Source organism: Nyctereutes procyonoides, unplaced genomic scaffold, assembly GCF_905146905.1.
Source record: "Nyctereutes procyonoides isolate TBG_1078 unplaced genomic scaffold, NYPRO_anot_genome, whole genome shotgun sequence".
Lineage (NCBI taxonomy): Eukaryota > Metazoa > Chordata > Mammalia > Carnivora > Canidae > Nyctereutes > Nyctereutes procyonoides.
Genome location: NW_026575121.1, coordinates 27336416 through 27408504, shown reverse-complemented (window position 1 = coordinate 27408504; position 72089 = coordinate 27336416). Strand labels below are relative to the sequence as shown.

The 72089-nt window shown below is 37.7% G+C and overlaps 2 long non-coding RNA genes across 2 annotated transcripts; one reads left to right on the top strand and one right to left on the bottom strand.

The window, feature by feature from the left end:
- Positions 1-30890: 30890 nt before the first annotated feature.
- LOC129516673 (uncharacterized) lies at positions 30891-59730 on the bottom strand. Its single transcript, XR_008665823.1, has 4 exons — positions 59654-59730; positions 42628-42692; positions 36945-36992; positions 30891-31203 (listed from the first exon to the last, which is right to left on the bottom strand). It is a non-coding gene; the product is annotated as an uncharacterized LOC129516673 (long non-coding RNA).
- A 409-nt stretch (positions 59731-60139) lies between these two features.
- Positions 60140-70058, top strand: LOC129516672 (uncharacterized). Its single transcript, XR_008665822.1, has 4 exons — positions 60140-60308; positions 60383-60459; positions 67075-67235; positions 68855-70058. It is a non-coding gene; the product is annotated as an uncharacterized LOC129516672 (long non-coding RNA).
- The last annotated feature ends 2031 nt before the right edge of the window (positions 70059-72089 follow it).

Genomic DNA, 72089 nt, shown 5'->3' with positions numbered 1-72089 from the left:
ATTTTCCATTACTGAGTATACAAGGAGGCTAGTACATATTTCTTATTTCTTTTTAAAAATTAATTTAGAAGGTCTTTCTGAACATGACACCCAAAGGCAGAAATTATTAAGATAAGGTATAGTAGAATTGACCAATAAGAATGAAATCATCTGTAAAGCAAAATCCACCATAAACAAAATCTAGGAACAGAATATGTGAAATACATCCTGGACACAAGGTTGCTACACTTAGTACATGAGTGCTCAAAATCAGTTTAAAAATTGTGTCATAGAAAAATGGGCAAAGATTTCAAAAGAGAATTCATATCTTAAGATTTACAAATAGCAAATAGGAAAAGATATTCAATCTCATTGACAGTCAAAGAGATTCAAGTTATCATAACAAGCGGATAACGTGCTTTTACCTAGTAGACAAAGAATTTTTAGAGTGATAATGTCTATACTGATGAGGTTGAAGGACATGTGGCATTTTCACACATTGTTGGTGAGAATGTAAGGCAGTGAAACTTATGTAGAGAGAAATATGGTAAATATATTAAAAACCTTAGTGATGTACAAATCATTTGACAGAGAATTTCTCCTTCTAAGGATTATTCCTAGGAATTGATTGGAGAAGAACACAGAGTATGATATATAAAGGTATTCATCATAGGGATTCACAGATTGGCAAAAATTAGTAAGAGTCAACTGTCTATGAATACTGAATTAAGTAAATATGGTACATTTATAGATGGAATATTATTCATTCTAAGGATATAAATTTATACTTATTGACATAAAGACCAATATACATTTAATTTAAAAAAGCTAGTTACAAAAGAACGTTCATAGTAGAATTCCATTTTTTAAAAGAATATACACCAAAATTATATCAAGTTACCTTTCTGTGGTAGGGTTATGCAGAAATTTTACTTTCTCCTTTATATCTGTTTATATTTCCCAAATTATTTGCAGTCAGAATAAAATAGATAAAAGTTATTTCCCTTTATGAAGGGGGGAAATGTCATGGTCATGATAAGTAATTTCTGACCATTTTTGATTAGGTGCATGTGAAATTTAATTCTCTGTCAAAAAATATATATATATCATATTCATACTCTAATGAAACCTAAAAGGAAAGTATGCTTTGTACCTGAAACTTTCTATCAGTGACAATGTGAAATTTCTACATGTGAGTCTGTGACCTCTGCAAACAAAAGGGTCATGTGAAATGAAAGGTCCCAAATGTGATGGTGTAAGTCAGCTTTGTGGGTGAGACAGGCCATTTGGAGGGAAGATTTCTGAATATCAAATCGTTGTTAACCTAAAGGTTGGCACCTCTTAATTTTATTCTCAGCCACATTTCTTCTTCCTCCCCAGCACAGAGTAAGCCAGATCTTAGGAACCAGGAGAAAAAGTAACTGGAAGGAGCTGGGACAGAAGGATATGATGACAAAGAAAAACTTCCTGCCCATGACTTGGAAAATAATGCTCTCAGGCCCATCAATTTGGTGCTAATTTTGTCTATGGAAAATCACAAAAAGTGCCCAAATGCCTCTCCTCCTGGTCCTCACACAAATTTTAAATCAAAAGTTAACCCAGAGGGGGAAAAGGAGCCAAATAAATACATGTAGCTGGCTAAATCCCTCACAAAGAGGCCTTCAGTGTTCCTACTCAGCATAAGAACATAAGTCCTGGCTCTTCTACTGAAAAGATTCATGAAAAAGAAAAGCTAAATATGTTTTCTTAAGAAGCAAGTCAATGTGTCAGAAAAATATGATTGTCCTAATCCAGTTTAACTTTTAACCTCAATAAATAAGCAAGAGAAATTTGCAACCTGAACCTTTCTTAGCAGTGAATGTTTCTCTTCCTTCTTACTCCTGAAGAGTTTTTCTTTTTTATCCTGGGGATGAAGGGATATTATAATTCATCAAAATTTCATCCCTACAGGAATCTGGACACCCCCAAAAATGAGCTAGTGAAGGAAACGATGAGCATTGCTTTCACAATTTTTTTTAAAAGAGGTAGGCACCCATTCAGATACAACCTGGGGTGAGAGCAAAGGATGAATGCAAGACCCTCTGGAAGACTTTTTCTCCTGGGAGGAGGAGGAGCGGTGGACCAGGGGTCAGGACATAGTACTCCACCAGTATAAACCAGTTATATAATCTGGAGTAAGTCCCTTCACTGCCCCAAAACTCTACAAGAAATGGAGAACAGATTGATGGTGCCAGAGGCAGGGGGTGGGCAAATGGGTAAAGGTGGTCAAAAGGTTCAAACTTCCATTTATAAGATCAGGAAGTCCTCAGGATGTAATGAAGAGTGTAGTGGCAACAGTTGACCACTGTATTTGAAAGCTGTTAAAAGGGTAAATCTTAAGAGTTCTAATTACAAGAAAAAAAAATTTGTAACTCTGTGTGGTGATGGATGGTAACTAGGCTTAGCTGGTGATTGTTTCACAATGTCTACAAATATCAAATCATTACATTGTATATCTGATACTAGTATAATATGTCAATTATATCTCAATAAAAAAATGAAATGACGTTGACATTTTTAAAAACTGGTAATATTAAATAGTTTTATTTGTGCCTTATAGTTCTAAGATCTGATTACTTACATATTACTAAACTGAGGGGGGGAGGGTACAAACCAACATACACAATATGATCCAATGTTTGTTAAAGTAGAAACACAGTAATAAGACAAAAACCTACATGTAAGGTAAAGGCTGGAATTAAACTCAACAAAAATCACATAGACTGCAGCTTTTAATAATTTAATAATAATTATTAAATATTGTATTAATAAGTAAATTATTAATAATTTAGTAATTCTTCATACACATCATTAGACAGTATAATATTTCAAGTAGTATCTTTCCCCAACCTGTATCTTGAAGTTTTCACTCTTCTAATGCTATCTTTGAGGAACAGCAATCAATTTTCATGCAGATCTATTTATTATTTTCCCCCTTCAAATGAGCACTTTTTATGTCCTGCTTAAAAACTCTTTGCCTACACCAAGAAAGCAGCTATTGATGGTTTATTTTATATCTTTATCTTTTTGAATCACATCGTTCAAGCAGCAGGCCAAGGAAGTACTACACTAGACAGGTCATAAGGTAACATGCTTTGTTTCAAAATGGAACTTCCAGAAAGGAAGTCAAGGAGAAGCTTTGAAGATCTGTGTTTTGCTTTTTCTCTGCTGATGGTAATCTGTTGAGTCCCCTGGGAAACTGATTCTCTCTATCTCTCCAGTATACCCTCTGAATCTCACCATGTGTCACTGGCAAATTCCCCTGTTTCATCAACCTGTTCTCTGAATGCTCTTTTGGCTTTCTTAAACTAACTGAAACTGTCTGCAGTCCCACCCCACCCATCCCGCCCAGCAAGGGTGGATCCAGGTTTTTTAAAGTCCTGAAATGTATACAATTTGGGGAAACCTTTTAAAGAAAAGAAAATAAGTAAAATAACAAAATACTTGAGACAGTACCTATGAAACCAACAAATATAAAAAGCATCACAGGTGCTAGTGCAAGTGAGGGGTGCTCACCATAGGTCACAAGAACCCTCCACAGCCTCCGGGAAGGCTTTTTTGTCTTCATGTATCTTTGTGCACAAGAGCCTGGGGTTTGGGTACATCGTGTTTCTGGTTATTTATTTGCCTCCTTCCAACAAAAGCCCTGATGTATGCAGATCATTCATCTATTTTTTCTCATTTAAATTACTAACCTCCCTTGGCTACTGATCTTCTTTTTTTTTTTTTTTTTTTGAGAATTTAAACTCACTTAGGACTATGCTTGGCCCACCTTTGTCACTTAACATTCACAAAGATGATTTGTCCAATACCATTGTCCTCATGGATTAGAGTGCTCCTCTGATCCTGTGTCCCGCTCCAGCCATGCTTCATTCTCTTACCTCCCTCACAGCAAATCATCTTACAGAGCTTTTCTAATGTTGCTGCTCCCACGTGCTCACCCCCAAACTATCCTCAACCCTCTTCACACACAAGAAAGGCATCATTCTCAAGTCAATCACGAGCCTCATGTTTCCAAAAGCAGTGGTATCTCTTTGTCTTCACCTTACTTGTCATCTGAGCAGCTGCCCACTCCCTCTAAAACAAAAAAACAAAACAAAACCATAAACCTTTATGTTCTGGTTTCCTCCTAACTCCCTGGCCATTTATGTCTTATTCTCCTTTAGGGACTCCCCTCCTCCTCTGCTCAATCTCTAAATATGAAATCACTTGGGTCTCAATCCTGATTCTTGAGCCCTCTCCTCTTTTCCATCTGCACTCACTACGGAAATGATTTCCTCCAACCACAACGCTCTAAATACCACTTATATGCACATGATTCCAAAATACATATCTCTATCATTTCCTCTTCCCACATCTCCAGATGCATATCTATTTGTATTAGTTTCCTTGGAGGAGAGTATCATTGACTGGGTGGCCTAAGCAACAGAAATATATTGTCCCACAGTTCTGGATGCTAGAAGTCCAAAATCACAATGTCAGCTAGGTTGGTTCCTTCTGAGCGCTGTGAGGAAGAATCTGTTCCATTCTCCTCCTCCATCTTCCGGTAGCTTTAGATATGCTTTGGCTTATAGATGGCATTCTTCCTGTGTCTTCACATCATCTTTCATTTATGTGTGTCCGTTTCTGTGTCCAAACTTTACCTTTTCATCAGAATACATTTATATTGAATTAGGGCCGATCCTAATAACCTCATCTCAGCTCAACCATCTGTAAAGACCCTCTTTCCAAATGAGGTCATCTTCTCAGTTACTGGGGGGTTAGGACTTGAGCATTCAGGAGTGTAAGGGACATAATTCCACTCATCACACCATCCAACTGCTTCTCTGACACTCCTCTTGGATAGGAAAGTCAGACTGAATATGCACAAAACAGAAATCTGGATTGGTGCTTTTGCCAACTGAATTTTCCTCTAGGCTTACCTACTTTAACAAGTGGTAAGCGTTATCCTTGGTGATTCTCTTTCCCTCCTGCCACACAGCCAATACTGCAATAAATTAAGTCAGCTCCATTGCACACTCTGAATCTGTCCACTTTTCTCTCCACTGCTACCACTTTGATCCAGGCTACTACCATCTCTCACCTAGACCAGGGAAATAGCCATCTATTTCCATTCTTCCCTCTCTACAATCTAGTCTCCACTCTGCCACAAGAAATTTTGACTTAAATTGTTTTTATTCTTGGTCAAAGTAATACATTCACATAATTTTGAGATGGTATTTAAAATCTTCAGTATAAAAAAGAAGGTCCTTATTTCATCACTTCTAGTGTTGTATTATCTCATTTCTTCTGGCATTTGCTTTCATATTTCCAAATAATATGATTGCTATTTCTTGTTTTGTGAATTTGGATATTTTTTATTGGCTTTCTTTTATGTTTGAGGAAGAATTAGCTCTCCTCTACCAACGACCATCCCCCATTTCTCCTCCCATTTCCCTCAGAATAGTAACATTACTAATATTTAATATTACTATTTTCTTATTAAACAACTTACCAAGGTTTTCATGAGTCTTAAATATATTTTGATTCTAGAACTGAGTACTTATGTTTTTATACATATTCTGGGTTTTACTTGTGGATGTAATTTTTTAAAGATCCCGCGTGCCTCAAATGTCTGGAAGTAATTTTATTTTATCTTATTTGGCTGGGTATAAAATTTAGGGTTGAAAATAATTTTCTTTGATACTTTGTAAGCATTCCTTTAGTGCCTTTTATCAGTAATATAACAGTTGAAAAGTTCAATGATGCATTACATATTGTTTTCTGTCCTATTTTTTTCTATCCATGGAAGCTTCTAGAAGCCTGTCTTACCATGGTACTCTTATATGTCAAGATGGTGTGTCTTGAAGTAGGTCTTTCTTTTTTTATTTCAAGATTTTAAAATTTTTATTACTTATTAGAGAGAGAGAGAGAGAGAACAGGAGAAAACACAAGCAAGAAGGAGAAGGAGAAGTAGGTTCCTAGAGCTTGATATCCCAGAACTCTGAGATCACAACCTGCGTTGAAAGCAGACATTTAACCAGCTGAGCCACCCAGGGGCCCCAAAGTGGGTCTTTTTTATTCATTCTCCTGGCTATTCTGTCAACTATCTCAATCTAAAGATTCATGTCCTCTAATTGGGGGAAATGTTCTTGTATTATTTTTTCATAACCTCCTGTCTTTTCTTAGCTTTCTGAAATTCTCTGAGTTAAATGTTAGATGCCCAGATCCTCCAAGTCTTGTCTTTCCTCTTCTTTTTTCCATCATTTTGGTTTTTGTTCTATGTTTTTGGAAGATTTATTCAATTTTATTTTCCAACTAGTTTATTTTATTTTTCATTTCATCTAAACATTTTTTTCTTCATTGTTTCTTTTCTTATAGTTTTCTGATCTTGTATGAGATATGCAATATCTTATCATCCTAATGATATTAAAGACTTCAGAAAATAACAATGTTGTTCTTTGATTCACCTCTGTTTCCTCCAGGATTTTCTTTCCTTTTTGCCTTTTATTTCTCTTTTGTAATTAGGGAGATTAAATCAAAGGTCTTTCTCAAGTGTCTGATTATTATTATTATTTCCTAGTTTATATTTAACAACGCTTAGAAATCGGAATCAATCCATGATCAGGAGTGACCAAGTGGTGGACTCCATTGGAGGCTGAATAATCAGGGAATTATGTGAATGTATATTTTTTAGTTTTTCCATTTCTCCTGATTCAAGTTTCCTTGAGTTTCTTGCCTGTGTAATATAGACCAACATTCACATGACAGCAAGTACAGAATTATTCTACTCAATTTGCAGACTTTACATTAATCTATTTCCATCCTCAAGTCACACATACCCATCTTTCATTTTCCCACATGCTGCTGATTCCTTCACTGCTCAAGTTCAGACTCTCCATAGGGTTCATGCCCCTTTTCTTGCCATAAAGGACATCACCTTGAAGCATGACTGGTCATGCTTATCTTGAGACTAACAGCTTTATATACAAATTTTTGCCCAATCCTCCTATTTCCAGGCTTTTCCCTTACCCTCCTTTCTGTTGTATGCCATGATTTTAAGCCCTGGTCAGTAGGAATTGACTCACTTGTCTCTTGTATTCTCTGCACATACTTTAGGTTATAATTACCCACTTCTATCTAAATCAGTTACCCTTCCTCTGTCCATCTGTTTGCATTCTCCAAAAATACGTGGGAGTGCTTTAGCTCCTGCTCTCCCCTCTCCTTTTTTCATTGTTCTTAAAGTTTGATGCCTTTTTTATTCCTTTACTACTATTTCAGTAAAGTCTGTGGAATAAAAGAAGAAAACTACATGTGGTCAAACATTCATACTTAACATCTTTATCCAAAATAAATGGCTTGCTGTTTAAAATACTCCAAGGAATTTTTATCACATTAAGAATAAGATCCAGGGGGCACCTGAGTGGCCCAGCAGGTGAAGTGCATAATCTGCAGGTTGTGAGTTTGAGCCCCACATTGGGTGTAGAGATGATTTAAAAATGAAAAAAATCTAATTTTTTTTTTAAATTAAAAGAATAAGATCTACACATGTCATTGTGGCCTTCAAGAACCCATACGGTCTAGTCCAGTTTGTTTTTCTATCTCATCACTTCCATTTCCCTCTTTGCTTACTACACTCCATTGACTTCCTTCCTGTTGTTTGAAAAATTTGTCCTCAAATCTTCACATGGCTTGTTTCTTTTTGTTATTTAGATATCAGCCCAATATCACCTCTCCAGAGAAATCTCCTTGACTTTCCTTACCCAAAGTACCATCCCCCTCAGAATGTTCTTATATCAATTTGTTTTATTTTTTAGAGGATTTTTCATGAGCTGTAATTATCTCATGTGTTCATGTGTCATCCAGTTTTATTTCCTATATACTCTTCTGTAGAAAGTAAGCTTCATTGGCACAAAGGTTCTATCAAGTTAGTGTGCTTCAGGGTCACCTGGGCACGACATCCCATATATTCTTAATAAATATTTACTAAATGATAAATACTGAAAGTTACTGTCTTGATGTGCCAAACTGGGCAAAATACAGTTCTCTCTTCTGGTACAAGGAAGCAATTTTGGAAAACCTTAGAAGAATTTATTCCAGCAGGATTATTCTAAAATATAAGATCTTGTAAACAAGGAGAAAACTAAAGGTACAGATCAAAAACCTAGCATTCGGAAGAAGAACCAGGTTAGTGTGTCATGCAGATTAAAGGAGAAGTGAGTGGACAGAACTATCAAACACTGCTGATGTGTCAAGGGTATAGGACTGAGACCAGATCTACAGATTCAGTGACCTTAAGAAAATAATTTCAATGGCAAGGTGAAGTAGGAGGTAGACTTTGGAGAGTTAAGGAATGTATGCTAGTTAAGAGATGAAGACTGGGGTGCAATTTGGGAGAGCAAGGGGCTGGGATGTAGTAGATTATATTAATCATTCAAATCATTAGCAGGAAAGGGAAGGAAGAAGAATGGTGATTATAAATTTAGAGTGATATCAGTCCTATAATTCACTCTAGCCCCACTCAGCTGCCCTGGTTACATACTTTCTGATGAAAAGAAAATGTTCATTCTTCATTGCTGCCTCCTTAAATACTGCTTCTCTCTCTCTTTCTCCATCCTTTCCTGACTTCTCCTTTTCTCCATTACTGATTTTACTGTACTTCCTATCTTCAACTATATATCTGCAGATGATTCTATAAGCCAGCGTTTTTCAAAGCATGGGCCCCAGACCAGTGGCATCAGCATCACCTGTGAACCTCTTAGAAACGTGGCATTGGGCTCCACTCCAAACCTGAATAAGAGACTCTGGGAGTGAAGCCCAGCTTTGTGTTAACAAGCTCTAAGGTGATTTTGATGCATGTTAAAATTTGATAACTATGGCCATAAGCTACATCCTAATTTCTAAGCCTTCATCTAGCTCATGGCCTGGCAGCTCTGCAAGCCACACATGACCACCTGGGCATCTTGTTTGGCATTCTTTCCTGCTACTTTCCAAGGCCTCCATCTCTCCTTTCCCTGGTAATTTCTCTGCGCACCATTCCTTGCTTGACATGGTTTCAGATGGCTTCATCACTCTAATTGGGCTCTGTGACATATTTAATTTTTCTAGATCCCTTTTACAATAAAATTAGTTTAAAGAAATAATTGTAATACTTTGTATGTGGCCTAATACATTTATTCATTATTGTTTTTATTCCCTCTTATGTGAATAACCTTTACCAATTTAGCTATTTGAGATCTTTGCGTTTTTATAAATATTCTATTAATCATATTCATCACAAATATTTTCTTGTCCTGTTGCTTCTTAAGGTTTTATTTTATTGTTTTTAATTGTAATAAAATTTAAAATTCAATACTATAATATGTGATACAGACAAATGTGTGACTTTGTCTCTGTAATATTTTGCATTGTGCAATAATTAGAAAATTATCCTTCCTACAGAGTTGAAATGAATTTCATGTTGTGGTTTCTAGTGTTATTTCCATGGCTTAAAAAAAAATGTAACACTTTTCCTGGTTCATTTTGGTTTATAGTATAAAAGACCATAAGGCTAATTATACCCCCAAATACTTATTAGTTAATGATTACTTTCAAACTGCTTTATTAAACTTCATTTTTCCAAAGCAGTAGAGTGTAAAGAGCCATTGAAATATGGCTCTGGAGCTCAGTGGCCCGGATTTAACATGAGCTCCAGCCCCAGCTCCTCTTGGGAACGCTATGGCAGCCTTTAGCCCCTTCATCTCAAATGATGTTCTCATCAGCTCACCGTGGCAAGTAAATTCAGTATCCAGCACATAGTAAGTAATCAGTAAATGTTAGCTATGTGACCTTTGAAAACTCATTAGATTCCCTTTCTGGCCTCTTTTACCATGCCATCCACACACATGCCTTATTTTTATACACTTATCATATTATTTTAATTATTGTTATTTTCCAGGTATAGGCTGCCTTTTCTCAATTCCCCTTTTCAGACAATCATATCTAAAATACACCTTGTTCCTGAATGACTTGACTATGTAGTGAGAAAGCTTAGTGGAGAGAACATGAGGCAACTTGAAGGAGGAAATAAAGGAAGAGTTTGGAAGATGTCACTCCAGTCAGGTGGGCTTTGGCAGGTGGGCAAAATGAATGTGATGCTTTCATAGAAGAGGCCAGCCTTGAGTCAGAAGTAGGGTCTTAGATGGTGGAGGAGGAGGAAGACAAGTGAATTTAGGAAGTGTTATAGGAGAAAATCTGTGTAAGAAGAAAGCAAAGAGACAAGACCTTCAAGGAATAGGACAAGTCACGTGAAACAGCTACATCACTCAATCTACACAGCTTGAGTTATCTTGGCGACTGGAGACAGATCCAACTAAATCTCTCAGCACTTCATAAGTAGTCTTTGCTCACACACGGCCAATGATGTGAGACAGTAAAACATGTATCTCTACATTTAGTGCTAAGCTCTATTCGATTTCGCTTAAGTGTTTAAATGCAAAGTTACTGATTTTTTTTTTTTATTGGCTGGATATTTGAGATACTGTGTTTTGCTCTAAAACTTTGGAACTGCTTTTTGTTGGTGCCTCCAACTATTTCTCAGTATATATTTGCATGAATTTTTAAAATCATTTATATCATTTCAAGCTTACCTAAAGCCCCTTGACTATTATTTCAGCATGCTCAATTATTTTGGCTTTATTCCACCTTTGAAATTATGATTTGTATTTCCCAATAGATACATGCTCAAATTACATCTTGACTCCTAACCTTTGTTTTACATTATAGAAAAGCACATAGCATTACCTTCAGAAAGGGTAGAGGCAGAGTGCATTGGAAAGCTATGCTGGGCCTGCTCCGTGAGTTTGCCTTAAGGCCGATTTATGCCACTTAAAGTAATCTAGTATGTACCTTGGTAATTGAAATCCTTCCATTACCCTCACTCCAGCCCATTTAAATATTTCTCTTTCAGTTGCAATTACGTCAGGAGGGGAGCCAAATGGTTTGGGAAAGACATGGGCATTTCCAACAAGGCTTTTGGCTGCCCACCAAAAAGCTGGTTGGTGTCCATAATTCCAAGTCTACTCTCTCTCTGCAAGGTTCTCATTTATGAAGAGCACCATCAACCCGTCTCCTTTTTCTAGGAGAATCCTTGGGACATGGATCAACAAAATCTCATGGTAGCAAACAGAGAGATTATATTAGATTTTTTCGTTGCCTGCTTGATTTTTTTGCTGCAAAAAATTCCCCCATTGCTTCTTGTCCTCAATTCCAAATCAAAGCTTTTCACCTCGTGTGAAGCAGCATCATGTCTTTTTAAATATCTTAAATATCATAGATGTGATTTTAGCTTGAGCTCAGGGTCACCCATAATCACAAGTCTGAAAAGAAAGGTTTGAGATGTTAAGAAAACTGGCAAATTTCTCGTCTAAAACATCAATAATGCCTTTTTCATGTATTTATGCAGATGTTTATTCTGTATTTATATATGAAAATGCTGCTGAGCCACAGGATGGGAACTAAATAATTCAATTAATGCATACAGAAACTAATAATTCTATATTTCAATAACTTTTATGAAAAGCTTTCCATTTAGCTCTCAAAATTGACTCATAAATTGATACTTGGGTAATGCAATTAAGTTATATTCAACTCTAGAACTCTCCTCACACGTCAGGTTTCAAATTTGCTTCTAAGTAAATGTCCTTTTGGGGCTTCATTATGACTATTCTTGTCTTCCCCCCAAACAGACTGGCTATGTACATTCATTTCACTTCTCTTGGTTTCTGGCTGTCAGATTTATACCTCTTCCAATCCTTGTTATCTTGGCCTGTAGCAGCAATATCACACCCAAGGACAGGGAGCCCAGATGTTGCCAGAGAGAACCTAACAAATGTTTTCTTATAGGATGGATCCACTCAAGAAATGACCTAAAATAGCATTACAGACAAAGTTTATAATAAGCTACTGGACAAATTATTAATAAATCACCTATCAAAATCTATGATTAATGGTAGACCAATTTTACTGGAACACAGAAGAAGGTACATACAGCCAGATCCCACAGACCGATATACCCCGGTGCCAACCCAAAGCTTTGAAATGAGAGGAGTGAGGCTGTGTTGCTTTTGGGCAAAGTGTAGAAGTCATGAACAAATAGGCTTGTCATACGTGAAGATATTGCTATAGAGTCATAATGGCATCTGTGCCTAGGGAGGATCTAGTTAAGAATCTTACTGAAAATGCATTCATTTCTTAGTCCAAATCTCCCCAAAAGATTCACCTTTATTAAAACACAAATAATCTCCCAAACAGAGAGTACTAAAATGCCTTAAGTATCCTTGATTTTACCAGAACGATATGTGGTCAGAGCAGCTGAATAGCTATTCTGTGCATAAAGGAAAGAAATGGGACATGGTATCTTTTTATGTGATGCTTTTCATAGGTACTAGCATCTATATTAAAATTACTCTTTAGTCTTCAGAAAAATAGAGGCTTAAATGTTCAAACGATGAGTTTCACATTCCTGAGGACTCTAACATCTAAAAACATAAAGTTAGCATTTTTAGCCCAGCCTATAATAGGTAACAAAATATGTCCTTATTGTGTACAATATAAATGTGTGTGTGTGTGTGTGTGTGTGTGTGAAAAGAGAGAAAGAGAAAGAAAAATGTGTTTGAGCTTAAATACAACATTAATGAGGGATCCGTGGGTGGCGCAGCGGTTTGGCGCCTGCCTTTGGCCCAGGGCGCGATCCTGGAGACCCCGGATCGAATCCCACGTCGGGCTCCCAGTACATGGAGCCTGCTTCTCCCTCTGCCTATGTCTCTGCCTCTTTCTCTCTCTCTCTCTGTGTGTGACTATCATAAAATAAATAAAAATTTAAAAAAATATATTAATGAATACAGAAATCTCACTCACAAAGATTCATTTAGTAGCTTTGGGCAAATTACTTAATTTTTTGTTGTTTCAGTCACAAGTTCAAAATTCTAATAGTAACAAATCTTTCAGAGTGCATGTTTTTTAACTCAATTTTAAACATTTCTGAAAAAAAAATAAAAAAATAAACATTTCTGAAAATATGGCCTAATTTCTTCACATCTCAATGGAGCAATGAGAGACAAAGCATTAGACTTGCCCTCAAATGCAAAAAGTAAGCAGTTGGGTTCAAACAATTAGGTCCAAGAGAATAGTTTTCCCAATGTAGTTCATGAATACAATCTCTTTAATATGAAAATCTTTATAAACTTGTGGTATTGATGGGCCCAGAGCCCAAATAAGTGAAAAAATGTCAAAGTAGAAAATTGTATCAACTAAAATCAAATCCTTGGAAGATGAAGCCAGTGGCCTGGGGTTTGGTCCTTTGGGCTTTTTTCAACACCTGACCCAAGCAGCTAGCATCTACCTGGAAGCCTTGGGACAGCCCCATAACCAGGACCTGCTGCCCAGAAAGCAGATGACTGGGGCCTGACTCTGCTCAGAGTTTCAGATTAATCTGCCCAATCTTTGTGAATTAGGTTTACTTAGAACCTGGCATAAAAGATGAGTTATTGATCTCTTACTTTATATTTTGCTAACCAAAATTTGTTCTTTGGTATTATTTGAAAGTTGGTGCTGTACGAGGGAATTAATTCCAAAAGTAACTAAAATGTATTCTCAAAACTGAAAGGAAATATCTAATTTTAGAAGGATATTTATTCTATGACCTATGGAAAATTTAAATCTCATTTCCAGAACACTGAACTGCTTTTCTTTGACAGTTTGCTGTAGCGAATGAAACGCTGTGCTTGATTATTATACATGAGCATCATTGATGAAGGAAGAAAAGCCCACTTTATTTTTTTTCTTTATTTTGTCTTCTTATTCAAGGGATGACATCTAAGACTTATAATAGTCTTTATTATAATCTCCCCCAACAAAGACTACTTCAGGGAAAATTTATAAAGATCATTAGGGAAATTGACCCTTTCTCAGAAAGCTAAACTGAATAGTTTAGATCAGGACAGAAAATACTTGGGACTAATTTCCAAAGGATAAACCGAATAGTTTAGGTCAGGACAGAAAATACTCGGGACTAATTTCCAAAAGATAATTCTGATTTAAGTATGAGAGATTGGCAACAACATGAATCAGGTGTAGAAGCTGTACCAAACTCAAGAGTGCCGAAGTCAGGTGCAAAACAATGTCTTCTTTTCATGGGCTCCATCTAGGTCCATAGCAGACTTTTAGCATTGAAATATCCTTTCTTCATTCATTGACTCACTCATTTATACTTTCATTCATTTTCCATGTATAGATTAATTGAACAAAGCCTAAACCAGGCACTATGTTGTGTGCTTCAGATAGAGGATACAGGATAGTCTTCATCTTTAATGTATGCGTACCCTAGATCAGAAATCACATAAGTCAATACAGTATGGAGAGGTAAAAACAATAAGAAATAAAGGTATAGACCAAATAAGACAGTATGGAATTCCAAATAATGGAAACATGTGGACATGAGAGACTTGATATGTGATGTGAATGATCATAGCATTCAATATGGCCATAACATGCAATCTACTACACTGTGGGTTGACATATAGCTACAGAAGTAGACAAAATCCATATCCTGAAAAGATTTCTATGCCACTCTAAATGGTCTTTATTTGGTGCTGCAGATAATAGTGGATTCAAGAAACATTTTAAGTGAAGCAATAGCATGATTAAATATATGCATATTTCTACCTTTTCATTCTTTAATTTTTAAATTTTTATTTATTATGTATTATAATGTGTAATAATTACATGACATACATAATACACTTTTAAATATTTTTTAATTTTTGAACTTTAATTTTTGCATTCAGCAGATTCACATTTTCAAAAATCAGAACAATTAATTATCTCATACCCATCCCTGCCCTGACACATTCTTTTCAAATGCCCTTATTATACAGACAGCAATTTTCTTAGTCACTTGCCTGTACAAATAAATATAAATATATATTCTTATTTTCTTTCTTTCTTACATAAAATTCAAAATCTGTGTCCAGCTATGTCCCTTTTTATTTAATAACATATCTTGGAGATTTTTTTCATAGAATATGTGTCTTCATCAGTCGTTTATAAAGGAATATTTTCATTATGATGTAAAAGAAGGGCTAGTGAAATATAAAATTGCAAATATGTGCTTAAGAAATCATAAGATCCTTGGAAAATTATAGATCTGAGAGATTAGAGAAATATTGAGAAAACAAAATCAATAAATATTGGGAAGTAGTTGAGGTCAAGAAAAGAATCAAAGTGACTCTGGCCAGGGCAATTGGTAAAATAGTGTTAGATGATGTAGCATTTACTGAGAGGAGTAACTCATTAAAGGAGCATGCTGGAGAAGCAAGACTAGAAGGAAATAATGAGTTGAGTTTCCAGCATGTGGAACATGTGTATCCAGGTAGAACCATTCAGTAGTAAGTACGGAGCTCAAGAGAGAGGTGAGGGATGGAGAGTTTGGAATCACTGGAATATATTTAGTGATTACAGCCTTGGATATGGATGAAATAATGTAGAACAAGAAAATATAAACTAGTGAGGGTAAAATCCCCTACATTTAAGAGGCAGTAGGAGGAAGAGGAATAAACATTCCATGACTTTAGAGATTAGGATAGGTTTTGCAAACCCTGTCATATGGAGATGTTCCACACACAGGCACATGTGCATTCTCACTCTCATTCTCTCTCTCTCTCTCTCTCTCTCTCTCTCTCTCTCTCTCACACACACACACACACACACACACACACACACACACACACACATGTTCCACAGCCAGAAATCTCGAAGACGAACAATATGCATTACCATATTAAAGACTAATAGCATTTTAGAGCTCATTTCTGAAAAATACAATCCAAGTGTTGAGATAAAGACTGGAAAGTAATGCTTTTAGATCTAGAGAAAATGGCATAAGTCTTGGACTCTGTGCTTTTGAGGACACAACCCTGGCTTTCCCCTAGCTGTTAATCTTTCCCATAGAATGAAAAGCCCAGGGATCCCTGGGTGGCTCAGTGGTTTAGTGCCTGCCTTCAGGCCAGGGCATGATCCTGGAGACCTGGGATTGAGTCCCACGTCGGGCTCCCTGTATAGAGCCTGCTTCTCCCTCTGCCTGTGGCTCTGCCTCTCTCCCTCTCTCTGTGTCTCTCATGAATGAATAAATAAAATCTTACAAAAAAAAGAATGAAAATCCCATGAAATTAATGTATATATCCACTAAGAATTTGTCCCACCCCTACCTCCACATTAAGACCATCCTCTGGGTGTCTGGGATCCCAGAATTTGCTGTCTTCATGGCCCTACATCTGTATCCAGTGCTTGTGTAGCCCCTTACCTGATCCATTCTCCTGAGGGCCAAGTGGATCTACTCTCCACTGTACACATCAGTGGGCCAACCTTGTGGTCAAGAAGTGCCTGCTGATGGAAAGTGTGAAAAGAGCTTGATGGGTGAGCTGAAGTATTCACACAGGTATCCATAAGGATCCTCATAGTGTGGACAGGAGCTAGGGTGGGCGAAGAAAGCTGACACACCAATATCCAAAGCCTGATCCAAAGCCTGGAGACAGATTTTCTCACCCCACCATATTTCTCATGGAGTCTGAGAATTCTGTATCAAACTTGCCTTCGAGGCCACTGTGAAGTTAGATTTATCAAGTTGGAAGGCAACATGTATTTAATTTAGCAGTCTGTTAGCTTGATTTATAGCTTGTAAATATTTGGACATATGGTATATGGGCCTCTATTTGTCTTCTTGAGCTAGTTCCAGTTTCTGGGCTGCTCTGGGAAGGAATAACAAGAGGATAGGACAATTGACAGCCAATGAGGAAGGGTAAAGTAAGGGTAGAAGATCTACAGAAAATAAACATTTTTAAACACATTTGAGAAAAAGTTGGCTATTTGGTCAATAGCATATGTCCTCATTCCCAGAGCCCATGGGACCTACATTAGCTCCTTTAATCCTTATGACCTTTGAGTTTACAAATGAGTACATAAACTGAGATTTAGAGAGATCACCAATCTGCCCAAGTTCAAACAGTCAGTAGTTGCTGGAGATTACTACTTAGGACTCCCAAATCAATATTATTTCCACCATAGCCTGTTGCCTCAAAAATTGAGAATGCCATAACCTTTATCTTGCACAAAATGAAAAGAAACACCCCACTAAGACAAATATGTGGTCTTCAATTCATGATACATTCGAAATTCATGATGAAGTCTTGAAAAAGTAATCTGCTATATTGTCCTTATGCATCATCTACTCAGGCATATCCAGTTTAGGAGCAAGCGGTTATGCTCTCACTTAGATATAATTCTCTCACCAGAAAACATACACATTAGTGCACCATGAAAATCACCTTTTAACATTGACATTGTAGATCAGCATTTAATAACTTACAATCATTCAATTTAGCCCACATATGGAAAAAAGAAAAACTCTCATACACACACACACACACACACACACACAAATATGCATACATACACATAAACACATACATATACAAACATATGTATATATATGAAGCTTGGATGGAGGAGCTGAGGTGTTCATAGAGATATGCATAAGGACCCTCATAATTTGAGGATTAATATCTAGACCACCAAAAAACTAAAAACATATAGGGGGGCCTGGGTGACTCAGTCGGCTAAGCGTCTGCCTTTGGCTCAGGTCATGATCTCAGGGTCCTGGGATGGAGCTCCGCTTCAGGATCCCTGCTCAGTGGAGAGTCTGCTTCTCCCTCTGCCCCTCCTACCTCTTCCCTGCTCCTTTGCACCCAGGTGTGTGTGCACATTCTCTCTCTCAAATAAATAAATAGAATCTTAAAAAAAAGCATAAAACTAAAAACATAAAATATAAAACTTATGGCATTATATGTTTATGCCAGAAAAGGGCTATTTTGGTGCCATCTTGAGTTGTTGGTTAGCCATAAAATGTTAATATTTAATTTTAAATAAGTTGTATAAATAAAAAATAATCCATTAAAAATAGATTGATTGTTTTGAAGAGTTTATAAATCATATCTCAGAAGACAAAATACCCATGCTCAAGCTGATTCTTGAGTAAACTGATTTGGCTGGATTGGAGAATAAGAAAGCGCTACCTACCTGGTTTCACCTGAGATCATTTTTTTGTGAATAAGTTTGAAAGTGGAAAAAACTGCTTAGCAAAAACTTAAGGAACAATTATGTAATACAATTAGGAGCAAATTAACATGGTACAAAAAAGAAGTTTCAAAGTTTAGTATATAACACAGATACTCACTTGTCCTCCTATAAAACCAGCTGAGGACTCCTTTCACTGTACTTGTAACATTAGAAAAATGGACACCACCATCACCTAGATATCCCTCATGTGCATCAGGCAGACTGGCCTCATAACCATCACAAGTTAGTTATTTGGGACCACAGAAGCCCAATATATCTTGGATTTGCCTGGGACTCAAGTTTCCCTGGGAAAGATCTTGATCTCTGATTGTAACTGAGTTCAGGGTTAGATTGAAACATGTAAAACAATGCCCCTTTCCCTCTAAGGAGGAAAGAAATGGGATTCTGGGAGTAAACAGAACTTCATTTGACTTCCACACCAGCTGAGGGAGGTCTGGGGTTGTGTGTGGCCACCACCGACCCGGTGTCCCTCATTCTTGGAGCCCCCATGTGACATAAATGAAAGAATTGTGTTGATGAGACTCAAACCATTCTGCTGCGGGAGTCCACCATGAAAGACCAGGTCATAGACAGTGTGAGAACTATTGGCCCAGAGGAGAGAGACAGTGGTGACACCACGTCCAAAAGCAGCAAAATGATCTGAGAGGGATGTAGAGAGATGGCTACAGCCTCTGGCATTGGAGCTGCACCATTTGTCCCCCTCCTGGAACTCCCAAGGGCACTCTCAAGGGCAAGAGATTTGCCTTATACCAGTAAGGTGGCATAGGGAACACTTGACTTACATGTAATACTTCTAAGATTTCTCAAAGATATTGATAGAAAAGTCAGGACCTATCTATTATCAGTAGAGGAGCTCAGAACATCAAAATGTGGGCACTTACCATTAAGGAAATATATATTCACCAACTAGAAAAGCCAGGTACACGCATAACACCACTTAATATGCATACATACATATTACATAATATACATACATGCATATGGCATGGTGTACCTAATGTTATGGTGCATTTTTGCCATTTTATGTCTTATTACTCAAATGAAAATTATAATTCCTCTTGAAATATGCCCTTTATTTAGTTTTAATGCCACTTCCGGGTAAATGTATACTATATGTGTGCCTATATGTTATTCACTCAACATATTAAGTGATTTCTTTGTGTCAGGCACTATTTAGAGATCGGGGTGAACAGGGAAGATGTAATCCCTACTCTCCTGCACATTATAATCAACTCCCCTCCAAATGTAATTATCACTTGGAATGTTTCATCAAAATCCCAGGTTTAAAGTAAGCTAAATATATATTTTTTATATATAAGAGGAAATATTTCTAAATTTCACTATTATAAAAGACACCATACCAAATAATAAGAACAAGCCAGCTTCATGAGTATGTGACCCATGCTTAGAAGGGCCTCATGCTTCATTTGATACTCCATTGTCCCTATCTTAAAATGTGTGATAATTTTTTATCGAGGAGATCTCATATTTTCATTTTGCACCAGGCCTCGAAATTATGTAGCCACTTTGAGCTCAGAACAGTTTTGCTGCTTTGATGTATAGACAGTGTGTTGCTCATGCAAATGGGTAAAGGGTTCATGAGCAGGGTGGCCAGATCTAGCAAATAAACATACAGACACTTAGTTTTAGTATAAGTCCCAAATATCACATGAGACACACTTAGGCTACAAAGTTATCTGATGTCTATATAAAACTCAATTTTAACTAGGTATCTTATATTTCACCTGACAAGACATGTCATGAGGTAAAGGTAGTTAAGCAAATGGTACTAAAGTAACTATTGTTACTGTCACTCTCCAAAATGTCTTCATTTGTAAGATAAACCTTTTGATCATTCTAGGTAAAGGGCCTGAGAGAGAAAAACCTGATATATATGACAACTCTGTAGCCCAGAGCCCCAGGGAGTTTGCTGAAGGCTGAGGCTCTGTGCTCTTAGCCTCTAGAAAGAGGCAGGCAGTGGTAAGAGGCTCAGGAGGGTGACCAAAGAGGTGGGTGGTTAAGTGTGGACAATGCCAACAAGTCTTTTAAGAGTTCAGTGGACTCTCTAGATTTAATCATTTTAAAAATCCTTTTCAATGTAGAATTAGGAAAAAAAATTACCTCCTATATCATGCCTAATTGCTCACGAATAAGCTGTGAGGAGGCTTTCTTTGAAAAGGACAAATTCAAGAAATGGGGAAGAATGTGCAAATCATTGAAGCATCTCAAATCAGCTGAGTCATGGAGACTTTGCCAAAATCTTGACTGTGGAATTTTTAACATCACTTTTTTGGATTCATTTGTATGCCTGTTTTCATTCCCTTTACAGTTTTTTCTTGAGATAATGGAATTGTTTGAATATGACCCAATGGTGATTGCTAATAAATATAAATCCATACACCACCATTCAATTCTGAATCCCTTATATTCTGACTTCTGTCACTACCAATTTCCTAAAGCTGTTCTCTTAAAATTCCCAAATTTCTCTTAACTGCCAAACTCAGCAGTAATTCTTCTACCATGATGTTCTTTCTTTTCCTTTGGCTTCAATGACATTCGGTCAACTTGATGTCCTATTTTCCTAACTTTTAATACCTCTGCCCTCATCTGGCTCCACATTGTCTTTATTGTCCGTAATGCAGACAATCTACAGACTGTCTTGCTCTTTTTGTTTGATCATTTCCTTTGTTTTTTCTATATTCTCCCTTTGCAATCTCCTCCCTTGTCATAGCTTCAGCTAACAGGTACTGATGTGTTGGGAGTCATCTTATCCCAATAGAGTAGAGTTGATTATTAGCACCTCTTCCCAATTCCAAACAGAGGGGTCTCATTTGTGGATAGAAAATCAGCAAATATTACAAAACTAGTAACTCTTTCCCCTACCAGTATCTGATTATTCAACATTCAACAAGATGCTCCTGCCATACCCAATGTTGAAGGCCTTTTTCAACCTGGCTGCAGCCTGATCTTCCAACTTCTCACGTTTATGTCTTCTTTTACCAAATGAGAATGAGACTACTCTGTGTTCTTCCAATGCCGATAAGCCACCTTACCACTCTACTTTTGTCCATGCCATATTCCCCACCTCCTCCATGATGTCTTCCATCTTGTCCCCAGACTTGCCTCTGAACCTCTGTCCCTAATTTGGGGGCCTCTTCGAATATGTATTTCTAACTGGCATCACAGTTACTTGTATTTTTGTCCTTTCTCCTTTCCAAAGTCAAGGGTACATCAAAACATGAGCCCAATTTTTTTTGGTCTGTTTTTAAAATGTTGGTCTCTTACTCTATCTAGCTCACTAACTTAAATAATCCATGCTTCAAAATACAGGTTCTTCGATTCCTGGATTTATTCAAATGAAAAAGAATTCAGACTTTGCAGAGCAGAATCTTTATAGGATAAGAAAATAATTTGGCACAGAACAATTGACTTTGAATCTCTTTGATTGCATAAGTCTTTGAGAGAGATGCCAACATATTCTAATAAAACTATGCTTCGGTTTTATTGAGAACCAAGAATTTTTTTAATGTGAATGGCAATAGAAGAATCCTTTTAAGCTGGAAATTTAGGAAATCATTACCTACTCATCATAGATCACAGCTAACATATCACATTGAAATTACTTCAACAAATATTGAGTCCCTCCTCTATAGAAGATGCAATATTAAGTGCCACACTTCATAAAATACTTTGAATTGCCAGAAAATAGAAACCCTTCCTCAATTTTCGTGTGCTAATGGTGTTGAAAACAAAGAGGGTGATTCATGTAGAGCAATCCATATTAAAATTTAAAATGCATTAAAATTAAATAAAGGGCATACTTCAAGAGCACATATAATTTACATTTGGGTAATAAGAGAATAGATACTTCCTTTTCAGAATTTTCCCTTGGTATTCTATGAGCAGTGTCAACTATTGATGCCTTCAGCTTATAAATGTAGTGCAGTCATAGAAACAGAATTTTAAAATCCATTTGCCTGGCCTCATTCTCTCCAAAAAAAAAAAAAGTCTCTATTGTACGCCTCTTTATCTATTTCCTGATAGCTTCTCTCATTTAATTTTACTGGTACTGATAGTGGTTGGTGCTCACGTGCGCGCGTGCATGTGTTTGTTTGAGCTCGGAAATGTGGAGTGGAACAGTGCGGTAATTCTTGAGCTGTCACGCTCTCATGTAACACACACGCACAAAAGAGGATTGCATTAAGATATGGAACATTCCACAAAGTCAGTGAGATCCAACCTAATTTCATGGAAGTGGTGTGTGGTGTGTGGAAACACTGGAAACCTAGCAATTTTTTTCACAAGCTAGTATGTTCACACCATGCAGACAACAGTTCTAAGGCTGGGCTTTACATTTTTGAAGTGCTTTGGGGCCAGACTTTGAAACTACAGCTCTGATTCAGGTGGCAGGACACATCCCCTTCAGGGGAAATCCACTCTACAATTTCTCGGCCAGGGCTGGACTGCGCTCAGTAATTATTCTAGCTCTGGGGAAATCTTGATTCTTGACAATTCTCCAGGAAAAGGAGGTGGGTGGAGCAAAAATGCTTTTCAACCCCCAGATTTGCTTAGGAGCTTGGAATCATTGGAGTGTGCCCAGCTTGCTTGGAGAAAGAACATCAACCCCATTGGAATAAGTCCCCCGTTAAGCAGTTAAGACAGCTCTTCCCAAATCCTAGCCATGCCAAGCCTGCCTCCTTACCCCCTGGCCTGACAGGACTTTCAAAAATCTACCTTGGGAAGACAAGTACGCTAGTGCCCAGGTCACTCCACACAGCACTCCTGCGCCAATTTGAAATAGGCGCTCCTCTGGTAAGATGTAGCCTCCCCACAGGCACCTGGCCCAGTGAGCACGTTGCAAGCTGGATGTAACCCCAAGCCAACTGCCTTCGCCCCTGGGTGCTCTTACACAGGGCACAGCTTACATAGCCAACAGTTCTGATTTTCACTGTTCATTTGCTGTTCTCACTTCAGTATTACGGACAAAATCTCAACCATCGGTTTTTTCAAGCTTAATATTTGCACTTTTCAACAGTACCTTGATAACATTCCATTATGTGAGATCTGCTGATAATAAGCCCCCTAATTACATCCCAGTTTGCCATATCCTGTCTGCTTCAAACACGTCATTATCAAGGTTCTAAGCAGATTCATAAAAGATAAAGCCTCACTTTAAGATGACTCTTGCGGTGGTTTATCTGTAAGACATGCCAGAAACCTTCTCTATACTATCAAATTATTTTAAGCCTGTCTTGGGTGACTTGATGTTACAAACTCTGTGTACTAGTCATCAGGTAATTAAATAGCCTTACAAAAGAATTGTTAATGTGTTCTAACATAATTCTAGGGAATTTCTCTTGAGGTTACAAGAAGAAAAAAATTAACTTAGCTCCATTCTAGAAATACATCTCTTTTTTAGCTAAGTCACCAACATAACACACTCCTTCCTTCTCTGTGGGACAAGTGTCCTCTGTAGGGACAGCCTTGAAGGCCCAGGACCTGGGGAAAGTCATCTCCTTGCAGACAGGGGACCTTCTCACATGAGAGAAAAGAAAGCACCAGCATAGCTTGTTGACTAGAGAGGGGTAATCAAGCAGCAGAGGGGTGGAAGTAGATAGGATCCCAGCCATCTTTTTGCTTCACCCTTGCACCGTGCATAGGCACTCAGTTACTATTTATTTATTGAATGATTGATTTGGGGGTCCGATGTACAATAGCCTTGTGACATACATCACATCACCATCTAGGGATTCAGTCCTTTCGGATGTGGAAAATCACTCCAGTTTTAGCTCCAGCTCTGCCTATGCCTTTAGATACACAGATGCAGATACTGCTTGACCAATTCCCAAATGGGTTCTATTTTTCTATATATTTGACACAATGGAAATGCCCATGATCACATGTGCATCACTGCATAAGCATATCCCGACAAGTTTTTTTAAAAAAAATTAATAGCTATTTAATTTACAAAGAATGTTGCTATTATTAAGGACATGTCAGTTCCAATGGATCAGGGCAGCTCATCACATTTTATAAACTGCCAACATGTAATGACACTTTCCTCTTTAGGATGAGTTTCATCAAACTGAAGTGCTGGTTTCTGGTTTATAATTCAATCCATTTCACTGACTCACGGAGGGTGGAGTAAAATGACAAAGTCCTTTGGTCCTTCAGTCAGAGTTTTTCATATTACCAGGTGATTATACATTTATCTTCTTACCACATGAGGTGCTATGTAAAAGCATGGCCAATAATTACCACCCTGCAACGGACTTTTATGTATTCTAGAACTGCCCTCACATAAACATGTTGGATCAGAGGAAACAAATAAAACATAAGACTGTCATTAAACTGAGAAGGGTTGGAGGAACAGGGAGGGAGGAAATGTCATGGCTGTGCCAGCTAGAATGCTGCTCAAAAGGAGACTCCAGCAACTTTTCACCCCCAGGTATATTACGTACCAGCTACAATTACTGCCTCTCATAAAGGGATGCAACGCACCACCAGACACAGCATAACAAAGCTTACATTGTACACATGAAGATACGGGAATATAAATATATAAAACCAAATGTAAAGAAAAGATATTAACTCATTTGTGCTAGCAACTTTCTGAACTGCATAGGTTTAGACTTTAACCTTCTTTCCTCACCTGTACCTCTAATTTTCTTAGAATCAGTGTTTTCTTATACTTTAGACCAAACAGGCCCATAGAGTTGTTAAAATACGTTAAAGAATTAAGGCTTTTTCAGTGTAGCTGAAGTGATTCAGAGAGTACACGGGTTATGTGGCAGTTAGGAATTCTTTTTTTTTTTTTTTTTTTTTTTTTTTTTGCAGTTAGGAATTCTATAGAAGGTACAATGATCTAACTAAGCTATAAACTCTCTGTAATGGGTGTTGGTTTTTTTTTTTTATTTAATATATGCTATTTTCTAGTTGAGCGCATTTAAAATGGGAACAATTTAGCTTTGAATAGATTGTTGATTTAATGGTTAAACATATGCACAACCCAAGTATAGCCAGTTCTGAAGTATCCATATCCATAAAAGAGAATGGTAGCATAACACTTGAAAATGAAGACATTAAAAGGATCCTATATCTTTCTCCTTGAAAAGCATTTCTTGGGCAGCCCAGGTGGCTCAGAGGTTTCACGCAGCCTTCAGCCCAGGGCGTGATCCTGGACACTTGGGATCAAGTCCCACATTGGGCTCCCTGCATGGAGCCTGCTTCTCCCTCTGCTTCTCTCTCTCTCCTCTCTGTGTATTCTCATGAATAAATAAATAAAATCTTTAAAAAAAAAAGAAAAGCATTTCTTGGTTTATATTTCACTATTGATATGTCTGAATCCTGGGCATTTGAAATATTTCAAACGAAATAACGAAGCCCCAATTCTGAAAAAGGCAGAGGACCAGCCATCTTCCCATTCCATTAATTTCACAACCCTCCTCTTCCCACATAAGAAGCTCATGATGCTGCTAGTCAATGCTGTACATGCATTAGCCTGAGCAAAAGCAAATGTGAAAGTGACTGTAGACAGTTGACCTATGGGCAACTGAACCATTATCATCTGCTTATTACATATAAAAAGAATTATGCCTGCACACCACAGCAAGAGCATTCTCCTTTTCAGAGGTGAAGTCCCCCTCTTACCTAATCTATTGCACCCTGGTAGTGGGAGAGCAGGATGAATGGAATTTCTACTGTGACATTTTCCTAACTTGATTATTCTAACTTGAACATTTTGTCAATGTTCATTGTGAAAAGCAACAAAATATTACAGTAACAGATCTGCCATATTTATGTTGCATTTGGGTTTTCCTTAACCTTAGTGAAGTCACCCTCAGAACGTTAGAACGTAGCTCTGCAAATACATGAAATACAAATCTAGTCATTCGGTCTATTAGCGCAAAGCAACATTCCTCAAACCCTTTTGTTCAGAATACTAGTCCTGAGATGCTAATAGATCTCCCATGAAATCAAGTTTTCAAACCAAGTAAGTTTGGAAGCATTTCTTTCTGGATAACATTCTTGAAATTTCTTCATGCACATACTCATAGCAAAGGTTTATGAAAGTACTGTTATAAAGAAGCTGCTTTGTTAAAACTATAATTTTCTAAAACTTTTTGAACTTTCTTTAAAAAAAAACACCTACAAACATCTTGTAGAATAAGTGTCTACAAAACATATTTTTGGAATGCTATTGTTTAAAAAACAGGAATGAGGGAACTATTGTATCTATATGTAAAAGGGGAAAAAATCCACACAAAAAGCAGAGTGTTTTAATAATACTTCATTACTTCATGTTGAAAAAACTTGTTGCAAGTCACTAGAAGAGTGAATTTGTGAGCAAGCCATATCATGGTTATAGCTTAAAGTGAAAATGGAATGCAGGTCTCCCCCACTATCCAAAAGTAGAGCGTTCCTATGAAAACTTTCATAAGCCGAAATGACAGATGTCAAAGAAGCAATTGCCAATAACATGAAAAAGTTTTTGAGTGTTTCCAGACCTCCCCCAAAAAAACTGTTTAGGCTTTTCCAATACTTCAGGACATATCCTCCTAATGGATGCACAAAATAAATCAAGATAAAGCACAGATGCTCAGGGTGCCTGGGTGGCTCAGTCAGTTGAGCCCCCAACTCTTGGTTTTGGCTTAGAATGTGACCTTGAGGTCATGAGATTGAGCCCCATGTTGGGCTCTGCACTCAGTTGGGAGTATGCTTGAGAGTCTCTCTCTCTCTCACTCTCCTTAGTAAATAAATCTTTAAAAAAAAAAAAAAAGAAAACGACATAGTACAGATGCTCATAGACAGTTCAAAGTTCTGGTGGCTTCATGCTGAGATGCTGAGCTTCATTCCTGGGGAAGGAGCGTGGTGGGACCACTCTCACTGCTGGGGTGTGCACTGTCTCTATAAGGGCTCACTGCAAAACAAACACTGAATACTACTTTTGCTTTTCACCCTTTCTTAAAAGTGAAAACCCTCATCTGATTTCTTTCTGTTAATGAGAACAGATATGAATGTAGGTTTTTCACCAAAGTGAAGGGGCATAATGCAAACTTTCTAAAAACTGTATCTTAATATATTTTATTTTTATTGAATGCCATTTACTCTTTTTTTTAGGATGATAATGGGATAATAATAGTTTTCCTTTTTTTTTTACATCATTTAGATTTCCCATATTGAGTACAAACTGCACTTTAAAAATTAAAATACTGGGACACCTGGGTGGCTCAGTAGTTGAGCGTCTGCCTTTGACTCAGGGCATAATCCCAGGGTCCCAGGATCGAGTCCTGCATCCGGCTTCCTGCATGGAGCCTGCGTCTCCCTCTGCCTATGTCTCTGCCTCTCTCTCTCTCTCTCTCTCTCCCTCTCTCTGTGTCTCTCATGGATAAATAAATAAAATCTTTTTAAAAAGATTAAGAAACTACAATACTACACTTAATATGTGAAGCTGTGAATTACACACCAGGCCAATTTTTTCCCATTGATTTTTATTCTGTGGCCTATTAAAATAGTTGAGATTGAAAAAAAGTCACTTTCTCTCCAAATTCTCATCATTGAAATATGGATGTTCATGAGCATATTTTCCTAAAATCTTCTGGAGTTTGAAAATTTCCCAGGATCTCCACCATAGATTCACGCTTTCTTAATTTAAAATAAACGTGCTTGAATAGATCATTTGCAATTCTCAACAGGAAGAATTGAGGGCCTGAATACCTAAAACACAATGCTCTGGTTGCCACAACAAAATGTTGGATATGCATTTACCTTTACCCCGGTAATAGAAACGTGTGCTATCTCAGGGTGAGCACTTCTAAACTATGCATCATTCCTGGCTTATTACACTTATTACATTCCTTATTACAGTGAGGAAAGACCACTGCTCCCCTATACCCTGCTGTGTGTTCCCAGAGCCTTGTCCTGTCCTGGGTGCCCTCTGATCCTCTTTGCCCGGCAGAGACCAGCCCCAGGCTCCAGCTTCCTCTCCGAGCCAAAGCTTCCCTCCCATTCAAACTCTCCTAACTGCAGCATCTAGAACCACAAGCACCGCAGTAAATTAATGATATAAACTGGAGTTTCTTTTAAAAGAAACATTGATTTTAAAAACATGATACATAAAACTAAAAAGAAAAAGAGGGGGCTAGAGGCAAGAGGGGGAAAATACCTATTCTTATCTGCTAACTCATTTAATCTTCCTGAGAATCATCAGCATATGTTTTAATTTGTCTTTCCTTAGCAACCATGTCTTCTTTGGCACCTGCCCACCATGACACATTTTGTCTAGAGAATTTGGTAAAAATATGGAACAGAGGAGGACTCAACTCAATTCTCCCCCACCTTTCTTTTTTTTTTTTTAAGATTTTATTTATTTATTCATGAGAGACACACAGAGAGAGGCAGAGACACAGGCAGAGGGAGAAGCAGGCCCCATGCAGGGAGCCCGATGCGAGACTCGATCCTGGGACTCCAGGATCACACCCTGGGCAGGCGGTGCTAAACCGCTGAGCCACCCGGGACGCCCTCTCTCCCCTCTTTCTTATTTCTCCTTCTCGCTAGTTCTATTAGGGATTCTCCCAAAAGACTCAAATGCCTGGCCTATTCTAGTGGCACAGGCTGAGGAAAGGTTCATCTGAGGAGCCCTGAGAGGGGTGAAGTCAAAACTATTGTCACAATAATATTAAGATGATTATTATTAACCACTTCTTTCTCTCACATTCCCTGATGAGCGCACATGTTTAGAAACCCACCACAGGTTTCTATCAGTAGAAATCTCTGGCCAGAAATGCCTGGATGGCTCAGTGGTTGAGCATCTGTCTTCAGCTCAGGGCATGATCCCAGGTCCCTTCTCCCTCTGCCTATGTCTCTGCCCCTCTCTCTGTATCTCTCATGAATAAATAAAATCTTTAAAAAAAAAAAGAAAAAGAAAAGAAAGAAGAAAAAAGAAGAAAATAAAAGAAAAGAAAAGAAGGGATCCCTGGGTGGCGCAGTGGTTTGGCGCCTGCCTTTGGCCCAGGGCGCCATCCTGGAGACCCGGGATCGAATCCCACGTCAGGCTCCCAGTGCATGGAGCCTGCTTCTCCCTCTGCCTCCCTCTCTCTCTCTCTCTCTCTCTGTGTGTGTGTGTGACTATCATAAAAAAAATTAAAAAAAGAAAAGAAAAGAAAAAAGAAAAGAAACCTCTGATAGTAGGCTGAGCACTTTTCTTCATCTGGTAGTAAGAACCAGTAGTCCCAGTTCAATTAATGGAAGTTGCCAGGCAATAAGCTACATAATTTCATAGGTACAAATATTTTGTTGTTATTACAACCCTAAGAGATAGATACTATAGTAGTTTTGCCAATGAACAAACTGAGGCCCAGAGAGATGTATTTATACATTTGTGGCCCCCACATGCTCCCTAGCCAGCATTTGAACCTTCCTTTATCACCAGTGGTTTTACCTCTACCAGTCCACAGTAACATTTGCCTGAATGATGACATGTTTCTTTGAAGAAGGGCTAGCAGCCATACAAACAACTTTATCTTTACATTGGGTGATAATTACGTTGGGTGAAAATGATAATAAAGGTTTTCCTCTAAATTGTGTAATAATTGAATTTTGAGCCTTCCAAGGTAGAGAATTGGATGTGATGCTTTATTTGACTGTCAGTAGATGCAATAATTTTCTCCTAATTTGTATGTGAGCCACCAGAGTACTTTTGATCAGAAGAAATTTTTTTTCCTTAGAAGTCAGAATTTCCAAGACTGAATGTTCTCAAAATACGAGGTCTATTCTGTGATGCTGGTTATATGGTACGATATGCAGATATGTCTCTGACATATCATGTCTCTGACTGAGGTTTGTTTTACGTGGTCATCAACGTTTTAAGAAAGACGGGCAGGACGGTTGTTTGCTATTCCACTTGCAAACACAACCAGAGGACACTAAACAATGGGGCACCCAAAAAATAAATAAAAGTTTTAGAAACACTCTCTGAGCATCTCACTACGATCTAAGAGTTCAGTGATATGATCCTTCATCTGGACCTGCCAGTCAACCAATATGGGTCAAATGTGTCTTAGACCAGAAAGAGAAAAAAAAAGACAGTCACTGATGACATGGCACCAAGCAATTGATAATATCCACTCTATCTGCTCAGTTGCCTGGCTGCCATGGACTTTATAGTTGTGCATATTATTTTGCTAATTAGCTCTTTAATTAGTTTTATCTGCACGGGTAATTATTCTTTGGTGAGGGTGGGTGGCGCCTGTTCTTTGACCATTGCTTCTGTTGACAATAAAATCTACTGTATGGATGTTTCTGAGGCATTACGGAAGCCTCCAAATTCTACACCATGATTTCTTTGAATAATTTCTTCTACTTCTATGTCATGGCCTAAAAAGCTTTTTATCATATCAGAAATGGCTAATTTGAAAATCTCTTCTCTAAAAATGTACATGACAGAGTTCAACTGCCTCTGACTACATTTGAATAACTCACTGTATGGCCTTCATAAGAAAGTTCACTGGGGCCCATTGTTTGGGATATTATTGACTTAACATTCATTAAGAGACTCATAAAAACTTAACTTCCTGCATGTTCAGGGCATAGTGTTTAAGCTGTAAATACGGCAATATGGGTGTAAATATTGGCTTAAAACTCGTCTTGGAGTCATTTATTTCCTTTATCTTAGTGTCTTTACATCACCATTCCCCCCTGTTTAGCCTGGCCCTTCCCCAGTCTTCAAATGTGTTCTCCGAATTCCCAGTGGCAGTTTTGTTGGGATTCTTCCCGAAAGAGTCAGGGGGCACCAAACTAGTATAATTTTTGTTCTCACTCTGTTCCAGACACTCCGTAGCGGCTGAACACGAAGACGGCACTCCACTGGGATGACCTTTGATTCTTGGCAGAGGAGAGCGATTTCACTGAGGGAATTCACTCCGGTTGATGAGTCTCTAGTGTTTGTTGAGATCTTTGTGGAAACAAACACTCAGAGGGTCTTTGTGGAAGAGTCCAGAAATAATTGAGTAAGCCAGGAGACCCTTATTCTACCTCCTTCAAAAAAAAAAAAAAAAAAAAGGCTGGATACACTTTCTTGTAAGGGCTCCCTAACTGATGGCCTTGTATAAATAATTGCTATTCCCCAGCACTTTCCCTTTTACTGAGAAAAATACAAAAGAAAAGTCAACCGAATCAAGACATAAATTCATTTTTACAGCTGAGTAAGCTTTGTCTTTGGTTGTTTTAAAAATGAAACAAATGGGAAAATATTTGTTAGAGAATAATAAACACGCCCAGGTATTTGCTGCTCTTCTCAGGCCAGGCAAGGATCGAAGTGGCTCGGTGAGACCACCTGTGTTTTTTGGTGTAAACCCAGCAGAGCTGCAGAATTTGTATAGTTGGTCTCAATCCAGCGACCTGGCTACATTCTTGGATCTCTTACTCAACATGAGGCATCAAGATCACTGGAAACTTTAACAAAAACATCAACAACTGGAAGAGCCAGTTAGCCTATGGTCTGACCCCCAGCCTGCACACCCTTACATCAATCTCCTTCGAATCTTCTGGGAAATTAGTTAAGTGTTCAAGGCAGGAGAAGGGGCAGCCTGAGGGTACAGCTGCTCCGTCTCCCTGAGGAGATGAAGAATCTGCAATCACCCCAAAGCGTACATTTCGATGGCTGCTTTTTAATCTGCTTTCCACTTGGCCAAATAAATGCCTCCATAATAACTCTAAAAGCATCAAAGAAAAAGCAGCACACTCTGTAGCATTCCAAAATGGAATCCAATAAAAGAAACATAACTCAAAATCATTTCAGAAGCAATTAATACAGTGCTACTCAGAAGCAGCTCCTCAAGGAAGTTTGCTCTTCGGCCCAATAATCTAAAACACATCCTGAAAACAGTAGCTGAGGAGGAAGGAAAAGATAACGAATCTTATTTTCTACATGGGTAATTATTGGCATACTTGTCATTTGGTATACTTCACAATCATTTGGATCCTTTCTGGAGCAGCTATTTTAGATGTTTTTATTCAACTTCCCAAAGGTCTACTTAGTTTGACTACCTTTAGCTCCAGATGGCGAAACGACTGTATGAACTCTGACAGAGTCATTATTGAGCCAGCCGGCCTTGGTCTCAGGACCAGCTTCTGGAACCCATCTATGTAACTGTGGACAGGTAATCTGACCCCCTTCAACTCAAAGTTTTCCCATAAAAATGAAAAGATAGGATAAGATTCTGGTTTCCTATAATGCGTTTCTTGAACACACAGGGTTAGTAGGTATTTTGTAGAGAAAGATTTTTACTTTTACTTATGTTTCAGAAACACTATATTAAGCAAAGTTAAATGGATTTTTACAACATGATTTCTCATATCTTTTAATATACTAATTACTAACATAATTTGGGGTGCTATGCTATGTGACGATGTCAGCTTATTTGACCATGGGACTCTTGTTCGTAGACTATCATGGGACTAGTGCAATCTAAGGTCGCTTCCAGTTCTAAAATTCCATTTTTCAATCTGAAGTAGCTAATTGAAAATTGGCTCGTATACAAAGGTCATCATCACAGCAATTATTAATCATCATTGAAAGATGTACTTCACAGGTGGATATGTGGGAACATGGAACACAGCAGGCATATATAAAATCCTACCTCAGCAGGAGGGTTTTCCTATTCTCTACCTATTCTCCTCACCCTTGGGGGGCTGATCTCCCATGCACACATGGCCTTGGTCAGAGAGAGAAGGTCTAAGACTCATCACAATGTAAACTGGTATTACTCATTACTGGTATTACTCATTGTACCCTGTTATTCTCCTTGCCTTTCCTAGGGGCAATATAAAGTTTAAGTAATCAACAAGGTCTGTTTCTCTACTCAGCATTATATCCACCACACATACATCATTTCTTTTCCAGAAAATGAAATAAATTTTATTTTAAAGCAACAGACTCAGTTATTGCCTTATACTTTAACTGGAATGCTTTCTTCAATCTAATATTCATATATGACTGACCCATGCCCAATATTGGATTTTATAAGTCCTTTCCTCATTATTATGATTAAAACTTAGCATCAGAGGTTAGAAAAGCAAAAATGATGGTAAATACAAATTAACTGAATTGTCCTTGCAGTGTCTTTCTAGTTTGTTTTCTTATCTCAGTTGTCTCCTTTTCCTAAATTTTAGGTTTAAAAATGATCTGTGATGACTTTATGTATATGATAAAGGATATAAAGTTAATTAAGATTTTAAGTAGATTAATATTTTAATTATAAGTTTGAACATATAATTCTAAATAAAAATAAATCATCATATTTTTCCTTGTCAACAGTTATTCATCTCCCTCACTTTAATGATTAAGTCCAAGTGTGGTCATGCCAAAACTTGTTTAACACTTGGTAGCTGTAAAAATACTCCTCTCAAGTCTCCTATCGCATAGAGTGTAACTGACTGATGGCTTCAGCTGCTGCTCTCTGAATCACCACTGAATTTGAGCAAAGGTCACATTTCCCATGAGCATTCCTGAGAGACACAGGACTTCTTTGATAGGCAAACTTGGCTTGAAGACTCTATCAACTTTGCCAAAACTGTTCAACTGCACCTACTGTCTAGGGCTCCTCCACTCAAACTTCCTTCCTTCCCTCTCTCTTTTCAGAAGGGTGAGACCTGCACTGTGGTCTGACAGTTCTCCCTCCCCATTTTCCCCACTGGCATTTACCCTAATAAATCTCTTGTATTGCTAATTTTATCTTGGCTTCTGTTTTTTGGAGGAGCTGAGCTAACATGAACCAATTCCCTATTTTGGGGCAGTTGGGTTATTGCAAGTTTTTGTGTTTGTTTATTTTTTAAAAATAGCATTGCCATGAAATTTTTATAAGATCTTATCCCTGACTGTTGTAAATTAATTCCTTAGTCTATAATCTTAGAAGTTAATTGCTGGCAGCACAGAAAGTATATTTTTTAAAACTTTTGACACATGTTGAAAAAATGTACTCTAGAAGTTGTCCCAATTTTCATAGCCAGAGCAAATTCCTTTTCTCTTTTGGGTTGTTTATACTTTTTCTTAGTGACTTGTAAGCGAGTTTTACATATTAAAAGCAGTAAACTTAGTGAAAGAATTTTTTAAAGATTTTATTTATTTATCTATTTATTTATTTAATTATTTAAGAATGAAACCGCACACACACATACACCTGGAGTTGAGGGAGGACCAGAGGGGGAGTAGAGGGGAAGGGAGAGAATCTCCAGCAGACTCCAGCTGAGCTCAGAGTCCAATGCAGAGCTCTATCTCATGACCCTGAGATCACGACCTGAGTCAAAACCAAGAATTGAACACTTAACTGACTGAGCTACCCAGGCACCCCAGAGAAATAATTTTAAATAATAGCAACCATTGACATAAATCATCAATCCTAAATCAAGTTAACTGTACTAAATGAATTCCACCTACCACAATAAAACTTAAGCCTCCCCCACACTCATGGATACACACATAAACTCCAATATCTAAAAAAAAAAATTGCACGGGGGATTATTAAATTGAACAAAGCAAAATAGAAAAATTTATCCTCTGGAAGAATTCCTATGGTGCCAATAACGTTAAGGAGCAGCTCGGTCTCATATTGCTGGTAAATCATGTTGGGAAGCAGCTAAAAGAATCTGGCCAGAGATAGCAGAGGAATTTTGTGTGGGCATGTGCATTAGTTTACTTTCCAAAATAATCCCATCTGGATCCATGAGAAATGTTCTATCTGTTTCAGCTCATTAGGAGACAAGAGTCAAGCAAACACACTCATTGATTTAACATGCTGGATCTGTGAGAAATGAGTCATCCACTGCAATTTACTTCACCAACTTTGGAGATAGATGACCCACACACATTTTCTGAGTTGCCTGTTATTTTATAGCTTAGAAAATCATAATATCTTATAGACTGTCTCTAAATCGAGCACCCAAACTAATTAGAAACTTGATGACTGAGAGAATGAATGGTTTCAAGCTCAACTCTAACATATTTTAATTGATTCTTAAACTCTTGGGGTCAAAGAGACATCAGTAATTTTAAGTAAAATAACCCTGGACAAAGATAACTTGTAAAACCTTAGTTTTCTACACTCTGAGTCTCAGCTCAAAAACAGGCTTCAAAAAGATACTTTCATAAGTTTAGAAACTGTACCATTTCCCCCCATGTAAACAATGCTTCTTTCCTGTTCATTTCTACAGACAAGTACTGATCAACTATTATATTCCCAAGTGAATAAAAAAAAATCTTACTAAATCCATGATAGACTCTATGGGAACTGTGAGAAGTTACAAAGAAGGCCTGACTCTCCACCCTTAGGGTCTCCCTGGCTGGTAGAAAACAGAAATGAAAATGTCTAAAAACCATTTAGGTCCGCTTAAAAGCTCCAAAGTATCAACTTACTGTTAAGGGGCACTAATAGAGACGGAGCTTAACATTTGCATTACTGACTTGAGCAAAACAAAGGAAATGAAAGCAGGAGCCTATTAGAAGGACCAACGAAAGATGCAGCCCTTCAGAGTATTACATATTCGTTTTCCTGGAAAATGCCTGCTATTTTAACAGGCATATCTCTTGAAGCAATAATCTATGATCATTAGTGTGTTAATATCTTTACAACAAATCGCTCCATTTTGACTTTGACTTCTAGACCATTAACAAAATGGAGGTATGTAGTTGTGTGTGTGAGTCGTGTGTGTGCACACGTGTGTGTATTATTATGTTAATTGTGTGGTGTATACTACTGTTAGAATCCTTTTCAGTGTTGGTATAATAACACTAATGACTGTAATTTTAAATAAACAATATTAAGTAAATCTACAAGCAAAACCACCCAAAATAGTGTGAAAAATGTAAAAGCTTGTATTTCTATAAAATTAACCAAACCACTTATATTGAGTTTTTTAGGATCAAATGATTTAAAATAATGTTTTCTCTATCTAAATTATACTGACAGAAATGTATCTGTTTCTACCAAGGCCAAAGAAGTTGGTAAATTGAGGACAAACGCAGTGTCTTCTCTGGCAGTTTGCCAATTTAAATTGCCAACATTTGGAATGGATGTATTATTGTTTACTTTTTGTCCTAGAGTGTTAAATTAATGGTTTCAGGGAGCAAAGTTAAGGACTGTGATATCTATTCCAAAAATGAATACATTTTAGAGGAAAGAAGAGTTCCTGCATATTGTGGCTAACTGATGGCCACCCAAAGATGTCCATGTCCTAACCCCCAGAACCTGTGACTATTTTATATTATATAGCAAGAAGGAATCAAACTTGTAGATGGAGTTAAGTTTGCTAATTAGCTGAACTGAAAATAAGATCATACTGGATTATGGATTATGGAGGGCCTAGTGTAATTGCAAGTGTTCTTAAACGGATAAAAGAGAAGCAAAAAAGTCAGATCCGGGGAGATGGCACCCTAAGAAAGACTAAACTGGCCATTGCTGGCTCTAAAAATGGAAGGAGCCATAAGCCAAAGAATGAAATTAGTTTATGGAAGCCAAGAAGGGCAAAACAAAACAAAACAAAACAAATCCTTCCTAGGGTTTTCAGAAAGGAGCACATGGGCAGCTCAGGTGGCTCAGTGGTTTAGTGATGCCTTCAGCCCAGGGCCTGATCCTGGAGACCTTGGATTGAGTCCCACGTTGGGCTCCCTGCATGGAGCCTGTTTCTCCCTCTTCTTGTGTCTCTGCCTCTCTTTGTGTCTCTCATGAATAAATAAAATATTAAAAAAAGAAAGAAAGAAAGGAGTACAGCCATGCCCATACCTTGATTTTAGCCCAGTGAAAGCCATTTCAAACTTCTGACTTCCAGAACTGTAGGATAACAAATCTGTGTTATTTTAAGGCACTAAGTTTATAGTAATTTGTTATAGCAGCAATAGGAACAGGAAACACTGTATTGTTAGTCAGTCATACGGGATTTTCAAAGATAAAGGTACATACCTTTACATACATACATACATGTGTGTATGTATGTATTTCCAGGGTTATTAAGTCTGAATTTTTAATCATGATAATAGGCTAAATTCTAAATTCAGATAAAGTTTTCATGGATGGTTCTTTTTATGAGAGTATAATGCAGTAGTAATATAAAACTTTGAAAATCTTGAATCATAAGAAGTACTCATTTCTATTAACTTTGAGGAGAGATATATGACTAGAGACTCATCTCTGGGGAAAATAACATCTGATTATTTCAGACTGAGTGTTTTAGTCAGGAAGCTAATGGAAGATGTCCTCCTCATAAAGAACAAGAAGACCTAGGGTCCAGGAAGGAAAGGATTCAACCCAAAAGTGACAAAAGGGAGTCCTCAGGATTATAGTGAAAGGAGATCCCAAGATGATAGTAGAGCACCAAGAATAAGGGAGGCCAGTCAACATCAATCCTCTCCAGGAGGACATCTTCCAAAAGTTAAACTGATAGAATAAATGGTGCATTAGAGCATAAGTTTGGGGGGTGCCTGGGAGGCTCAGTTGGTTAAGTGTCCCACTCGATTTTGGTTCAAGTCATGATCTCAGAGTCATGAGATGGAGCCCTGTGTTGGGCTTTGTGCTCAGTGGGGAGTCTGCTTCTCTCCCTCTTCCTCTCCTTCTACTCTTTCTCCTGCTCTCTCTTACTCTCTCTCTCAAATAAATAAATCTTAAAAAATAATAATAATAATTTCACGAAAAAACAAAAAGTAGTGCAGAAAAGGATAGTAATAACATTATAGAATTTAGCTGCCAATAATTCTTTCATGATAACAATAATGCAATCCAGAAAATTGACTAACCAACATTACAACATTAACATTAAGAGAATGGGGCATGGGAACGTTGTTTGTGTGGTGGAAGATGGGGTGTGAAGGAGCTCCAAATCACTGTTTTCCAAAGTGGGAAGTCAATAAACAAAACCTATATAAATAAGAAATACCTACAATTTCAAGATCAGAAATAGTCATTGGGAGGTAAATACCAAAAGGACAGTTCTAGGAGTTGAAAGTGGTTTCAACTAGAAAAAAGGAGAGGAGTAGAAGGGCATTGGGTAGCCATGGATCTCAACAAGCCTCATATAACTACCCCATACTTTAGACTACACATATGTAATTAATTGTGTTCAATAAACAACCTAATAAAATTGAAATGTTACATTAAGAAAAGAAATGTTACATTTTAATAAGCACCCACACCTCCCACCTTTACTGAACCCACAACTTATATTTCTCCCAGAGTTTTTGTTGTTGTTGCTGCTGCTGCTGCTGATAGGATGGTACAAATTAGCCCTTGGGCCTCTTTCTCAAGCTTTCCTAGTGAATTCACCATGGGATAATGAGGTCTGAAAGTTTGTGTTTTGGAAGGAGGATCATTAAACACACCTTATCTCCTTAACCTCTCTGAGACTGGCACCCACTGAAACGCATACTCAATCCAAATATCTTCTATGTTGGTTATAAGCCTGGATTGGAAAATAAGATTTGGGTTTTTAGTTGAAAGGAGATTTCTCTCAAATTTCCCAGGAATCTGGACATAGAAACCCCTGTGGGAAGAACTGTGAAGAGAAGAGGCACTGCTAAGTCTACAGAACAAGGGCAACCATCAGGGGGTAGGGGGGCAGAGCCCAGGTGGACCTCTGACCTGTCTTTAAGTAGTAGGCTCTGGGCCCTGAGCCAGGTGTGACTCGATGGAAGGGACAGGAAAAGGACAAGTATGTGCCCACCCTCTAGAGAAAGTAGACTGAAAAAGGAAGAGACCTAAAGCTCCTGAGTTACATATGCAAAGTCTCCTTGTCCTACCTCAGCATGTTGCTCTTGGAAGATTTGAGGGGGAAAGCATGAAATAAAAGGTGGAAGCCTTCTGCCCAATAGTTCCAAGAAGTTATAAGTTTTTGCCTTAAGAGGTTTGAATAAAAGGAAGAAAATAAAGTGGTCTTTCCTATATGGAGAACTGGAAGAGGGCAAATGGTTGCCAACAGTCAGACAACAGGTATTTATTGGATTAATGCCCTATATCGGGCATTGGACACCTTTATTGCAGTTCCTGTGCTTTGCAAACTCTGATGTCTCAGTAAAACTTACAGAACTCACTGATTCCTAGCACCATAACAACTTGAATTTTGTTCCACTCTCTCTCTATCCCTGCTTCTCATCCTTTTTCTGGGGATGTTTCTCCACTTTTCTTCCATTTTCAAGTCTGGTTGAGATATCTATTTGACATAGTTCTAAAATAACCCACAGCTAAAACATAGCCAAGCACTAAAAATATAAGCTAGCAACAAGAAAAGAAGCAGGTACATTTTCTTTATGTTACAGCTTCATAATATTTTATCTATTTTGCAGCCAGCAACAAAGCAAACAGATAAAATTTTCTCTACTACTCCAGAAATACTATTCATGTTTTTTGAACCTTTATACTAGAAGAAAGCTCCTTCTTATGAAGTCATTTCCTTCCTATAAATCAAACAAAATTATTTCATAGAATAAAGTTTTTGCTTTCCAGCATCAATGATAGCCTATAAATCTGGAAGAGAGGGCAAGGAAAAACTGTCTACATCAAGGTAAACTCTCTGAGGATGTAGGGGCGGCCTTCCCAATAGCCAAGTCCACCAATGCCAATATACTACCTTCTGGAAAATAGAGAGGAGCCCTAGGAGGAACTGAGGGGACTAGGAGTCTAGTTAGGCATGAAATAAAGTTCCAGAAGTAAAATATATAAAAATCAAGAAGAAGAAGCAGAAATGAAAAAGAGCTAAAGATACTTTGCTCTGAATTCTCTCCTAAGGCACAATAGTGCAAAACTAAAGTAGCCCAGTGCATTTGCCATTGCTGTGAGTGTCTACCATATATCAGGTAGAAGACAGACATTGTCTTGAATCTTCACAAGAACCTTGCTTGTGAGGCATTTCCACCCACTTTCACAAATGAAGGCTGAGGTGCAAGCTGGTCAAACAACTTGTTCACGACCACCCAGCTGTTACATACTATAGCCAGGATCCAAATCCTAATCCATCAGATGAATAGACTCCAAAGCCATCCCTCTCTCTGCCATTCCAAACTGTCAGTCAGTGTTCCACAATGTTTGTCAAACTAATGAATAAACGCAAGAAGTGGGTTCAGAAAAAAAGGATTGCAACTATTAGAAGAAAGAAATAAATAGACATAAGACTTCAGTATGGACTTTGACATTTTTTTTCTTCTTAAGAATGAAGATCTAGAATTGAGATTTAGTTGATGAATAGAAAAAGAAAGACGCCTAAGAGTAAAGAAAAGCTGCTAAAGAGTACCAACTATTATTTTAAAGAATAATCTCCCTAGAACAGTAATGAAAGCCATCATAGGGACATTGAAAACCAGCTGAAAATAATATTAATGGAAAGTCTGAAAAAAGAGGAACAATTCTAGCAGCAAAATCATAGATTAATTGTTACGTTGATTCTATTTATTTCAATGATGTTATACTATGGAATTCATGTGGCTCCTAATTAACTCAAGGCTGCATAAGATTCTTACATTTATTGAACTTCATAAGGGGAAGCAATAGAATATATATTTCAGCATCTTAAGTGACATTAACAAATGATAATGATACTTATCTCTGGGGATATTAGATACTAATAACATTGCTTATTCGTGTAAGTGCCAAATGCTTTTTAGATCTTACAGTTCTACTTAAATTAATATTATCCATTAATTCTATCCTCTGACACTACGTTCTACAGGTTAATTATATATCTTAGGTTGTTTCCTTGTTACCAGTTTTACTTGTCTTTAATTGGGTCTTCTTTTGTTTGAAAGAGGTCTGATTGCTCTCATTAGATTCATTGCCTTCTTTAATTAGTTTAGCTGACTATTAAGTCGACTGCATTATCAATTCTGTGATCTCCCCTGTGCCTAATACCACCTTTAATGCTGCATTCTTTATATAGAATTAAGATAGACTTTCACCAATAATGTGATGTAGGAAAAATGCGGGATCTCCGTTCCCTTTCCAGTACTGTGCCTTCCCTACTGTATACCTTCTTCCTCATCTATCACCTCAACACTAGATCACCACAGTCATCATCACTTCTATCAGCATCACTACAACCATCACCACTAAGTCCTCCATTAACATATTTTCTAGCATACAGATCTACACTCATGATTTGTGGGGTTTGAGCATCACCCCAAGTATATGCTGAACCTCTTAAATAATCTTGTCAAACATAGTTTCTGTCTTCCAGAGTTTAATCCTCTCTAGCCACATTCCCCACTTGTTTTCTTCAAATTTCTTTCATTCAAACTAGCCAACTTACCATTCCCTTTCTGCAACTTGACCCCATCTCCTTATAAATCTGTATAGACTTTTCTGCGTAAGATACTTTCCTTCCCAAATCATCAAGATACAGTACAAATGCACATACTTCATGAAACCTACTCTGCTCTCTTCTCCATAAGTTCTGTCTCTCCTGTACCTTCTTATCTGCACATCCTTTACATTATCAGTCTCTCTTTTATATTAAGATTTTATGTCTTTCACATGGTAGAGCTTAATGTACATTTACTGTTGGAAGGGATGAATGAGGGAATTTATAACACTGATCTCAGTTTAACTTGCAAGAATTACATGCCTTTCTCCTTCATTGGAAAGGAAGCAGAGGTGTCACTATACATACTCATATCCTCTTGGTACCTTTTAGCGTAAATCCCATAAGATAGACGCTCACTGCATGCCTACTTACACTAAATAAAGATAGTATTCAGATGGAAATAGTGAATGATTGCTGTGAAAATGGTAAAGTGTGAGAATATTTTTATAGCAGGAATGTTAAAGCATACACAAATGCCTTTGAAAATATAACTGACCAATTGCTCTGACCTTCCCACTCCAACTTGGAATTCTGAACTCAACTGAGTAAAAAGAAGTGTCTTCATAGATACAGAGGGGAGCTTGATGAACCTTGGTTCCAAGAATATGAAAAGGTCATATCTCTTAACTACCCATTCAGTTACACTATAAACAGGTCTGAAAGGCATGGCGAGAGAACAGCTTTCTATACTCTTGTTCTTCCCTGTTCCCCTGCCTTCCCAGGATTGATAGGCCTGCAAGGTGGTAGCAAGCAGTTATCTGCCCTGATAGGCACATGGTGGTTAGTTCTTAATGGTGCCTGGGCGGGTGCCTGGGTGGCTCAGTGGTTGAGCATCTGCCTTTGGCTCAGGGCATGATCCTGGGGTCCTGGGATGGAGTCCCACATCAGGCTTCTTGCAGGGAGCTTGCTTCTCCCTCTTCCTATGTCTCTGCCTCTCTCTGTGTGTCTCTCATGAATAAATAAATAAACTCTTAAAAAAGAAGAAGAAGAAGAAAAAGAAGAGAGGAGAGTTTACTTTTTAAATGATCCCTGTGCCTTTAAATGGCCTCCACAAGTATGCAGTGGGAGAAGTGAGTGCATGGTGTCATGGAAAGAACTTGATCTGAAGAATCAAGCTGATCTCACCTTGAATCCTGGATCCAGTACTTTCAAAAAGTCACTCTACTTCTTAGAGTCTCAGCATCCCCCGTCTAGGAAAAAAAAAAAAATGGAGATAACATCTTCTACTCATAAGATCATTAGAAGAATTTGAAGCTACATGGCAGATGGATAGACATACAGACATTGTCTAGAACAATACCTAGCATTCCAGAAAAAAAGACACAGACATAATGTTTTCAATGTTGTCAGGAACCTTAACTTAACTGGAATGGATCCCATATTTACCAAATTTAGAACCTAAAGAGTTTGAGATCTTAAACAAACACTGAGGCTAATACAGATCTATCAAAGGCCTGAGGTTACCCAGACATTTTGTTAACATTAAGTAAATCAGAGATCAGGGCAGTAAATATTTATAGCAAACACGAGCAATGGAAAGCTCTGTTGTGTCTTAGAAGTGATGAGTGATTCACGTCTTGCTGCATGTTCAGGCAAAGTGGAGTTGAGGAAGAAATTGCTTTTTTCCCAGTTACTAAGCAAAACTTTGGGAAAGAGGTGAAAATAGGGGAAAGAAGGGCCTGGTTCAGCTAAGAACAGGTAGTATTTCCAGGAATAAAGATTAAAAGAGAATAAGGAATTGATTAACTCATCTAAAAAGAATTCACAGGGACTATAAAATAGAAAAATAAGAAACACTTGGCTTTCTTTTCCTGGTGTGTGCTTACACAACCTCTCTGAGATTCATTCTATCATTTACTCATTCATTTATGTATTCACCTATTCAGTAGCTAACAGGTATTTAGTAGTAATCATGTGCTAAGTACTAAGTATTAAGAATGCAATGGAGAACATTACTGACCCCACTGAGTGCTGGGGTAAGCAATCTCTTGCATGTTTAATTACAAAAGGATGGATATATGCCATAAAAATCTTGTTTGTGACTCCATATAATTAGGGATTTGATGAGTTAAGTTATATATTTCTTCTATCTCCAAAGCTATGGTTGTGAATGTTCAAATTCACTCTGCCAACCTGCACTTTCCAGTTTGGTAAAAGTCATCAAACACAGAACATCGCCCATTTCCAATGTTCAGCATGTCTGAAATCCCTGATGGGCTGGTTATCACCTGTGCAGGCACTCATATGTACACTTGTCCCCACAAGCCTGCAGACCTAATCGCACACACATATGCATGCCCGGGAGTGGCTTGAAGCACTCAGGGAAATGTGGACATTAGAAAAATATCTTAAGAAATTATCATGGGGTTAAGATCATGCATTAAGGTCAATATGCAAATAACTATAACAAGTACTTGCCCTTTTTAATGAGATAACAATACTAAGATATTATCCTTTAGAGACCAAGTTTTTTTTATGTTTTTTCTGTCCGATGACTTAAATCTATGAACTAAAGAAACTTTTGTATGTATTAAATATGAAAACAATGAACCATTATGATTTTCTTAAAAAAAAAAAAACTCACGTAACTCAAAACTATTTAAGTGCTGAAACAACAAGCCTCTTCCCCTTCTCGTGTTTTGAGTCACTCATCTCAGATGTATTAGTCACATTCCTTAAGGCTGAACCTTACTTTATTAATTTGTGAAAATTTCTCCTCATATAAAGATATCTGCAGTTCTGCAAGAGCATTAGAACAAGATCAGTCTGTTCTCAACGTGACAAATTATACGGTTTCTATGTGAACATTGCCCTTCTTCATTCAGAGTCAGATAGCATGAGAGATGAAATGACTCACAGTTTCCTGACACTGGCGGAACTAGTTTACTTCTACAGCCCCTTAAATACCATCAGAGATGAACTTGATTCTTCCCAAGTGCAAGCAACTTTTAGAAGATCACATTCTAGATAAGTGATATATCATTAATAACATATGACTGCAGTGTAAGTTTAACAATAGAATTATATCCATAAAGATAAGAGAAGGAGCTGAGGAAGCCATGTTGTCCCAGACAAGACAACATTTCAACTTTCTTTTAATAATTTTTTTTAAAGATTTTATTTATTTATTCATGAGAGACAGAGAAAGAGAGAGGCAGAGACACAGGCAGAGGAAGAATTAGGCTCCATGCTGGGAGCCTGACGCGGGACTCAATCCCTGGACTACAGGATCACACCCTGGGCCAAAGGCAGGCGCTAAGCCATTGAGCCACCCAGGGATCCCAACATTTCAACCTTCTTACACAAATGTTTACCCATCAAAGCAGCCTGGTAATGTTAATTTTGGTAAGGAATATCAAAATATCAACATCTTTATGTTACAAACAGACATGTGGAGACCTATTTCAAATCATGAAACAAGTTACAGATAGATATATCAACAGTTTGTCAATGCTCAGACCTCCTGGGAAGCCCAGGATGAGGCTACATTTTTCTACTTGATTGAAATATTACTGGTTTCCTCAGCAGTCTCAAATTCTAAACCTATGCTATATGTTCTTCTTTTTAAAAAAGAGGCCCTGTGTGTCAGAGCCATAGCTCAACATATCTCAATATTTGATACGTAAATATAGAATGAGCACACAAAATGATAGATATTAGGGCCCTGCTACGTAAACTCTTTAATTTTTCTCCACCTTAATTTCTTCATCTGTTAAAAAAAAAAAAAGGATAATTAGATCTACTTCATGGGGATTTGTGAAGATTAAACAAGATAATGCATTTAACGTGTTACTCCACAAATGTTAGTTTTCATCTTCCCTTCTTAAAAAGTAACGAAGTTTTTCTCCACAAAGAAGATTGAATAAGGATATGTCTAACATTTCTCAAAAAATAATAATTTTGCAAAGAAAATAGTCACCAAAGGACTAATGGAAGCTCTATGTCAAAGACCTATTAGTATAGTGGTTACCACCCTAAGTTTAGGATCACCCTATAGCAAATGCCCCCCCCCATACTGCCTCTACCAGGCACATCCCGCATCCCAGATTCCATTGCAAGTTCCCTGCCCTTGGTATTGATGCTAAGGAGGATGAATTGTGTAGACAGGTTTAGTTTTCTTTCTCCCACAGTACATCTCCAGTCCATGCCATCCTCCCCAACCTCCTGGGCTGGGGCAAGATCGAGGCAGAAGCCAGAGTTAGCAATAACAATAGCCTCATCTCCTTCAAATCCTTTCTGAATGGAGGCAGTGTATAAATGTACAAATAAACAAATTGCAAGCTGGGAGGCAACTATAGAGTATTATAATAAGTGGGAAGAATGTGGGCTTTGGAGTCAGCTAGATGTGTTCTCTGCTACTCCCTAGTTGTGTGCTCTTTCGTGAATTTCCAAAGACCACAGAGCCACACTTTCTTCATTGTCATATGGGGCAGTAATAGCTGCTAAAGAAGGTTATTCTGAGAATAAAAGGATATAATGTAGGGGTGCCTGGGTGAATCAGTCAGTTGTGTCCAACTCTTGATTTTGGCTCAGTCATGATCTCAGGGTTGTGAGATTGAGCCCTGCATCAGGCTCTGTGCTGGGCATAGAGCCTGCTTACGATTCTCTCTCCCTCTCCCCCTGCCCCTCCACCTTTTCTTTCTCTCTCTCTCTCTCAATCTAAAAAAAAAAAAAAAAAAAGATGTAGTATATGTGAAATGACTAAAACAGGTTCCCAGAACCTGACTTTCCTATAGATATTAGTATCTTTCCAGATACACTGACCACAACATAGCATTTGCTGTATTGGACGAAATGGAGAAAGGAAAGATAGAAATTTTAGAGGTTGGTTACAAACAGCAAAATAATCGAAGTACCAGTGACGGTAGCAGTAAGTTGAAAAGATGGGCAAGGAATTAGCCCACCAGCCTAATATATACTGATTCAGATTTAGAAAGCGCAGAACATGTGGTATTTTTCAATAATGCCATGAAAAAGGGGAAATGAGAGTTAAGGAAAGGCAAATAACTTCTATCTTTATCAGGCTGATTTGGACTGTATAGTGAGCTCTGCAAGACAAAATGCAGAAAAGACTGGAAGATTCGTGTATTCAGTTAGTCCTTGAATACCAACAATTACCAAGTTAAAAATGAAAAAGAACAACATTTACAGGGGTTCTTTTTTTTAATAATAAAAGTAGAAAGAAATCTCATTTTTAAACATTTAAGTACAGAAGAAGGAAATAAAAAACCATCAAATTTGTTTAGAGATATGTCATTTATTTGCCCATTTATTTATTTATTCAACAAACAAGCCAGGCACCCTCCTAAGTAATGGAGATTCAATAGTGAGTGAAAAGAAAAAAACCATCATCTCTCAGAGGGCTTACATTCTATGAGGGAGAGAGCATGAATAAGGAAAGTATAAATAAGTCATCTGGTGGTAAGTGCTATTTTAAAAGGTTATGTGAGGGGGTAAGGAGAGGAAATATTGGGATAAGGCTGGAGGTCTTTTTTTTTTTTTTTTGTTAAGAAAAGCAGACTGCCACTTGCAGTGCCTCATGTACATATCTGGAGTCTTGGAAGCTTGACTACCCTATGCTCTCCTACAAATTCATCTTGGGAGCTTTCTTAGAGGTTCAAGCAGGAGGGCTGGGGGTCTTTCAACATGAGTGGTCATGTGGGGAGATGATACACAGGTAAATCCCTAAAGAAAGTGATGGCACTGCCACATGGAGCATTCCCAATAGAGGAAGGAGTAGGTGGCAAAGGCCAGAGGAAAGGAACACAAGGGGCTGGAGGGGCTGAAACCAATAGTTTGAGAAGAGTGGTAGAGAAAACCTTCAGAAACAAAGCAGAAATGTCAAGGAGGATGGCCTCTGCAGGCCAGTACTAGAACTGGCTATATTTTGCAGGCTTTGAACAGAGGAATGACATGATCAGACATATTTTAATGGTTCACTCTGTATGTTGTACTGAGAAAAGAGCACAGAGGGTAGAAGAGCTGAGGCAAGCACCCCAAATGGGGGATCTTCTGTGGTGACCTAATTGGGAGGTGACAGAGAAGCAGTTGGATATGGACAGTGGTCAGATTTGAGACAGCTTGAAAGGAGAGGTGAATGGATTAGCTGCTGGATTGGCTGTGGGTATGAAAGGAAGAGAGATGTTCAGGAAAGATTTGACCTGAACAACTAGAAGAATGGGGTTTCCCTTTATTGAGATGAAGACTAAAGGAGAGACTTAGGGCCCAGTGGCTAGGAATAAAAGAATTTGGATGTGGACAGGTCAAGTCTGAGATGCCTACTGGCCATCCATGTGGAGACGTCTAAAAGGCATCACTAATACTCACATATAATATTCATGTAATAGCAAAGTGAGATCGTATACTCTGTTCAATTTTGTAATGTTGTAGTATTTTTCCTAATTTTAATTGTTCTTTGAGAACTCCATTTAAACTTCATAATATTCATCTCTTTTCATACATTAGTTTCACATGTATCATTATTATATATAATGCTTTCATAAGAATCTTTGACAGCCTCACTGACTAATTCCTTAAGGGACATAACAAATTATAAGGTCAAAAAGTGTGAAAACTTTTAAGACCCTTGATACATATTAAGTTACATTCCCAAAAGGTTATAACAATTTACAGTCTCACACTTAGGTATGAGAGTACCTGCCTGTTTAACTGTACTTTTGCCTAAGTAGAAAATTATCCTTTTCAACAGTCCTTTCTAATTCTATAGTAAAAATGAAACATTGATATGTTTAATTTGCATTTATCTGGTTGTTAGTGAATTTGAATGTTTCCTCCTCTGTTTATGTGTCTTTTGAATTTCTCCTTTTATAAACTATATGCTCATAGTCTTTAAATTGATCTCTTTTGAAGTTAACATTTAACACTGAAATAATGGCTATGATATAGCAGTAGCTAACACTGGTTTTATGTGCCGGGTGGTAAACTACTCAACGACCTGTATTAATCCTCACAACCTTACTATTAATGCTCAACTCACAAATGAGGAAATTTCATACTAAGAAAAAGAGATGGCCTGCTTTCAGGTACACAACTAGTCAGTGCTTGAACTGGGACTTGAACCCACCCTGACTCCGGAGTTTACCAAAAGTAATCATCGTTAGTAATTTGAGAAGAGAACAAGTTCAGAGATCATAGAAAAGTTTGAAATGTAAGCTATGTATTTGCCCAGGTAAGAATTTACTAGGACAAATGCAACCAGAGCAGAGATGTTATTTTAGCAACACAACTACTCTGCTTAATTGAATACCTGTTCAAAGGCAAGGGTTCACAAAAGATGCTAGGGAAATGCAAAGGAGGGCTTGATAAGCTCATTTCTAGAATGTGAACACAAAGCTTATCATTTCACATATGGCTGATCTATTTTCAGATGGGAAGGTCTGCTAGCTTTGAATTTACCTGAGTTACACATAAACTTTATGACTATTTTAAAAAGAAATGTTGGAAGAAAAATATGAGGTGCCTGAAAAAATGCTCTTGGTGGATGATTTATTTTCCTTATACTAGATACCTTCAAGAAATAAAATGGTACTTAAAATTAGATCTTTTTTCCTAATATCATAAAATATTTTTAGAAAGGATAGTGAGGTCTCCTCTCTTTCGACAACTGGCCTCTGTCCCCTGGGCTCTCCCTTCCTTGGCAGATTTTTATATCCCCAAATTCATAGTGAGCTGTGATCCTGCCCAAGGCAGGTTCAGCTTCATTACAATAATGCTTGTATTTCAGGATCAAAGTTTCACTCTAAATAAGTAGGTGGTTGTGCCTGTGGCAGAGAATCAGGGACAGCTTCTCAAGAAGGAAGAACAGACGGAAGGATTAGGTGAGGATCCCTGCAGGTTGTACAACATATTTGCCAAAGCTCTGGGAAGATTCCATTTTCTCCAGGCCATGGGCAATGAGGGGCAGCCAAGACAAGTATATATCCTATTTACTTCAGAATGAAGACAAACCAAAAAACTGAGAATGCTTATAAAATTAATGAATATATTGTTAACAGCTCCCTGCATTGACCAGCAAAGCCTTTAGGTATCACAATTATAGCCCTTGAAAACTTGAAAATGACAAGGATAAGGAATAGCCTAAGTACAGCAGGATCCTGGTTATAGTCCTGAAGGTTGACTGGGGGTGTCACTGAGAGATCCTGCTCAGTACTTAGGAAAAAAATGGATTTGAATGATTCCATATGCTTCATGGCTTGCTGGATTCATGTTTCTTCTAATCTTTGAAAGTGAACATGTTTTTAAAAAGCAACTGGATCTCAGTAAGGCTGTCAAGAAAAACAAAAAGACAACTGGGAACTTCTCCTGTTGATCATAAATTTATGGGAGTTAATTATCATAATAAAAATAACTACCATTTGATAAACTTTACTGTGTACCAAACATCGTGCTAAATATGTCACATGGACTATCTTCTTTAATTTTCATTGATAACTCTTTGAAGTAGATCTTATTCTTATCTCCATTTCATAGTCTAGACATCAAGTAATGTGCTCAAAATGACATAGCTAGTATATGGCAGAGTTCAGATGCAAACTCAGATTGTCTCATGGCAAAGAGCAAGACTCAATCATTATTTTGAATTAGGCAAGAATAGTTTTGTCGTAATTGTATTTTATAGGTTAGCTATAATATGTGCTATCGGCAGTTTAATATATGTTTATTTTATGTTTCCTTTCCTGCCGTACTTTCTCAGCTGTATTTTCTTCTTGCTTCAGTTCTTATTAATTTATTTGCTTCTACTTCAGAGTCCTTTTCAAATCCCAAAGAAAGAGCATAAACAAGTAAATGAAACACACAAGTCATCTTACTAATAAATATTGGCTTAAAATCCAAAGACCTCACAAATTAAAAAATAAATAAATAAATACATACATACATACATACATACATTCTATCACTGCCCAGGACAAAACTACCTCTGAGCAAAATGCCTTGAGTACTTAATAGCATATTCTACATTGCAATATTGAGTAAAGATAGGAAGTAGAGCATATAGCATACCTAAAATGGTATTAGCAATAACAGTTATTACCACAATGGAATTGATTCCTCCATTTTGAAATTCTGAAGGCATTGCATAGAGCAATCTCTGTGAAAGCTCTTCAGTCAGCAAAAGTGATTAAGACCTTTACTATACATCTTATTCATAAGCACCCCTGAAAGCAGAGTGCCCACTCACAGTGATGAGTTAGTGGGTCAGCCTGAATCATAAGGAAGAATGCATCTGACTGAATCACCAATTCCACTTCCTGTAGCACCTGGTTTTTCTTGGACCACTGCCATTCACGAACTGCCTCAGCCAAGGTCTATTTAGCTTATGAAATTTGATAAGGTCACAAGCGGAGGTAGTGGTAGTGAGATGCACTACAGTGCTTGTGCAAGAGTCAGGAAACCCATTACCATCTAAAGCCAATGCATGTATGTTTTACGATGTATGGCACTGTGTAGTTTCCAGTCATCTAGACAAAGCCATTCTAGTGGAGCCCTGGAAAGCACACAGGAAATTGCTAATATATGTCACGGTAAATATCAGAGCTGTTATATTTCAAAATGATTGAGGCACAAAGTCTCTGATAAGTGTGGCTGCTGACCTTGTGAGTCATGTATCACAAAGTTGTGCCATAAGAATTATCCTTCTTGCTGGACAGCTTGAGAGTCCCCCAGTGCCTCCTTTGCCCAAGTCTTACCTTGGTCTTCTCACTTCTACCCTCTAGGACTAATGAGGAGCTCTCATGTATAAAGTTGAAAAATAGTCACTTGTGTGAAAATATTTTTAAATCCTATTTTTGTTTCAGCTTGAGGAAAGCAAGTAATGAGAAAGAGAGAGAGAGAGAGAGAGAGAGAGAGAGAGAGAATGCTCAAACCCCTGAAGGTTGGCATTTACCTTAATGACTATAGCAGGATGTGAAACCTCTAGATTCTTGGACCACTAATATCAACATGCTGATGGTGAGCCATCTCTCCTGAGTAGATTTACATTAATTCAGCTCACAGGGACTGATCTATAAGTCATTTACAATGAAAAATTTAACTGTCAAAAAGGTTAGATTGATTGAGTTGGCAGATCAATACACTATCTCCCACAGTCAAGCAGTGTGGAAAGCCAAATCATCTGAAGTTTGCTTGGTGGGCATGTGTGGAATCAGAACAGGAGGACTAAGGAAATCTCAAGTAGTGTGAGCCATTCAGCCAATAGAGGACAGTCCTACTAAGTCTCCCCTGATAATTTTGGCTTCTGTGATTTGGCCTTTTCTAAGCTTCCATAGTTGATGAGCCTTGTCTTATTCATAGAGGGTTTCTCTAAGATAGGATAGGAAGCAAATGTCTAAATTTCTACATTCTGAATTATAAACTTGGAACCACATTCTAGCTCTCCTTTCTGATATTCCTTCCTCAATTCACCTCAATTCAAGTGCCAATTGTTCCCAAACTTTCAATTCACCATATTTAGGTGGCTCATCATATCCACTGGGCAAAAATTTTCCAACTTTAATTTTTGTAAAGTTTAACCTTTTAAAAATTATAAAATAAGAACTTTATTTCCACACTCTTGAAGGACACCTCACCATCGCCTCCAGATACAGACCTCAGCTTTTCATTTCAGTTCAAGGTCAATCATCAGACAACTACCAAAAAGTGACTAAACTGTGCCTGTCTCAAGGCACTGTAGATAAATTTATCTACAGTATTGTATTTATTATAACATGAACTGGGTTTAGATATACACCCTACACACACACACACACACACACACACACACACACACAGTTACAAATTTCCACACAAATGAAAAGTTTTAAATGTGTCCTTTGAAAAAAAAAAAAATGTGTCCTTTGCTACTCAGGGTAACCTGATCCATAAAGTTAAAAAAAGTGAATGCTGACCAGAACCTTCAAAGGTTTTGGCTATTGTATCATGCAAGGTATCAGACATTGTAACTCTGCTTCAAAACAGAGATTTTCAAAATTTTGCTCAGGAATAGCAACTATATGGCTAAATGGGTCATGCCTAATTGTTCTGTCTACTTCTCTTCCTGCTTTGTGGACACATTCTTATTTATGCAATCATGGCATTTAAGTACTAGATAAGACCTAAAGAAATTCCACTTAAGCCTTCTGCTTCAACCCAACACCACATGAGATTACCTAGGATTTACCTTTTCAATTCTTAAAGATTTCCTGAAGCAAAGACCCACAATTTTCCTCCCTCATAAGTTCTAGAGTTCAATCAAGAAGTTCTTTATTGTGTTTAAACATAAGCTTTCTTGCAACAAGTCCATTTCTATTTCTGAGCTCTATCAAAATAGAGAACAAATAACTTGATTCTTTAACAAATAGCATTCCATAGACTTGAAAACACTGAAGTTATCCCTAATTGCTTTTCCTCCAGATTAAATTCCTCACAGTCCTTTATTTTTTCTTCATTTATTCTATTTTGCAGCATTTTAATTATCTTTGTTTCTCCCTGGGTGCTTAACAAATTTTGTAAATCCCATATAAAATAGAGAGAGACCCAATCATGCTTAAAAAGGTATAATAAATCTCTAGTAGTTTCTCCAAATAAATATTTAGGGAAATTTTTCCCAAATAATATTTTTATCTCATCTCACATACCATTAAATTGTGACTATACCTTCTAATATATTGATTTAGGAAGGAAAAGAAATTGTAATACTATCAGTCTTCCTATGGATCTGCCTCTTATTCATCATTTTGGGGTTGCTGATGCTCAGAATTTTTATCTAATATTTCTCTCCAACTTTAGCCTAATTTACTTCTCTCAGTTAGAAATCATCAAAGTCCTACCATTCAACCTAAATTCCAAATTCTCCCAGTGAGTCTAAAGTCACTGACTTAGCAGTTGGTGCTTATGCAAGTTTAAAAAAAAAAAAACACCAAGTCTCTCCTTTATGATCTTCATGAGCAATCATTCCCACAAGCAGCTTCAATATAGTGCATAGATTATCATTACAAATGCACCTTTATATTGAAAGTTGAAAAAAAAAAGAAAGTTGAATAATGATTTTAACAATTGGGTTGAGACAGAACCTTGAAATAAATTTGTAAGCAATAACAAGGAAATGTTTAGGACTATCCCCCAAAATTACAAGGAAAATAGAGAAATGCTCTGTGACCATCATAGTCTGGGGAAATTATTGTTCTTTTTCATGAGAATTCTTGTAGCAACAATTGGATAAAGCTCAGGAATTGGGGAATGATTAAGAATCCAAGAATGGAAAAGCTTATATGGAAAAGGTTAAACGTGAGTAAAATAGAAAATCATCATCAGTAAATAAGATCCCAAATGCATGTCTTCCTTAGTTTCTTTTGGTTCTATTTCCATCATAGAGCACATGTTAAGAAGACGTACAGCTCAGTGTGTAAGAGCACAGGTATTGAGGGTCAGAGAGGTTCCGTGCCTCTCAAGAGTTCTGTGACATACTTCTGTAAACTTCAGCTTCCTCAACCATTCTTTCCTTTTTGAAATCCATCTCACAAATAATCTATTATATGTCAAGCATTTTTGTAAGCTGTTTACAAACATCGATCCATTTAATCCTCATAACAACCCCATGAGATAGAAATTATTATAAACCCTGTCCTACAGATGGGTAAATGGAGGCCCAGGGAGATTAAGTAAATTGCCCAAGGCCACACAACTAAAAATGGCAGATTCAGGCTCTTGGCCAGCTGGCCTGGGTTCATGGTCTGCTGTTAACTACTCTTACAAAGGTCGCCTTTAGAATTAACGGAAACAACTTTCAATTGTTTGTCAAATAGTAAGCACTCAATAAATGATAGAGTTTGTGTGTTTGCATGTGTATGCTGCGATGGTAGCGGTAATAGTGTTCCTAAAGCTGTGGATTAGGTTGGCTGTGGATTAGGTGGATTTCCAAGGGTATGGGAGGAAGTGGCATTGTTGATCAGTAGGTGGAGCTCTTCCCTCTGATGATACATTGGCCCCCTCCGCCCCCCACTCATCCCCCACCATTGTCAGGTAGTTGGGTAATGCCAGATGTGTCAGATACTAAACTGATACTCCAACCATGCTCCATCATAAAAAGATTTTTAAAGTGTTGCATTTTATCAAACTACATTTGTAAAGAATCAATGGAGAGTCTAATAATGCTTATTTAGCGTCCCCATTCAGTTGAATAAAGTCAATTTTACTTGCTGCGTGAAAATGTGTTGAAAACAATAGATAAAATACACTGTGCCGTGTATATAAGAGCCATCAAAATATTCAGCTTACATAGTCATAGCACTTAATACTTGACTCAGTTCCAATTATGTTTGTGTAAATTAACAATAACTTCGAGTAGATTGGTCTAAGATAATCATACCCATTTGGCAGACTCACTCATAGTGAGTCCAGAGACATTAGATGAAGTTATATGAATCAGGAAAAATTATTATTGGGACATAGAATTTTTGTATCTTTCTCTAGTGCTTCTGCCACCAGAATATGTTGGCTATGATTGATGTTCTGCTAGTAAGCACTCTTTCCTTCTTTCTTTCTGTGCTATACTGAAACTACAGGTAGTTCAATCAAGAGGCAATGTAACTCACTGATAAAGAACACTGAATTTGAATCCTGTTGTCTACCATTATCAGCTATGTGAGCTTGGGCAAATTACTTACTCTCTCTGCTTTGGTTTTGGTAAGTGGGGATACTGATTGGCTTGACCTCATGGAAGCCAAGGCCATGACCCAAATAAAACATTTAGTGCAGTCCCTGGCTCTTAAAAGGTATGACATTGTGCAGCATTAGTATAAGCTATTTTCCCATTCCTCCTTTTCTTGCTCTTTATCCCATGAACACTTGTGGTGTATCTTTGTGGAACCAGGTAAATGCTGAAGGAGACACTAGAAATATGAGACTCAGAATTTTAAGTTAGGCTGTTAGTGACCAGCTAAGCTACTAGCAATAGAAAAGACACAGCCATCAGGGAGCTTAGTGAGCAAAGAATCTACTGTCACTAATATGTTTGTGTTTATCTTCCCCAGTGGAAGTAATCATTCATTCATTCAGCATATGTTTTTTTTTTCATTCAGCATATGTCTATTGAACACATACTCTGTTGACTAGACAGTGCCAAGTGCTAAGGAGTTTAAAAAACCAGGTATGGATTTTCTCCCTAAACAATTGAAATCTCACATAGAAAAAACAAGAACTATATTAAATAAATGATGGAAGGCAGAGAATACATACCACAAAGAGGGAGAAAATTCTTTTATAGTTCATTCATACAGTTAGTAAGACAATCATTTAACAGTTATTGGACACACAACAGTTTATGTAATACAATCTCATTTTTTAAACTTTATATGAGCATAAAGGATTATCTAGAAAGAGAAAGTGAGTGAGTGGATGAGATGTGTTTTTCTTTCCTTCTTTTCTTTGTATGGTATTATAATAAAAAATTTAATTAGAAAAAGCTTTACTGAGGAAAAATGTGTTAAGTGCCTTCTGACTTTTTGTGAGGAAACTCAAGTATCCTTCAGGTAGGTAAGTTCAGTGAAAAGAAATGAATACGGCAGTCAAGAGAATTTGCTTGACCTTGAACAATTGACTTGTTTCTTAATAACTTCAGTTTGTTGTCTATAAAAAGAGGATAATAATAACTGCATTGCCTAATTACAAGGATGTTAAAAAGATGCAGTGAAAGATAGTCAATAAGAAAGTTTTTTAGATTCTACGGAAAGTACGAGGTTGTATACACCAAGGCTATGGAATGGATAATACAGACAAATGACATAGGACTTTCGTTACTGGTAAAACAGAAGTCATGACTATGTATTAGTATGTATTCCATGCTAGTACCTCGTAGTGAACACTGTTAGGAATAGACTCTTGGATTCATATTTCTGGTTCCTCTCAGCACCTAGAACCATACTTTGAATATGATAAAGATTCAGTTATTATTATTGATGGAATGGCTCTTAGAAATAATAGAAATATTAGAGAGCTTTGACAAATTTTTATATTTCTGTTGTATAGAAATAAATTTGAATTTTATTCCAGTTTGAAATCATTTAGTTACCAATTATTCACTCCATTCCGGTATTTAAGTATTTACTGAGTATCACATTTCTCTCTTCATTTTTTTCCAATTACAGAACACCATACTGTGTGAAACGGATATAGTTCTGAATAGTCACAATTCTAAAAGCCAAAATCAGTGGCCTGAAAACTAACCTTGATTTCACTCTGATTCTCTTTCCCACATACTCTACAATTTTTAACCAGCCAAGTGCATGGCATATAGCTGGAATCTCCTTACCTGTTTGGTAAACTGACCTGAATTCAAATTCTTAGGGCCAGAACTTGAAGTTAGACTTTTGTGATACTAGTGATATTACCAATGTTTTGTGGGGTCAGGCAATACACATTAACATCCTTATTTCTTTCTTTAACAAATGAAGCAAATAATTTAAGCCATTTATTTAATTTGAAAAGATATTATGGGGCTTCCATTCCAGCTGCTATCAAACATTGTGGTGTTTTCAGATGATAGAAGGACAGCACAAAGTGTGATAGCCACTGATTCAAACTTTGCCTCTGGGTTTCCCTATCAATCGGCTCTAGGGAAGAATAAAGAGAAATGTGCACAGTCTCAACTTTCCCATCTCAGTGTTCTCTTTCTTATCATTTTCCATATAAACCTAGAATATTTTTCTACAGACCCCTTGCCTCTGACGTTGAAGTTAAGAGCCTAGACAAGGAAAGGGAAGTAGAACCTAATAGAGGGGAAATCTACAAATATATGCATTTGTACTTATAAAGTAGAGGAATAAAAGAGATGATTGATGTATTTCTTTAAAGAGTTTGAAATGCTTTGCTTCTTGTGCTAAATATCATTGCTAACCCTTTACTATACTTCAAAAAGAAGGTAAAAAGAAGAGCAGCATGTTAAAAATTTCACAGCTCTCCTAATAAAACAGAGCATTTGACTAAAGCAGAAGATGCCACTTTCTTGAGTGATTTACTTAGAAAATCCAAACTGTCTTGAAAGGATCTCTTTAAGTTGCCACAAGTTACTAGGGGAGAACTGGGTGTTCTTATAGGACAGTTTAGGGTTTTAAAAGGAAAGGAAAAACTTATTTCTGGTCCTTATCTTATTCATATTCAATTCACAGTATAAATTCCACTTACAACCTTTCAAAGACCCTAGTATACACAGAGAAAGAAACAGAGTAATGGGGAGCTCTGTGGTTAATTTCATATACAAATAATAGCAGAGCATCATTTTCCTATGGTGAGCTCATGTGTGTCAAGGAAACAAGATGAAAAGGCAGCAGAATAAATATGAGTATTAGCAGGTAAGTCTAGAGGTGAATATTTGCAGAATCAGAGTGCAATACAGCCAACCTCCTTAGGTCTGCTATTTGTATCATAAATGCTGAGGATACAGCAGAAGCACTTGAGGACTTGATAACCACGACACAAGGGAAGGCTTTGATCACTCCCCTCAGCACTCCACCCCCACCCGCAGTCCCCACATTTTCTATCTCAATGAGAGAAGCAGCCTCCTTCACCAACTCAGTGACCTCTGAAGACTTGACCACCTTCTTTACCAACTTCACTTAAAACCACCATACAAATGGAAAACATTGTCATATTGCAAGATTTCTCTGAAATGGGTGCTACCATTTTAGAATTTTTTTCTTTTTCAAACAAATAGGTGAATTGACCCAAAGTGTATAACTGTGACAACTTCAACCAAGGAAAGCTATGTAAAATAAGCAAAAAGGCCATCTTGAAAACTCACCTGGTGATCTCCATTTAATTAAAGAATTATGGTTGTAGAATGGGATGATGCAAACTTAAAACACCTAAAAATGCTAAAAATTCTTGATTATCAATGATAATTAAGAAGATGTTTGCTGTTTTACTTAGATGTTCTTGTTCAAACCAGGATTATCATCATTTTCCTGTAACCACCAGTTTTCATCATAAACAAAAATATACAACCTTCTTGACGGAGATAGTTCAATCTTTGAAAATTCAGCAAGCACTTAGGGATCTTCAGTACCTGTGCCTTTATGATGAATAATAGTAGTCATCATTGTCTGGATTCACAGGTTTGGGAGATATCAAATAAATGGGTGGGATTTTAATTATTATTGACATAATGACACACCTTAGACATTTTTAAAAATCTTTAATATTAGCTTATTTATTTTTCATTTGTCTTTAGTAAAAAAGGATTCCAGAAAAATCAAGACAAAATTATATTGGTGGTTTGGGTTACTGAGATCTTGATTATAGATTAAGTTCCAGATTCTGAAGTAGTGAAAGAAGAGAGAATAGAGATTCTGGTTGTTTGCCAGCAACTCACCAGGCAACCTTGAGTGATTCCCTTAAAATCCCTGATTATCAGATTCCTCATCCAATTAAAAGATGAAGACCAACAAAAGTGATTTCCTTACAACTTTCAAATCCTATGATTTTATGATTGTTAGGATGCAAAAAAGACAATCGTGAAGTTTTTTAAGAATGAAATCAGTGGGAACATGGATCACTTAAGGTTAGGAGCATAGATTCTAGTTAGCAATTCCACTAACTAGCTGAGGGCTGAGTCAAATTAAACACTTTCTGAAACAGGAGGGGATATAAAAAAATTAAATTAAGGTTTTGAAAGCTGAATAATTTCATGTAAGCCCCTTATTAACCTTTCTGGATCTCACTGTTCTTATCTGAAATATGAAAGTGATTAAATAATCCCTGGAAGCTGCTAGCTCTAAATTTCAATGTTTCTATAACATTGTTAGAAAAATGTTTGGTCATTTCTATTTTCTAGATTTGCTATATCATTATGGTGGTTAAATCACCGTTTTCTACACCAATAATTGTAAAGATGGATTAATTAGCAGTAAATCACTTCTGATCTATTCATCATTCTTCAAAATAATTAATATGGCCCAGGTGTTGATTGCCGGGAGAGCCAAATCTTGTTGATGAACCATTTCATTCATTTGTATGATTTTCATTCAGTAAATAGTCAGTGTCTCTGCCTTCTTAAAAGATGACTAAGTATTTTGACTAAAACATATTCCACTTTAAAAAACAAAAACACTTACCTTCCCTGTGCTTCTTTCACTATAAAATTGTGACCACAGATACTTACCTCCATTATAGAAGGGCTTTGATGACTCATGACATTTGCAAGGTGCACTGAGGTCCTTGATGGAAGGCACTCCATCTGTTGCAGAGTATAATTAACATTATGAGTTTACCAAAAGAAACATAAGAGTCATTGTTAAAGAGCATCATGGGGGCTGTCTTGTCCTTTAGTCATAAGACACCTCTGATGTGGAGGAAGGTAATAATTTATAGTAGCTACTAAAAGTAACTTGGACATGAAAAGAGTTAGTTGTTTTCAAACTCAACAGTCTTTTTATTAATTAGAGGAGCAGTCATGGCAATGTATTCAACATGTTTTATTTTTGAACTAATAAGAAAAACAATTAAGTACCATGCTCTAGAGGACATGTTGGCGTCTATGAATGCCAAAGAAGGTAATATAATATTCATATGAATTAAGCAAGCTATTCTTTAGGGAGTTCAGTCGCTACAGAGCTGGGAAATTCCAGTTCCTTTGATCAGAGTGGAGAGATGCTGCCCCTACCATCGTTTATATGTGCCTTAATTCTGCCACACACTGCAGCAATGTCAAGAGAAAGGATATCCACTTCAGGGTTCTAAGCCTGATTGCTTGGCAATGCCAAGGGAATGGTTACCTTAATCTCAGCACCTCCTCCAGGAGGCAGGAAAAGCCCTGGGTAAGTCTCAGGGATCCAGAGAATGGTTGTCAAGCAGTTCTTTCTGATAAACTAACAGCATTGTGCACATTTAGGTACTTAATAGAGATTCTTGGTGATGCTGCTGCTGCTGCTGCTGCTGCTACTGCTGAAGATGGTGTTACAGAAGGGGGTATGTGATGATTTTGATGACTTGGGGGCTGGAGCTAATTGTGCTCACCATGAACCACAGTTGACAATTCAGTACCTCTCACCTTCAATAAAAGAGGGAGGTAAGGAAGAAAGAAAATTTCCGGTCTAATGCAGAGAATTTAGAAACAAAAATAGATGAAAAGAATTCATTGATAAGCTTTCTGAGAATTTAATTAAATTCATATTTATCAATGTATTGTTCAAAAGGAGAATTTGGGGATAAAACAAAAGGAGAATTTGGAGTAATAAGATGAAAATAATAATAGAAGAATGTGAATAAAATATTATACATGTCCTTTTGGTATTTGGCATGTTTTCTGGCGTTCTTCTATGCTGCTATTAGAAGAATATTATTCCATTTTTAATAAAATTAAACCATTGAGGGGCTTGGGGGAAGGCAGGAAGGGTGAACAGATAAAGCACAGGAGATTTTTAGGGTAGGGGAAGTATTCTATATGATTCTGTAATGGCAGATACGTGGCATTATGCATTTGTCAAAACCCATAAAACTAGGTAATGCAAATAGTGAACCCTAATGTAAACTATGAACTTTAATGAATAATGATATATCAATATTGGTTCATCACTGGTAAAAATGTGCCACACTAATGCAAAATGTTAATAATAGGGGAAATTGTGGGGTGGAGGAGAGAGAATTTAATGGGAACTCTGTACTCTCTGCTCAATTATTCTGGAAACCGAAAATTGCTTTTAAAAATAGTGTCTATTAATTTAAAGAAATTTAAATCATTGCCTAGTCCAAAAGAGAAGGGAAAGCTTTTATGTTGCTATAAACAAATTCCATTTAAACAAAAAGAGGTCAAGAAGGTTATATTTTTTTAAATACTAATGATATTTCCTTATTACAAAAACAGCACATCAAAGCCAAGCTTTATTGTAACTACCCCTTTAACCTGCCCATGCACGTGACATATTCAAAAGAAGCAACATTAACATGGAGTTCTCACTTTATTCTGAACCAGAAACTGAACTGAAGTATCAGTTTTTAAAATAAAGATCAGCAGTGATCCCTATAAAACCTATCCCTATATTCCTCAATCCAGAACCAAAATATAAAATATTTCACATCATATCACACTGCTACATTTTTGACCAGTGTAGACAGCACATAAACATGAAGGTAGCTAGATCACACAGAACTGAATTCTATGTTCCGGATTTTTTGTACTTCCTATTCTGGGAATCTCATAAACCCAGATTTAAATGTCATGGGAAAGTGGAAGTGAACACACTATTCTTTAAGGTAAGTCATCTGGAATCAAATAGTTATGGTATAGTAATAATATTTCATATTTGTGTAATGCCTTTGTGTCCTGAGTCACCTACAATTGGGTAGTTCAATTAAGTCATAAAAAACAATACTAGTTATAAGGAACCATTGTGCTAAGATTTCTGAGGATTACCAGGGTCCAAATCTTACAAACTCCATAAGAATTAGATATACCTTTGAAGAAACACTCTCATGGTCCTCCTTGAGCTATCATTGTCATTTAAGGCTGCAGGGTGACATTGTAGGAATCACTCAAAGCACTGTGGTATAGCTAACCCAGGAAAACTTTTTAAATAAATAAAGTTGACTTTGGAATACTTCCAGGGATAACTAATTTCCTTTATTCTCAAAAACAGGTTAAGAACCTATATCCCCAACTAACCAGGGATTTTTCCATCCTGCCCCTAAAACATTTGCTGCTGCTTGTCTCACCACAAGTTGACTGTTTAAAGGATAGGGCCCAACTCATGGTGGCTTACACAGTCCTACCTTCCTCATTTGTGTTCCTGCTGCTCCACCAATACCATCCATTGACTCACTCATTCTTCATTGACTTCATTTTTTTTTTAACACTCATTCACTTAATCACTTATATGTTCCATGTTCAGTGCCTAAGATTAGATACCAGGCTAGGGCTCCAGAATAATGCAAACAGTAAGAGATATGTGGACTGTATTCATAGAGTTTACAGTCTATCTAAGCAGAGAAACATTAAACACATATTATTCAAATGAGTGTTTAATTTAAAAACTGATAAGTGCTACAAAAAGCAGAGAAAAGGCAGAGTTCTGAGAATGTGTAAAAATAGAGGGACTTAACCTGAAGATGTCAGAAGATGTCTCAGTACGAGTTGGCTGGGAGAAGTCTAAGGCTGTGATGTTTTTTATTTGGCCTAGACTACCACCAACATGCTGAAACCTGCCAGTCTTACATCTCTGCTTTGGGACAAAGCTCCCTATTCCTTTTGAAATGCAATTAGCTAATCTGATTCATCATAGAATTGATTATGTTGTGGAAAATACTCCTGAAGATACTTTCAAAAGAACCTCTTCTCTGACCAACCCCATATGTTTACATCAAAGGAGATATCCAGCCTTTCTGGTGTCCGTAGACCAGTATCTCTAACTGAGGGAATGTGAGGTCAATTATGATGGGAAAACGGATGAATGAGCTCACTTAGCCAGAATGGTTTATGCTGCCTCCCTTTGTGGCCCTTTAATGGCCCTTTATCTGGGCTGGAATAGACAGTGAGCCTCAGGTAGATGTCACCAAGGCAAAGATGGACATCACTGGTGCTTCTCTGGTCTCACAACCTACCATACCAGAAGAAAATCCTATAGAAAAATAAAAAATAACCCATCCATGGCAGATGACCCCTTAGGTCACCTTCTTGTAGGTCTTTATAGAAGGACCTTCCAGTTATCTCTTGGCCTTGGGCTACCTAATGAGATAGTCTTTATCATAGCTATAAGAGCTCAAATGCTTCCAACATGATATCAGTCAGCAGCAAGCAGGACTCATCCAGACAAAATTGTGAGGTAGTTTAACTTCAAGGTGCCCCTACAATGTCTTCTGTGTCCCCCTTGTAAACACCCCACATCACAAGCAACTGTCCATTTGGTGTTACCCATTTGTTTTTGTTGTTGTTGTTGTTGTTGTTGTTTTGGGTTTTGTTTTTTTTTTTTTTTTGGTGTTACCCGTTTGATGTTCAATAGTCTACATTGTTATGATCCACTTGTCAAAACAATATCCATACCTCCTAATTGAAATTTATCTATTCTCTGTACCAGTCTTTCAAAAACCTACTATCACTATAGTAGAATTGGTTGTTACATCAATTAAGAAGTCAGTTCGTAAGGTGGCACCTGGCTGGTTCAGTCGGTTGGGTGTCCAACTCTTGGTTTCTGCTCAGATCATGATTTTATTGGTCCTGGGATCGAGCCCCAAGATGGGTTCCCATGCTCAGTGAGGAATTTCCTTCTCTCTCTCCCCCTGCCCCTCCCTACATGCCCCCTGCCTGAGATAAATCAATAAATCTGGGGGGATCCCCGGGTGGCTCAGCGGTTCAGCACCTGCCTGTGGCCCAGGGCATGATCCTGGAGACCCGGGATCGAATCCCATGTTGGGCTCCCTGCATGGAGCCTGCTTCTCCCTCTGCCTGTGTCCCTGCCTCTCTCTATGTCTATCATAAATAAATAAAATTTAAAAAAATAAAAATAAAAATAATCAATAAATCTTCAAAAAACTTTTTTTAAGTCAGCCAGTAAAAATGTATCAAATGATTGGATTAATTGTGTCCCAATATTCTTGTGCAAAGTGCCCTCCCTCTTCTTTATACTTTGACTTTTCTGGGCCTCACTTTTTTCTGTGGCTAAAATGAAGGAGTTGGACTTCAAGATGAGCTTTGAGTTCCTTTTCATCTCCTATAATCTATTCAATATAAGTGGGTTGTAAAGTGTAATCTAACATTATTATTCTCACTAATAGGTTTCTCCTTCCAGAAATTGCAGTGCTCATAGATCTACAACTCTTCCCAACTCTGTGTCAGCTAGCGAGGTGTTTCATGATCAGCTTTTTCCCACCACCATCTTTACTAGAACCTTCTCCCATCACTAGAATTCTGCTTCTTCTCTAAGTTTCTCCAACACATTCTGTTTTTCCAGGCCTGAAAAATGTGTTTTCTGTCTTTTACCTTTTCCTTATATGTATGTACTTATAAATATTTATAATTGTTTTGTGATATTATATGTATTGGAATACCATGTGTATTAAATTTGTTATTTGCTTTTGAGGGACAACATATTTTCTGACATCATCAATGCTAATAATGTGTAAAGCCAGTTCATTCACTTAACCTTCTATTTCCAATATGTGAGTATACCATAAATTAATGATTCATTCATTTACTGAATATATAATTAGCCTATTTCCAATTTTGTTCCTTTACAAATAGCACCACAAGAAAAATCTTAAATGCTTCTTTGGCTATGTGTGAGAGAGTTTCTCTCAAGAGTAGATGCCTAAGCATAGAATTACTGGTCACAGATTACATATATCTCCAAATTTACTGGATATTTACAAGTTATATAAATGGCTAAGAATTAGTATGTGGAATATATAAAGAATTCCTAAAAATGTGCAAGAAAAAAATGATCTAATATAAAATGGACAAATAATACAAATAATCAACTGAATAAAGAGAGACTACACCTGGCCAATAAGTATTAGAAATATGTTTAGCTTAGTAAAGGCCAGGGAAATAAACATTAAAATAAACTCAAAAAGTGGGCTTTTATTTCATACATCTGAAAGTGGCAACAATCTTAAAGCCCAGAAAAAGAGGATACTGGGGCAGGAGTAACAGAACATTCTATGGGACGATAATGAAATGATTTATACTCTCTTGGCCTTTCTTATTTCACCCATAAAATGAGGATGACCTCTAAGAATCCCAAAAGCCCTAACATTTCCCTAACTTCTTTTCTGTTCAATTAAATATGATTCTACCAACACTGTATTCAGGAATAAAAGAGAGATATTTGTCTCATCCATTGTGTTGGAGCCTGCTAGTACTGATGGATTGTTTGTTTTTTCTTAATATTTTATTTATTTATTCATGAGAGACATAGAGAGAGAGAGAGACAGAGACACTGGCAGAGGGAGAAGCACGCTCCATGCAGGGAGCCTGACATGAGACTCCATCCTGGGTCTCCAGGATCCCACCCTGGGCTGAAGGTGGCGCTAAACCGCTGAACTGATGGATTCTGTTTTGATGCATTCATTTGTTCTTTTTTTCCCAAAAATATTTATTAACTACATAAGACATATTGGATGTTTGGCAAGTCACTGCTCTCCCACTGTGGGAGAGTGAAAAATAGAAACTCTCAAAAAGCCCATCATACACAAGAGATAAATGTTATGATGTATAGGAGTGTAGAGGGGCAATAGGAAGTGCTACAACTCAGAGCTGAAACATTAGAATAGGATTCCCAAACACACCCTTGTAGAAACAAAACTTGAAGGTTGAGTGTATCATCCACGTATAAGGAGGAGCAAACATAATCAGGCAAAAGGCAACAATCTGCATGAAGGAAGATGGAGAAGTAAACAGATTATCTGAAGAGTGGCATTCAAGAGGTGAAGAGTAAAGAGGCCATAGGGGAGTACAGAGTCCAAGAATTTACAGGCTTCATAAGCTATGTTAGAAGGTTTAGCTTTAAAATGTATTTATTTATTTGTTTATTTATTTACGTATTTATGTTTTTATTTATTTATTTGAGAGAGCATGCATAAAATGGGGGGAGAGGCAGAGGGAGAGGGAGAGAGAGAATCTTGAGCAGACTCCCCACTGAGCATGGAGCCTGCCCACCATGGGGCTCAATCTCACAACCCTGAGACCATGACCTGAAATCAAGAGTTGGACATTTAATGGACTGAGCCACCCAGGTGCCCCAAGAAGGTTTAGCTTTTATCTTAAGAGCGAGGAGGAGCCATTGATGGCCCTAAGGCAGGTTTTAAGACTGGCAGATGAGTTATTATTTAGAGAGGTCAGTTTCCAAAGCTGAGGGTAAAGAGCCCAGCTAAGAAGCCAAGCAGGAAATGGTGCAGAGCCATGGATGCACATACCAGAAGAGATAGAATGAAATGGGTAGATCTAAGAGATTTTGGAGAGGTAGAATCAATAACACCTGGTTTGATTAGATGTATGAAGTAAAGGAAGAGGAAGAATCAGGACTCTCAGGCTTATGGCTTGAACAAATGTAGTAAAGGTGATGTTATTCACTTGGATGCAGGCCACAGGACAAGGGAGGGGGGTCACCAGGACATTGAAGAGCAACTGTCTGGCAATTAGTTGGATATGTGATTCTGAAACCCTAATGAGCAGGGCTGCCTTGAGATTAGATTTGAAAGTTCTTACTGTATAGTAGGTAATTGAAACTCTTCTAGTAGATAATGTTATCTCCCTAGAACATCTAGATTGGGAAGAAAGAGCAAAGGAGTTTGAGAACAAGTTGTCAAAGGATAGGAGGAAAACCCTGGAGAATGCAGTTTTATATACACACATACACACAAGATAAAGTGAGCAACCAAATGTCAAGAGCTGCTGAGATCCACAGAATTTTTTATTTCTAAATATAGTTGTCTATCCTTCTTAAAGGTTGATCTTAGCAACAATAACTTCAGGGAAGTCCCATGATGGATGTAGACTTAACCCAAAACTGGAGTTGAGTTGGAGAAATCAATGTGTGACTTCACTGGGACGTTGGGGTGACTTCTGGTGCATTTGCCTTGCAATTTCTGCAGCCCCCTAAGAGCATCTGCTCTGGTAAGAAATGTCATTGCTGGCTTCACCATGCTTGTCACTCATACCTGCGTGGTCCCAGTGGAGATGGCAGTCCTAATCAACTTGCTGCACAATGACACGGAAGAGTTAACAGAGTTACCGGATGATGCTGTAGAGTGAGGTAAGACAGTGTCCTGTTGATATCAGCGGAAACTCCCAAGACACAGAGTGTGATGGTGCATTCAGGAATTCAGCCAAAATGATAAGGACATCTCCAATTTTAGGGGGAAAAAAGTCAACTGACAGTTACTCTGAAACCTTATTCAGGATGTACACAGCGCGGATTGTGCCGGCATTGCTGGTTCTGAGCTCTACAAAGAAAAGTGGAGCTGAATAAGTGCTCCTCTGCTTCTTTAACCCCTTCCGAGCCACTGTGCGTGTTCAAACAGGTGCCATTTTTTCCTGTTAGTCCATCAACTACTCACCAACGAAGCACATGTGTCATTGTTCAAACATACAGCTTGACATCACTGCTCCAATTATTTAAAAACACAAAACAGACACACACAAAAAACCTGATTCTTGTTTGTTGTCTCTTTACTGCAAACTGGACAAATCACAAAGGCAGACACATATGGCAACTTCGAATAATTCTGTCTCAGTGAAGTCAATAGGACCGTAGCATCGACGAAGCACGGCGGGGATGACAGGGTGATGAAGAACACGGGCTTTGAGGGAACAGGAAGCAGAGACCTGATGTCCTATAAATATTTCTAAAGCAATAAAAGAGAGAGAGAGTGGGGGAGAGAAACACAATGACAATGTGTGTCAAAACAGTGTAACTCGAAGTGTCTATTTCAAAAGGTTTAGAGGAAGAAAAGGGCAGGCACCATATATAGAAATGTTCAGTCATGTTTTCAAATCACTCACGGGATTGAGGTGCTGAAAGACCTGTAGGCCAGGGATTTATGCATAATCGGATCATTCAAAAACACAGAAATGGCTGCCAGAGCAAAGTACAATGTTCACTTTTGAAATGACAAAAAAAGCTTTGTTTTAAGCAGGCTGAATTGACTGAAGTTGAGTTTCAGTGAAGCATGTTTTGGCTTTGGGTGTCATTATTTAGTTTGGCATCCTTGCCAAGGAAACCTTTTTCTTACTTCGCCTGTTGTTTTTCTTCTGGTGCTACAACTGTGAAAGTCCAGGCAAGATCCCGATGCTACATATTTAAATGAGAACTGGCTCCCTGTTTACCTTTGATTCCGAGGAAGGGAGTGGGGGAGCATGGGGTCTTGATTGCTTGCCAGGACTTGTAAAGCTGATAGATGTGTGCCTTGTCTCTTGAATAATCTGGAAAATCAAGTTTAGCTGGTTTGATCAAAGGGTTTGCAAGTCAGTTGAGAACACTTGCATGCAATAACTATAGATACTGTATACATCGACCAGCCAAAGGCCAAAAAGCTAATAGCTCTGCCAGAGATAAAGGATTATGTATGTTATGCTTGTGAATACCAAAGGAAGGAATTCTCCATTTTAATATTGATGGCTAAGGTTTGTACTGGTGAGACATTCAGACAAACAAAATACTCTAAATCTTAGCGACTTAAGTCATGATGAAAAACTTTTAAAATCCTGCTGCTATCTGCCCACTTAAATCCGGTGTGGAGTGAGGGAATCAACTACACACTTCCTACTGACAGTTCATCAAGAGACAGGAGGGTAGGTTTAAATAGTTGTGAGTTGAGGTTTTCTCACTTTTTTTTTTTTTTTTTTTTTTTGGAACTCCTTCTTCATCGGAAGCTTCCAACTACAACACCTGCAGAGGCAACTTTGATTTGAGATGGAGGTAGAAAGAGACTGGCACGCATTCCTTTTCAGACATCCTCCTTTCGGGCAAATTGGTCACGTGAGAGAAACTTGATTACTCTGTCAAGAAGTGAGTCCCTACATCAGAAAACTGCACCGCATGGTGTGAGAAATTAGAACAATTCAAACCAAAAGAGATGCATTGGATCATCTGCATCTGGACTGTCCTGTGCATTAACCATGCGACTAGGTCTCACGAGTTTATTTCAAGTCCCCATGCTTTGATTTTGATTTAATTCGCTTTTCCTCTTGGCAAAATTATAGACAACTAACTGCACCTTCAGCCAGTATTTCCCATTTTCTTAAGATACCAAATAATCCTCTTCAAAGTGAACCACTCAATCCCCTGGTGTGAGCAGAGTATATAGGAGAAACCTGCAACAGACAGTCATTTTGGCTGATTACAATTTCCTAATATAGACACTGTTTTCGTTACTACTGTGAAGCCCATGAAACAACTGTTGGGGAAAGCTTTAAAAACACAGACACACACACTTGGCACACCGGCCTGGCATTAAACTAAATTACAGGTACAGTGGTGACATATGTAAACGAATCTGCCAGTACAAGTTACCAAATGTTATGTGCCGCACACAATAATAGGCAATGCATTATTCAAGTTTTGTACTAATTAAAGAACTACTTTGTTGCTAAGAATCAGTGTATTAAAAACATACATTCTTATTAACTGCGTTCCCAAGAGTTAGAAAGATGAGAGGTGGATCTCAGGTTTCAAGGACCTATTATTAGGTTCTCAAAGTATTTTCTTAATCGCATGCATTTTTGAAGAGAAAGCTCAGAGTCCCTATCACATAAACAAGGTCTGATTGTGGGGTTTTAAATGGCTATCTTGGGGTTTTCTTCTTTCCACGTTGTTTTTCCTTCTCATTCCACCAAATTTCATTTCTCGGAGTCAGAACCTGAACCGAAGTTAAACACCATAAAGAAATTTGCTCAGTAAAACAGGACTTTTATTGGCTGAAAAGCATTTTTACAGTGTAATCTGCATTTTTGTAAGTCCTTGTGGAAAATCCCCTCTGATTGAGTGGTGCTTAAAAACTTGAAAATACACATTGCCCATGAAGCTCTGATAATTTGACAGAGAGATGGCAGGGGGTGGGGGGTGCGGTGAGGAACTGGTATATCTGACCCACCAGGCTATTGTCACCAAAAGAGTAAAAACACTTCCTTTTTGGACAACCCTGCAACTTGCACGCACCCTAGATCACCCAGCCTGGCCCCTAGGTCTTGGGGTGATGTCTGTTCTCTGCCCAACGGTGAAACACTGACAGCACAGAACAGCCGTCCCATTTCTGCTCCAAGGACTCCCTCCCAGATTCTCTGTCTCCCCACCATTTCTTCCCTGTAACAGTGCCTGGGCTTTTGCTCATATTCTCTCCATCTTCTCCCTGTTTGCCAGTTTTTACTCTCAACCCCAAACCAATTTGTCCATTAACACTTTTTTTATTTTTATTTTTTTAGTTCTCAAGACTCAGTTCTTTGAACAACTTCTTCGCCAGAGGTTCCCAGGAGCCCACGGTTGCAAAGAGCCCTTCCCCTCTCTCAACCTGAAATGGCTGAGACACAAAAGCCCCCTGTCCATTTCTCTGATGGCACATTATCCCCTTAATCCATAGCTCTAGACCTTCCCTTTCTCTTGTTTTCTGGCTCATGCATGCGAGAGATTTGGCTAAATGAGAGGGGATTCAGTGTCACTCTTTCTCATTTGCACTTTGATAGGCTTTCTTGAGTGGATGGAGGAGAAGGAGGTGAAATTACAGCTAATTTGCCAGAAAGTATATACTCTCGTGATAGCATGGAACATACAAACATTCTCAGTCATGTGTGCACACCAGCAAAAGTTTGAAAGCCATTGCTGAGGCATTGCTGAGGCTGGCCTACTTTTACTAGATTTGCTCTATATTTTAAAATCTTTGCTCTTATTGATAGTAGTTTTCCTGATCTTCTGTTTTTAGGTCCTTCTTGGTTCCTCTGAGACTCTCAATGGCCTTCGGTCAAATGGTCTCTGATCTCCTCCATGTTAAAATGAAAGAAAACCAAGCACACCCATCACTTAGCCCCATCCCTGTTTTCAGTTGGTCCACTTCTCCTTTCACTCACCCCAACGTCTTCTCTTCCTTGACCACCTCCAATCTTTGTCCTGTCCCATTATTTTTGAAACTACTTAGAGATCGCTAATGGTCTCATAATCAAATTCTCTGTGCCCTCTTTTTGCAATCTTCATCATCATCCCAAGAGATTAATGCATTCCATAAATATGGATTGGCACTAACAGTAATACCTACTTTCAACATTTTTACCTACTTTCTTTCTGCTTTTGTTCTCCTGGATTCAACTCATGCTCAGTTTTCTTTCCAAAATAGCCCTCTGCCTCTAGGCTCATCCCTCTAGTACCTTCCTTTCTGAGCGCTTCTCCATCCTCTGCTCCTGACCTTAGCCTCACTTTCTTGAACTTTGTCAAAAGTGTTCCATTCGACATTACTTTTTTCACTCTCTCTCATCATCCCTTCCTCTCTGATAGGTTCTGCTCTATGTATCCTCTTTCCTCCCAAACCTTCCTTCTTTCTCTGCTTATTTAGAATGCAACATAGAAAAGTACATCCTGGGGGCAGCCCCGGTGGCTCAGCGGTTTAGCGCTGCCTTCAGCCCAGGGCGGGATCCTGGAGACCCGGGATCAAGTCCCACATCGGGCTCCCTGCATGGAGCCTGCTTCTCCCTCTGCCTGTGTCTCTGCCTCTCTCTGGTGTGTGTGCCTTTCATGAATAAATAAATAAAATCTTAAATATATATATATATATATATATATATATATATATATATATACATATCTCCTAACTCCAGACTTACCAACACTTGGAACAAGTGACAAAAACAAAGTCATAACTTCTTTTTCCCCTTAGAAAAAGTCCTTTCTGAAGAGCTTCCCCAATATAGCTTGGCAAGAAAAGGAATTCTATATTTTTTTTCTTGAGATTGTAACTTAGAGTAACTTGTGAGCCTTCATAATTTTTAGCCAAAAAGTCATCAGCTGTGTCTTCCAGAGCCTCATTTTACAGATTTGCCCTTTCTCTGATTCCTGAGTGACTTGGCATTGAGTGGAGGACCAATGGCTGCTTTCAACACACACCTGGGTTTATCTTATAACAGG